The sequence below is a fragment of the Lactuca virosa genome, chromosome 3 (genome assembly GCF_052849685.1).
Source record: "Lactuca virosa cultivar CGN04683 chromosome 3, Lactuca_virosa_CGN04683_v6, whole genome shotgun sequence".
NCBI lineage: Eukaryota > Viridiplantae > Streptophyta > Magnoliopsida > Asterales > Asteraceae > Lactuca > Lactuca virosa.
The window spans coordinates 334,388,413-334,460,501 of NC_136428.1; the positions used below are offsets into that span (position 1 = coordinate 334,388,413).

At 37.4% G+C, this 72,089-nt stretch overlaps 1 protein-coding gene and 2 long non-coding RNA genes across 5 annotated transcripts; 2 read left to right on the plus strand and 1 right to left on the minus strand.

The window, feature by feature from the left end:
• Positions 1 to 15,490: 15,490 nt before the first annotated feature.
• LOC145163245 (uncharacterized) lies at positions 15,491 to 17,848 on the minus strand. Its single transcript, XR_013739672.1, has 3 exons — positions 17,798 to 17,848; positions 15,732 to 15,847; positions 15,491 to 15,594 (listed from the first exon to the last, which is right to left on the minus strand). It is a non-coding gene; the product is annotated as an uncharacterized LOC145163245 (long non-coding RNA).
• Positions 17,849 to 20,726: 2,878 nt separating this feature from the next.
• On the plus strand, positions 20,727 to 27,155 carry LOC145163091 (uncharacterized). 3 transcript variants are annotated; one of them, XR_013739554.1, is made up of 6 exons: positions 20,727 to 20,802; positions 20,897 to 21,034; positions 21,650 to 21,729; positions 22,155 to 22,300; positions 22,945 to 23,038; positions 26,914 to 27,155. It is a non-coding gene; the product is annotated as an uncharacterized LOC145163091 (long non-coding RNA). The 3 variants fall into 3 exon arrangements; XR_013739553.1 differs by having other exon boundaries at positions 26,935 to 27,155; XR_013739555.1 differs by having other exon boundaries at positions 22,207 to 22,300; positions 26,935 to 27,155.
• Positions 27,156 to 29,616: 2,461 nt separating this feature from the next.
• Positions 29,617 to 31,488, plus strand: LOC145163092 (uncharacterized). Its single transcript, XM_079081987.1, has 3 exons — positions 29,617 to 29,743; positions 29,830 to 30,993; positions 31,087 to 31,488. Exon 2 carries the CDS (start codon positions 29,836 to 29,838, stop codon positions 30,859 to 30,861), a length of 1,026 nt encoding a protein of 341 aa, XP_078938113.1. The 5' UTR covers positions 29,617 to 29,743; positions 29,830 to 29,835; the 3' UTR covers positions 30,862 to 30,993; positions 31,087 to 31,488.
• Positions 31,489 to 72,089: the final 40,601 nt, after the last annotated feature.

Genomic DNA, 72,089 nt, shown 5'->3' on the forward strand with positions numbered 1-72,089 from the left:
ATAGTAGATCCGCCGCAAATGAGGCTATAAGTGCCTTTAAAAAGGCCACAGGCCCGAAGGTTTAGAGTTTTCTTCAGCAGCGCTGACTCGGCGAGTCGACTCACAGACTCGTCGAGTCAGCTCATTAATCCACGTCACCAATTGCGACTCTACTCAACGAGTTGAGGCACCAACTCGTCGAGTCACCCAGGCAACTTGTTATTACATATAGAAACGTTATACCTCGGAACCAGGATGTTACAATATAGGATTAGTATTATTCTTGTGTTTCAATTTGCATGTTTTGACTTCCCAAATAACTAGGTTATTTAAACCATCCACAGTTGATCATACTTTGGAAGTAGGTATTGAGGCAAGACTGTCATGAATGGGTCTTTAGTTTGTCTAGGACAAGGTGGTTGCAGTGTTCATGAGTACTCCTGGAATAAGATTCGAATATTGGATTCAACCCAAGCTCATCTGAATCACTTCATGGATTTTATCACGAGTGATCATGAGACGATAATATCTTAAATTCTTGAAACGGAGACATGTGATTTGTAGTTGCGAGTTGGTTGCACATTGACATATGTAAACACACCAGTAACATGGATGTTATAAAACATATTGTTGTGTGTAATTTGATGAGTAAGTACAAGTGAGCATTTGGGTCGAAGTTTATCCGTTCCTTTTACCCCCATGTGGATAAAAGCGATATATGTGGGCCCCTCGATGATTTAGTGATGACACCAGGCCTGGACTGATTTGATTTGTTCAATTAGTCGGTCGTCATAAATCGGAAATCGGGAAACAACAGATGGACAGAGAGAATAATTATAATCCATGTCTCAGTTCATATGATATCTAGAATGGAGGAATATATGATCCCTTATCTAATGGACACGTCATTGACTAGGTTAGAGTTCGACAACGGCTTTTAAGAGCTACGATTGCTAGTCGGGTTGGAGTCATGCTTACAATGATAGTTATTAGACTTATCCAAGTGGGAGACTGTTCTATTAGTGTCTAAGTCCATAACTATAATTGGTATGTACTTGACCCAAGAGTAGCATGGTCCATTTGGGTTGCATGGCACTGGAACAATCTGAAGGATGGATAATTGAGAAGAGGTTATTTATGGTTTATTAATATATTATAAGTTCTAATATATTAATATGAAATCATATTATTTAATTAGTATTGATCAAGAATTAATTTGGAATTAATTTTGTGATCAAAAGAGACTAATTAAATATATGAGGATTGATTGTGTAAATCATTCATTCTTATAAAGTGGGCTTATGATCCATAGTTCTTTATGTTGGGCTAAACCCATGAGGTGACCCATGGATACTCCATGGAGGTTAAAACCCATGGAGCCTAAGGAATGTGGAAAGTCATGCACATTAGGGTTTACATGGTGTAACCCTAGTTGTGTCACACTATATAAGAAGCCTCATAGCTACCAAAATCGACACCTAAGTAAGCTTACAAGAGGGCAAGCCGATTTTATGAAGTGTAAGTAACCTCCTCTCAAGTTCCTCCATTGTTGGTGGTGTTGTGTGATTCCATTTGAGGTGCAACACTTGGGGCACTAAGTTCTTAAAGGTCCAAGGTTTCCAACTACAACAAAAGGTATGTCGTCTAATTAGATTTTGTAGTAAAGATACTCCATTGTATGTTAGTTAGGATGATGCTTTGGAAAAATAAAATTTTGCATGTATATTAGAGAAAACATAGATCCAAAGCATCTAGGGTTGCATGTACACCATAGGAGTGTTAGAATGCTCAAAAACCCTTCAAATCTTCCTCTCCCTTTCCCTCACAATCATGTCATCCAAAGTCCGGCATGCCGAGTAGCTGATATGTTTTTGGATGTCAGCCCTCAACATGTCGTAGTACCGGGTCTTCCTCATCTCCTCATCCCTAGCATACTGAGGCACCAGTAAGGCCCTCTCGCTGAACTTGGCGATAATCTCCGCCACCGACTCAGTCGTCTGCCTCATATCCAGAAACTCCCTGGCCAGCTGCTGAAGCTCCACAGCCGGTGCAAACTCAGCCCTAAACCTGGTCACAAAGTCTAACCAGGTCATAGCCTCAATGGATGGGGCTCTCAACTGACCGCCTCCCACCAATCTCGAGCTTGGTCTCTCAAACAACCCGCAGCATACCAGACCTTCGACCCCTCAGGGCAGAAGCTCGTCAACCGTGCAGACTCGATGTCTGCAATCCACCTCCTAGCCACAATGGGGTCCTTCACCCCTTGGAAATATGGCGCACCACATCCCCTGAAATCCTTCAAGGAGAGTGTGTGTGTCCCTGACTGGCCAGATGCCATGTCACTCCTGAACGCCCTAAGACGCTCCTCCATCAATTCGATGATCCCTGCCTTGATCGACCCGAAAATCACCAGGGTCGCCTCAAGGATGCCTCTCGTAATCTTGAACGCGATGAACTCGCGTAGTCCGTCATCAACCGGCTCGGAACCTGCACCCGAACCTGAACCTGATCCTGACGCAGACCCTGAACCTCTTGCTCCGTGACGTGTCACCAACATTCTGAAACAAAACACATAATTGTCAAGTTCATACATAACTCCGAGAGGTATCACACACTCTACAAGTTCCCTGGTTCTATCTCAGTCCTCCTTGACTCGAGTACGGATCCTCTGCTTTCAGTAGTACGGGCCCATACTACCTTCCGCATCTATCCGTACTTTCCTCAAGGATTTCCATGACTTCACCAAGTCCCTTTCATTACTACTGCTCACTGTACTAATCTCATCCTAGGCTTACCCTAGGGTAACTCTCCACCATCAGCTGCATAAGAAATCCCTGCTGCCTTTACCTAACTAACTAGCGAATACCATTACATATCACTAAGACCAGATAATTTTTCGAATGAGAGGTCCTACCCTACAACGGTTGGACTCAGACAAGAGCTGCGAAATAGGGATAGACCTAACCTTCTGAAATAATTTAGTCCTCGCAATATGTAACTTAACGTATTCGTTTACTAATTAGTTAAAGATAACTATAACTCCTAAAAGCACAAAGGAAGCAGCATTCAGGCATTGAGTAACCAAACCAAGCATATCCTATTCAAGCCATCATATCACCGACTAATCAGTTCTAGCATGTAATTCAATAAGCACATATAGCAGGCACATAAGGCATCTTCCTAGATCCTTAGCCCTAATCTAGCATGCAATTATCGTACACATACAATAGGCATATACGACATCCTTCCTAGATCCTCAGCCCTAATCTAACATGCAGTTCTCATAATCATATCATATATCAAAACAAACATGTATGGGTATCTTGGGGAAAACTTACTTGAGCTCGGCCGATTGCACGCATCACACACCTTATTCTTTCTCAAAACTCTTTATTTTAAATTTTAGAAAAACTATTTTCTTGTAAAAATCTTTCAAACCCTCGATTTGAGTCCAGACACCCCCGAAGGTGTGTCCGAATCCCTCAAATCAAGGCTCTGATCCCAACTTGTAACATCGCAAAATTCAAGACCAAAAATTTCATTTTTGATTTAACGATTCATAAAACAATTTATAGAAAACAACATCAAGTTATCTTATTTCATAAAAACCATAGATCATATGTCTCAAAAGCACGTCATCGGATAGTAATAATGTTAGAGTACAAATCCCAACTCACATGCAGAAAATCGTGTGTGTGATGCGCTGCTACCGTGTCGGCTCCTTTCCCTTCGAAGAAGAAGGACCTGAAACAAAAACTGAAAACCATAAGCACAAAGCTTAGTGAGTTCCCCCATCATACCACATACCATATAATCACATAACGCCTAGCATATATGGGTGTTGGCCTCCCATTCGGTCTCTTTCAACCGGTAACTGCCTAGCATATATGGGTGCTGGCTTCCCTTTCGGTCTCTTTCAACCGGTAACTGCCTAGCATATCTGGGTGCATGCCTCCCCTTCGGTCTCCTTCAACCGGTAACTGCCTAGCATATCTGGGTGCATGCCTCCCCTTTGGTCTCTTTCAACCGGCAACCGGGGACTATTTCACCCCCTACCACTACCACATAATACCCTAGTATAAACATATAAATTAGATACAGCCTAGCATATCTAGGTGTTGGCTTCCCCTTCGGTCTGTTTCAACCGGTAACTGGAGACTATTTCACCCCTACCACTACCACATAATAACATAGCATACTAGCACATAAACCATAACATATAGTGGCATACCAGACAATTATCACAAATACAATCATCTCAACTATAATCAACTACTAGTGGGCCGGCATTGGTGCCTTCGACCCACGCCTACTGGAAGGTAACTCACCTCGAATGTCGCGTAGTAGCTGAATTGTCCTCGACTTTGGGATCAAATCCTCTCAAACTCCTACACATAACAATCTCCTTTAATTACCCTTTTATACTCATAACCCCTTTAAGGATCAACTATGGTCAATGGTCAATGTCAAAGTCAACATCTTGGTCAAAGTCAACATCCTAGCTGACACAACTTACCGAGTTGGTCCATCAACTCCTCGAGTTTCATGATCCATAAAACCCTGAAATCTCAATCCTACTCGTCGAGTTCTTTCATATACTCATCGAGTTCCATGATTCAGGCAACCCTGGAATCTCGATCCTACTCGTCGAGTTCTTTCATGAACTCATCGAGTTCTCCTTCATACAGAGTCGGGACATTTCGCTCACAACTCGCTGAGTTCCTCCTTGAACTCGTCGAGACATGTCTAACTCGCTGAGTCATCTCCTAGACTCGACGAGTTTGGCCAGTAACAGGAAAAGGTTGGGGAACCACGACCCAACTCGCCGAGTTGTATGAACAAGTCGTCGAGTCCCCTATAGTCTAAATCCATACAGTCGTTTCTATTCGGGTTCAATGCTTCCAAACCATAGATTTGGTCCCCTAGGATCGATATATCACGTAAAGTTACTAACTTTACGCCCATGCATGGGTTATTTAGCTCAAAAGGCCCTAAAAAGTGGTTCACAAGTTGCATGGGACTCCCATGGCCATAAACTTGGCACCTTTATGCCATGGAGTCCCTCAAAGGCTCTAGATCTGAAGTCATGACTCCAAAACATGCTTGCATCCATGAATGGTTCCAAAATAGGCTCCTTAAGGCCCTAAACTACTCCATGAAGAGATCTAGTAAATGAATAGTCAAGGTATAGACTTTATACCTCAATAAGGCTGCTTTGACAAATAACTCTCTGGATCCAAAGCTTCTTCCTTCAACCAAGCACTTCTAACTTCCACTCCTTTAGGGAAATACCAAGGAATCACCCTCTTTTCACTCACACACAATCAAAAGGCTCAAGATCACGAATTAGGTTTTTTCTGGACTGAGGGAGGCGATGAGGGAGGCCACAATAAAGTGTTAAGGTCCTTAAATAGGGTGCAAACCCTGAAAATTAGGGTTTCACTCTGGCAGCCCTACTCATCGAGTAGACTTCAAGTCCCGCATCCAAGATACGTTTCTACTCGACGAGTTTGGGGCCTCCAACTCGTCGAGTCCCTTTGCAGAAATGAATAATTTGGCTTAAAATACATACCAGGATTCGGGAGTTACAAAAATTCCGCAATATTATTCTTTAAAATGAATACTCTGATTTTCAAATAAGCATAAATAAAATTTTTAAAATGACCGCAAATTTGGGGATGTCACATTGCCAGGCCAAGGAAACGCTGAATCTCGGATGGAGATCTCGACACCTCCCACTGCATTACTGCCTTAATTTTGGTTGGATCAACCAAAATACCGTTCTGATTGACGAGATTTCCGAAGAACTGGACCTCTTGTAACCAAAAATCGCACTTGGAGAATTTGGCATAAAGCCTCTCCATCCTCAACACCCCAAGAATCTCCCGAAGATGCTCCTGATGTTGTTCCCTGGTCTTCAAATATACCAGAATGTCATCAATGAAAACGATCATCGATCGATCCAACATGGGCCTACACACCCAGTTAATGAGATCCATGAACGATGTTGGTGCGTTGGTGAGCCCGAAAGGCATCACCACAAACTTGTAATGCCCATAACGAGTCCGAAAGGCCGTCTTCTGAATATCCTCCTCTCGAACCCTCATCTAATGATATCCAGATCTCAAATCAATCTTGAAAAACCAAGATACCCCCTGCAACTAGTCAAAGAGATCATCAATTGTAGGCAACGGATAGTGGTTCTTCACCGTCAACTTGTTCAACTCCCGGTAATCAATGCACATCCGGTGTGAATCATCCTTTTTCTTGACAAAAAGGATCGTGGCTCCGCACGGAGAACTACTCGGTCGAATGAACCCCTTCCCCAACAGCTCTTGAAGCTGGTAGGATAACTTTTGCATCTCGGGTGGCGCATGACGATACGGTGCCTTGACGATAGGTGTCAACCCTAGACTCAGATCGATCCGGAACTCCACCTATCTCTCGGGAGGTACACTCGGTAGCTCCTCAGGGAAAACATCAGAAAAGTTACATACTATCGGAACATCGGAAATAGAAGTCGACTCCTTCTCTACAACCCAAGTATCAACCACATATGCCAGAAAACCCATACACCCATGCTGCAAACTCTGTCTTGCCCTGGCAGCAGAATAGAAAGTTGGTCTTGATCTAGTACCCTCGCCATAAATAGTAAGCACTCCACCACTTGAGTCCCGAACCGTCACCAACTGTGGCTCGCAATCAATCAAAGACCCAAATCGGCTCAACCAATCCATGCCCACTACAAAACAGACATCCCCCATCGCTATCAGCACCAGATCCATCGGAAACTCGACACCAAAAATCTCCAAAACACAGCCACGAAAAACATTGGTAGCAAAATTCGTGTGCTCATCAGCTATGGAAACCCTCAATGGCCGACTCAAAGCCTCGCGTTTGATGCTAAAACAGCGACTAAAGGATAAAGACACAATGGATCGACTCGCACCCGAGTCAAATAGCACCAAAGCAGGCACACAAATTACAAGGAAAGTAGTTAAAATGAAACACAAGATAAGCATAAACAGATCAAATCAACAGCATAAATAAAGAGATACATACCAGCAACAACATCAGGTGCTACGCGGACCTCCTTGGCAGTCAACTGAAATCTCTCCCACGAGTTCTCGGAGCCTTGGCCTTCCCCGACCAACCATCAGTAATACGTAAGGTAGCAAGAGCAGGGGGCTGAGCTGAACCCTCAGTGAGCTGAGGACACTCAGCCTTCATGTGGCCAATCTGGTTGCAATGAAAGCAAACTGAAAATCCATTGGGGAAATCCTTCGCCATATGCCCCTCCTTGCTGCATTTGAAACAAATTCACGACCGACAAGATCCCTCGTGACTCTTACCGTACTTGCCACAAGTGCGACCCTTCTGGCCTCCTGCTCTAGAATGATCGGGCTTGAACCGCTTGGTCGCCGGCTGCGACTGCACTGGCCTCTTGTCTCTCCCCTAAGACTCTCTCTCCTCCCTCTTCTGGGTCTCCAGCTCGATTTCCCTTCTCCTGGAATTGGTCTGCAGCTCAGCCAATGTCTGATATGATGAGTTCGCCACGAATTCTCGAATATCCCTCCTCAAAACGCTCAAGTACTGGCTCACGCGTGCTTGCTCTGTAGACACGTGCTCAGGGCAGAATAATGCCCTCTCGTGGAACATCCTCATGATCTTTTTCACTGTCTCTGTCTTCTGCTTGAGAGACAGAAACTCTTGGGACAATCGTTCCCTCTCCACCTGGGGAACGAACTTGGCTCGAAACAGCTCGGTAAAGCTCTCCCACGTCACTGCAGCATGCTCTGCAGGAGAATAATCAGTCGTCACATACTTCACCAGTCCTTCGCCCCCAAGCGAAGCAGGTTCAACGCAAATCGAACCTTCAGGTTCTCAAGGAATGAACAGGTATAAAAACATCCCTCAACATCGGAGATCCATCTCATCACAACAATTGGGTCATGAGTCCCATCAAACTCTGGCGGCTTCGTGTTGCTGAACTCTCGAAACATCAATGAATCACCCCCCTGAGGCCTTGCAATTGCAAGGGCTGCGGTGGCGGCAACCTTAGTGACGGCAGCATAGCGCTCGTCAAAAGTCTCAATCAATGTGGTCTTAATAGACCCGAACATCTCTGGGATGGCCTCCTTGACAGCTGCAGCCACCTCCTCAGCAATGATCCTGCGGATCTCATCGTCACTGGTACTCGGCCTCTCGGGGTTGCTGGAGCCTGAACCTCAGGTAACCACCATATTCTCTGAAACATACACAAGGAAATCATCAGGGACAGGCTAAAGCGCACGCACAACACTTACGCATCCCTGCAAGCTCCTTAGCATTCTAAGATTCCTTCTTGATTCGCATACGGATCCGGTGCTTTCAGTAGTACGGGCCCAATACTACCTTCCATAATAATCCGTATTTGTCCCAAGTCGTCCTCTTAAGACCCTAAGTCACAAGTACAATATCCCACATGGATATCTAGCTATTCCCCCAGCAGACTTCTCGAACTAAATATCTAGGCACTCATCCTAGACTACTCCTCAACGCTAAACTGCCTCGCAGCGATCTCCGCCATTCTCGCCATCTGCTCCATGCACAACAAGCGTACATGATATAGGGCTCAATAGACAGTCGAATAAATGATTCTTCCTCAAGTCCACAACCAAACAAGGAACGGGAAGAAAGGCTAAATCATGCATTCTAAGGCTATAAAGTCTTAACCATGTATAACTACACAGCATACAGAGAGCAAATAACAAGGATAGGTTCAATCAAAGAAGCAACCTCCTAAGCTAAGGCATCACGAATCAGGAAAATGTAGCTCATACCTCCTGAAGATACCTAGCTTACCATCTAGCATGCAGTTCTACCAGCTCTAGAATAACTCATCTCATAATATAATCAAGTAAGGGTATTTTGGGAAATCATCGTTCGGGCTCTGGCTGATTGTACACACTGCTCCGTCCTGCTTTTCTCTTAAAAATCCTTTATTATTTAGGAAAAATATTTTTAAGAAAATCATTTCTTTTTGAAAATTTTATCAACTCCTCGGTCTGACTCCAGATATACCCGAGGCTGTGCCCGAATCCCTCAAACCAAGGCTCTGATACCAACTTGTAACATCTCAAATTTTCAAAAAAAAATATTTTTAAGTTTCCCAAAAACATAGTTTTAACACCAACCCATGTCAAATATAATTGTCAAATACATAACATCATAAAACAAAGTAAGAGTATCCCAGAATCCACATATATCCTCATTATCAGACGAGTGTGTACAATCATCCCGACGCCTTCCCGTGATCCTGAGATGTACCTGAAATACATTTAAATCAACACTGTAAGCACGAAGCTTAGTGAGTTCCCTAAAATACCACATACACAAATATTTGGCCTCTCATGGCTATATCTCGATAAGGACTCTCCGGTCATGTGTCTCAATGAAGACCCTCCGGTCTCACGTCTCGTATGGACCCTCCGGTCGTAACTCAATATATATACAAAAAATAATATAACAGAATAAGTCACAAAGACAGAATGCATAATAACACATATCTTAGTATAAACAAATAAGACCCTCCAGTCAATACTACGAATAAGACCCTCCGGTCTATGACACGAATAAGACCCTCCGGTCACACATAATTTACCACACAGGTAAGTATAGTGAGAAGACTCGCCTCACGTAGAAAAGCAAATAAATCTCACACCCGAACTGCCGGTCTAGACTCCGCCTAAAATATGCCACAATAACTCTAATTAATAAATAATATTAACAACCTCGTAATGCTAGACCGAGCCTCTCAACTAAATCTCAGAAGGGTAAAAAGACCATTTTGCCCCTCTTTGGTCAAAAGTCCACAAATTGACCCAAAACTCAAAGGTCAACAAATAGTGAGAAGACTCGCCTCACGTAGAAAAGCAAATAAATCTCACACCCGAACTGCCGGTCTAGACTCCGCCTAAAATATGCCACAATAACTCTAATTAATAAATAATATTAACAACCTCGTAATGCTAGACCGAGCCTCTCAACTAAATCTCAGAAGGGTAAAAAGACCATTTTGCCCCTCTTTGGTCAAAAGTCCACAAATTGACCCAAAACTCAAAGGTCAACAAAATTCAACACCCAGCGCGTACGCTGGGCATACAACTCTCTACGCTAGGCGTACTGGTGGCTAAGCATGCAACGGGGGTTTTCAAGTCTACGTTGCGTATAGTTGGGAGTATGCACGATGTACTCCTCGGACTCCCATTTCCCACTTCCCTTGGTCTTAATTCATTAAAACAAGTAGTCCAACTATAGATCTGAGCTAAATAAGGCCTTTTGATTCATCAATTTGCTTACTTTAAGCCTTTGCAAGGCTAGTCAAGACCCAAACCCATAAACTCTAACTTTCTCAATACAAAAGACCATACAACTCATGCATGGAGAGATCTGGATGTCCAAGCACTTATTTTTATGGATCAAGACACTCTAATACATATAAAAAGCAGAAGAATAGCTCTGGAGTTCATCAAGCTCACAAAGCTCCATACTTGGGACATACAATGACGGACGTAGAATGTTCTAGTAGGGGTGGCACTAATTTATTTTTGAATAAAATTATATTAGTAGTGGCACTCGTATTTTAAGCCGGTGCACCTAATAGAAAAAACATAAGAAAAAAACATTAAAAAAAATTTACACTACGTGCCAGAATCGGAGCGGTGGCCCGGGACCCCCCGGGCTCCACTAAGGTCCGCCACTGTGGACATAAAACCCTAAAAGGACCCAAACAAGAACTAGAACAAACAATGAACAATTTTTAAACTTGATACCTCTGGAAGATGCAACAACTGAAGTATAAATCAGATTCCAAGAGCTAGAAGCACCAACTATCTTTCCTTCAAGGCTTCTTCTTCACCAAAAGCTTCACAAGAACACCCAAAAGAGTCATAAACACTTACACAAGCTAGAGAGACGAGATTAGGGTTTAGGGGAGGTTGGAGGCTGATGATGGTGGCTAGAAATGAGGTCGCAGGTTTTTAAAGAAATTCGCTGAAAAAAATTTTGAAAAAAAAAAACTTTTTTTTTAAAAAAAAAAATAAAAAAAATAAAAAAAAATTGATTTTTTATATTTTTTTTGTTTTTCATAGAAACTAAACCTATATATATATATATATATATAATAATAATAATAATAATAATAATAAATGAAACTTTTATTGCCACGTGTCGCTTTTTTAGAACCTAATTTGACACGTGTCATCTTAACGTATTTCTAAGTTTTTATTTTACCGCTTAAATTTCTTAGTCCACGATTGTTACGATTCCTTTGTTTTGGATTAGGATATCCCATAAAATCAGTAGTAAATCTTTAACAAATTATAACATTAATAGCAAGAAATTCGGCACCTAATCTTTTCCAATTTTGAATCGAATACCCTACGCCCCTTCCTCCATAATTGTGTCTTCCTTCTATATTTTCAAATATTTGCTTCATCTTCTACACTCTCCATCGGTTGTTCTTAATTAAAAGGTTGTCACCATGTCTCCGTGAACGAAGTTATGTAAGGTTTCTTCACTCAAACTCTTATCGTTTCCTTCTGATTTCGACTTTCTTCTTTTCTTCGTCTCTAATTTGACGAGACCTCGTGCTTCTTTTGCTTGAATTCCTATCTGATTTCCATGGGTTTAAGTATCATATGGTTAGAAATAACAATCATGAGTAGGTCAACCTGCCTAATCTCCTTTGGGTTTAGGTATCGGATGGTCAAACTGCCCTTGAAGAACAACCCTTTAAAACTATAATTTAAAGTTCAAAATCCCCAATTCAGTTACTATATTTTATCACTTACAGATTTTGTAATGTTTCTCATAGGATTCAAACAAAAATGATTTATTTTGAAGAAATATGGATGAAATTGTTGCTAAAGCTAATTTTGGTCTTGATACACAAATGGAAACTTCATACGTCATATCTCAAAAAGTAAGTATTACATTTATGGCTATTATATACAATGCAGTTTTCTTTCTTGATGTCAGAGAGTATTCTTTTTAATCCCATCGTTGATTTGTGGTGGAGTACGAAATAGATTGATATGTTGAAGTGGTCATGTGAAATGTTTTTGTATTAACAACCTTCTACACATTTTAGTACATTTTATTTTATTTAAGATATTCATATATCTTTACTTCTAGGTTTCCATGTGAACTATTCTAAATCAACTTTGAATGTAAGCTTAGGCAAGCAAATTGATTTTGATTATGATTAATTAATGTATTTTTATGTATTATTCCATGAATTGGAGAGAATTAATGGGATGCTCCATGTTGGCGGTCAAATAAAACCATACCAAGGGTTGCATCTGTCATTTTGAGGTAAAAATATTCCTCAAATCAAAGCGCTTTCAGTTAGAGATTATTCTTTTTTTGTAGAAGAAATCCATTCTATTGATCAATTTACATTGTTTAAGAGTATCCTACCACGAAGACACCCTAGAAAAACTCATTATAGAAGGTTGGTATTTAGAAGATATTAAATATATAACCATCTTTGGATTTTGGTATCTACAAAGGGTCTAATTGTCATTTTGACATTTGCATATAGAAATTATTTCTAAGTTGACTGTGATATCTAATTCTATTGTTGATTGGACGTTGAAGTTTGCTTCACGTGATTCAAGTGTTGGTGTTTATTTCAAATTTAAATTGATGGGTAAAAACATAAACAAATGAATTAAAAAAGAAAAGATGGATGACTAAACAAAATGTATGTGAAAAAGGTCAAAATGGTCAAAGTAAATAAAAAATAGAAAAAATAAAAACTTAAAAGAATAAAAACAGAAAAAAAACACTGTAGTTGAATTGCAAGGTTAAGGATTTGGTAAGAGCAATGATAGGACTAAATTGCCCTTTTTCCCTTTAATCATTTTTTTGCAGCAGATCATCCACCCTTATAGTAAAAAATGTTAAAAAAAAAACTAAACTTTCTGTTATAAGAGTTTTACATAAGAGAAGTATGATGTTATATTATGATTATTAATCTTTAACAAAATAAGAATATTTGAGTAAAATCGATCCATGTTCAAAAGAAATGTAATATAAAACAGGATCCATACTTTCAATGATGTGTAATTTAAAAATCAATCAAAAATAGATTACTAAATAGCATGGTACTTCTGAAAATTTATTTTAAAGAAAGAATTTATGAAAAACTTAATCCAGATGAATAAAAACATAAACAAATGAATAAAAACAGAAAAGATGGATGAATAAACACAATATATGTGAAAAGGTCAAAATGGTCAAATTGAATAAAAAATAGAAAAAATAAAAACTCAAACAAACGAATAAAAACAGGGAAAAAAAAGCATTGTAGTTGGATTTTATGGTGGTGGATTTCGTAAGAGGCATGAAAGGACAAAATTACCCTTTTTCCCTTTAATCATTTTTTTGCAGCAGAAGATCCACCCTTATAGAAAAGAAGGTTAAAAAACTAACATTTCTGTTATAAGAGTTTTACATAAGAAAAGTATGATGCTATATTATGTTAATTAGACTTCAACAAAATAAGAAAATTTGAGTAAAATAGATCCCTGTAAATATAGAGCAATTGCACTAGATAGATTAATGGTGAGGCATACCTTATGATTTAGAAAGTAAGTATAGCTGTATCTAATAAATCTAAAAAACTACATTTGGTAAATAATCATATTATTCATCGTATTTTTTAAAGGTATTTTTTAAATAAATTATAAGTACTCTTAAGATTAACTATGTTTTATTAAACAGGGCCGCAAGGAAGAAGATACTATTGATGCTCGATAATTAAATGGCATTTGGACACAAGTAGGTGAACTAATTTATACAACTTTAAAAAAATTTGAGGTTACTAAGTGGAACTAAACTGAAAGTTGGTTAGTAAATTTATTATAAATAAGTTTCCAAATACATTGTCATGTATTACCTTATTATAATAAGGTCAATAGTCAAGTGGTAAACATGCCACTTTTACTTTTCCATGTCTCTTCTCTTCTTGAGTAGACCATCGAAACCTTTTCCTTTTTATAAAATTCAAAATATTATCATTTTGCCAACCAATTATGTGCCTTCTAAGCTCTTCAATATTTTTTTTCAATATCATTCAAATTTTATATACTTTTACTTTTTTTTTCATCCTGTAAGTTTTTTTTTCATCTATTAAATACTATGGCATGGTCTTTCAAGTTGTGTATAATGGTTTGTTTATAAGGAAATATTGATTTTAATAATTTGAAAAACATGCATGTGTTAAGGTCAAAATCTTGAAACATGGTTCTTAATTTTTGACACCATGTGAGAAGACTCTTCCACAATGATCTTCATGTGTATGGTGACACAATATAAATGACAAATCAATATTACAGTAATCCAGTTTGTGCCTTAGTTAATGTGCAAGTAATAAACAAATGTAAACTAAAAGACTATGTTATTGTATTGTTGGTGTCAATGATTAATTAAGATGATGCTACAAAGGACATTTGAAGATTTTATTTAATTTCTCTTTTAAATCATATGGCCACAGAGGTGGTATTGGTATCTCATAGAAAAAGTCAAAGCTAATCAATCATAATGCAATGGTTAAATGAAAGTTTGGTATATTATTTTAGTTCCCTCCTCTAGATGATTAGTTTCCCCCTCTATTATTATAAATTTTATCTTAAAAATAATAAAAGACGAGATTTGATTTCCGTATTTGTGTTTTATTTGAAAAGCAATATTATTATTATTTATTTTTTATTGTTAACTATAAATAAATAGTTATATATTTATATGTAATGTAGCAAGCTTCGATACAAATATATATTTCAAAAATATAAAGGGTTCATATTAACATATAAATCAATTCTATCCATATTAATAAATATTGTGTTTTCAACAATTTAATTTTTCCGCATATCTCCAAATGTCTTCAATTTAAGAAAACTAAAACATTATTTTATTTTTAAATATATTTTTCAAACTTATTTTTAATAGTTATATAAATTTCAAAAAAATCCATATGATGTTTTTAGATATCCAGATTTATCATCTAAATTTGAGAGATGAGTTTATTTGAATTTATCTTCTAAGTTTAATATATACGTTTATTTTATTAAAAATTATATAAATTGGTGTTTGTAAATTTATGATTAATGAATGTTTTTGTTATTATACATGTTATTTTAATTTATCAACCGTATAACACACGAGTTTTAAGGATGACAATTTGATCAATAAAACTTCTAATATTGTATAAAAATAAGTGTGTCAACATGTATGTTAAAATATTATGTTTATTTTACTTATTACATTAATTTAGGTTTACTTACAATTCAAAATATGTTGTATTTTTTGTTGACATTTAATATTTTTTTTTTCTATATAATAATTTTAAACATATCAACCGTGGTTTCCACGGGTTATAACCTAGTATATATATATATATATATATATATATATATATATATATATATATATATATTCTTAATAAAAGAGTGCTTTGCACGCCACGTGTCCCTCTTTTGCACCTCCTACTTGCCACGTGTCCTTCACAGAAAAAAGTCTTGTACTGATTTTCTCGCCCATGCGATTCTTCAATTGTCAATAACTCATCTCCTAAGATTAAGGAAATTAGTTTTCAATTAGTTTTACACTGCATTCAAATTACGTATTATACATGTAAAGAACATTTTCAAACTTTAATAGGGATATGCAATCCCTTAAAATCAGCTATTCATAATCCCCCAACTTACAAATATTGATTTCGTGATTGATATCTTCTTCGCTTCTTCATTGAAGTCTTGGAACCTGTATTCAAGAATTCTTCTGTCTCTACAGCCTACCGAAGGTATATCTCCATCTGTTTAGTCTACAAAAAAAAATGTTAGTTATTTGTGTTTTTGTGATCTATAAAAACTTATTTACTCTATTTCCTTTTCTTCTCCTTCGGTTACGATTCTTCTTCTCAATCTCTTACTTATTTTGAGGAATTGAGTTTCATATATCATCCTACTTTCATTCTGTAGGAGATACCATACGACATATATATCACCCTCCTCTTTCTTTATAACTTTCAGCTTTTTAATAAAATAACATCATCAATAGTGTATTTTTCAGCATAAAAGAATTAATTATACCAAAAATGCCCTTTTATAATCTTTACACTCTAATTCCTGCCAACAAGCTTTAGTTCTCGAAAAAAACTCAATCAAAATACACACCTGATCATTGATTGCTTTATGTTTATGTGATTTGCAATATATTATTTACTTTATTTCTTTTTTCTTCTCCCTCTGTTACGATATTTCTTCTCCTTCAATTACTTTTTTTTGAGGAATGGACCATGGAAAACCGGAATAGTAATCCAAGGTTCCATTCCATGTTAAGTTTGTTTCATTATAACCACTTTTGTTATTAACATTGTAATTTATCACTCTAAATGTTATATGCAAAAAAAAAAAAATTATAAGTAAAAAAAACTTTAAATGTAAGCAAAAAATAGCATTGTACTTTGATTAAAAAAAAAATTCTGCAAGGTTATCTTTCTTTTTCTTCAAATCTAATTATAAGAATGATGTTATAAAAAATACAAATGAGACCACGAATTTCACTGTTTTGCCCCTACTAAAAAAAAACTACTTTAAAATAACAAATATTTATGCCATGTCATTTTTTCTGCATTTTATATAGAAAAATTAAATTAAACAATGAAACTTTAGAAAATATGCATCATATAGCATTGTACTTTCTAAAAAAAATTAACAAATTTCCATAATATAGTATGATTTTTACTGTGTGACTGATTTGCCCTTGAAATTCTACATCTTTTACAGGAAAAAAAATAAATAAATAAAATAAAGAAAAACTTCAAAAGTATGCCCCTGAAATTCATACTTTTCTGATCGTCAAGCCAAAAAATACTCTGTATAATATATGTTTCTATTCTTTAACATTTGTTTTTGTTTTTTTCATAAATTGTTCATGTTAAGATAACTTCACACAACTACCATATTATAGCATCATATTATTCGTATGTAAAACTCTTATAACATAAAGTTTTTTTTGTCCAATAATTAGCATCATAAGTTACTGGTATAAGAGTTTTATAACAGAAAGTTTTAGTTTTTCATTTGTTAACTCAAAGCAACATTTTAGGGCAATCTACTTTTGTTATTTCCTTATTAGCATATTATAGTGTCTTACTTTTATATTGTAACAATTTTGTAAAAGCCATTTTACATAATGTTTAATTTTTTCATTTTTTTACTCAAAGGGCAAATGGCCAATTTACTTTTTGCTATGTCTATTTACCAAATGAATGGAAGTATGAATCTAAAATCGTCTACTATACTAATATAGATATATTGCTGATAGTTCTGTACATAACAGAAAAGGGACATGTTTTTTTTTTCTATTGAGAAATAAAAGATTAATAGAAAAGGGCATGATTGTCCTTTTTGCCCTTAAAGGGCAAAAAGGGCAATGTAAAATAGTTATCGTCTTATTAGCATATTATAACATAATACTTTTGTGTTGTAACATTTTCATAACAAAACGTTTCGTTTATTTTACTCTAATAGTAAATGACTTGGTGCAATTGAAAGAATAAAGGACACAAAGGGCAATCTGGTTTTTTCATGGTTGTTACCAACACTACAACATAGAGACAAAGATGTCAAATTTTAATTATTACTTAAAATATATATATATATATATATATATATATATATATATATATATATATATATATATATATATATATATATATATATATATATATATAAACACAATTTAAACGGAAGATTTTTTTTGTACTCACCACTCTATTCCTGCCATGGTTTTGATATTGAATTGCAGTTTTGACATTATGTAACATTTGCACAAAACATACATTATTTCATTTTTTGAATTCCACTTCACTTTAAAATAAGAAAATAATTAACAGTCCACCTACATGCACTCTACCCTTCATGCAAGAGTTTGAAAATAGAAAAAAAAAATTATATAAAACACAAACATTATTCATTAAACATTGCATTAACCAATAAGAACATAATAATGGTAGGCACTCTCTTGCTTAAAAGGCTAAGATGGTTAGTCTATGTTTTTTCATACATTTACCATTTTTATGTAAAATATACATTAAAAAATATATATTACCCTTTTGAAAACAAAAGGGTATGCGAGTAAATTGGATTTCATAGATTTTAGGACAGAATGTTGAAATCCACATGTCAAAGGATTTGTGAATTTCAATTAGATTCAATCTAGTACTCATTTGCAACCAATGCCATAATGGAATGGAATTGGATTCCAATTCCGTTCAAACTTCACGTCTATTACAACTAAACGATTAGAGAGTCAGAAAAAAAATACAATTTAATACACAGTAGCAACATCAGTTTTTTTGAAACAACTTGATCTTAAATTGATAGTCATGTTATCCACGACACGTTTGACCACAACTGGTTTATAAGCTCCTACAGATCCTAGCAAATAACAAATGCATCCAGATTAATGCCATTAACTAAAATTATCATTATTTAGAAAAGTGAACAGCAAATCAAACGAATTTACGAAAAATATGCCAAGATTTGAAACGCAAATCCTAAAAAAATCCCACAATAAGAATTGATTATAATCCGTTTATATTTCAGTAAAAATATGTATACCTGCATCCGAAATTCCTCTTCTTCTCTTTGTTACCAGTTGTGTCATTGTGTTATCCTGCTGAACAAGTAGCTTCCGAATAGGTCACCATTTATTGGAAACCATCGTTGTCTTCTAAATACTCTTCTCCATCATCTTCATTTTGTTAATCTTTTTATCTTGCTCAGATATCATTGACATTTCTAGGAGATTGTACCGACGAAAACATTACCCCCAAATCTGAAGGTTTAGATCCTGAAAGAAGTACTCCACAATTAGCTATGTAACACCTTCTATTTTAAAGTATTTACATTTCTAACCCCCCCTAATTTTCTTCGATTTTGTTAATAAAGCAATATATATACATAAATTTCATTATATTATTTTTCTTAATTTATGTTGTGAATTGTTTTATCATTACAAAAAATAACATAATAATACTTATATAAATACAACATTACTTAGTTTGCTATATAAAAACAAAAGCAAAATATAATAAATATATTTTAATATTTTATAATTACTTATTTTGTTAATAACTGAATACAAAATACTCATCATTTACTTGTGTTATTTTGCCAAGTAACTCATATGTCAAACAAATAAATCCAACTATATTATTTTTGTTAATTTTATTAATATTTTATATAATTAATAAATAAATATAACCTACTGTATGTGTCGTAATCGTACTAGGTGCTACTGTTTATTTCATTCTAATTTAAAATTCCATTTAAATTTTAAAATAGATTTTTTATATATGATGGTCAACAATTTTATATGTCAATTCAATTTATATAACATATACAATATGAACATTTTTAAATAATTTATTCCTAAACAACGTCCTAAATATCGTCAAAACATATTAAATATTTTGCAGAATCATACGTTATGACATTAAAGACACATAATATAAATATGTGAATTAATAATTGTTTCAAAATAATAGATTACTCACCATGATTTACACGCTATTTCTTTATTATTCAATTTGTGAATTAAATTTTATTCAATTTACCGGACTTATCAATCTTCTTTCCATACTTTAAGATTATTACTTTTATTTTTAACTTTAATTCATTATTTTTCATTATTAATCAAACAAGAACATGGATGTCAAAAATAGAAAGATATATTTGGATAATAGATAATTCAAGAAAAACTATAACGCATCATCGTCTTAACATTTACCTACTGCACATGCTATTAATTTTAGCCAATACGACAATTTTCCGACTTTTTTCTTACATATGTAATATGTTGTATTTATTTATTTTAAATCTATTATTCATTATTATTTTAAAAATTAAAGAATTTTTATAAAATATAAAATCTTTAACTTTATAACAAAATATTATTAAATTGTTTATTACTATTTTACAGGTTCAAACTATCTATATTCTTAAATTTATTCTCTTTTTAAGAATTCATATTATTTTTATTATTACTAACTATTTTTTTTCTTATTATATAACAGATGTCTACAATCGCCATCGTCATTTAATATCTACATATTATTAAATTTTTTATTATCGTTGCTAAATAATTAAGTGATAATTTAATTAAAATCATTTTAAATTTTTTGTCCGTGGTATCCACGGGTTATAACCTACTATATATATATATATATATATATATATATATATATATATATATATATATATATACATACTAGGTTATAACTCGTGGACATCACAGGTGAAAAAGGTAAAAATAATTTTAATTAAATTATAAGGTAATTATTGATAATGATAAAAAAATAATAAATATAAATGTTTTGTCGGTAAGTTCATAATGATTCAATGGTTGGTTGAAACTATATTCCTTGTTTAAAATTAACAATTTTAATCCGATTTTACTTTGAACTATAGATAAAGCAACATATAAGTACGTAGGTAAATACATGATCCTTGAGAAACAAACATATTATATATGCAAGGCCGGTCAATGGGCGGGCGAGCTGGGCCAAGGCGAGGGCAACAATCGGATGAGATTTTCTATGTCTCTTATGGTTCACATTTTATTTGGGCCAAACTTAGTTACCGAGTAGGCAAAATAAGGGCGCCAACGTGAAAATCAGAACTCACTTGAGCGGTAAAAGAGACACGCACGCGACACACTTCAATGTATGGGTAAACGCAACGTCGCGACACGCCTAGATGGAGGAGTCTCGTTTAGTCCTTTGCTGATCGCTTTTTCATTTAAATCTAAGTCATCCTCTGATTTCTTTATTCAAGCTCTAAAATCTCCTGATTTTTTATTTCAGATATCTTCTTCTCGGTGTGTCCTTTGGTCCCTCATAACCTGATTTTGGATTTAAACTCTAAGTTCGCATTCTCCCATATATTAGTTTTTTGATTTCTGGAATTCGGTTTGTAAAGCATTTAGCTATCAAAGTGCTGAGGTAAATATTCTGATTTTTTATATTAATTTTCTTACTTTCTATAATTATTAATGTTTTTTGATTTCTAAATTATGATTGTAAAGCAGTGAACCAGTGAAGTTATTAATTTGTGTTAGGAGAACTGAAGGCACTGAGCACTGGAGTAAATTTTATGAATTATGATATTAGTTTCTAAAAATGTATAAATGTCCTGATGTTTGAAATTATGATTGTGATGTTTTTCACATAAACAAAATGTTCATTATGCTTTATGTTTACAGAAACAATATTTTGCTTTTATTAGTTATATTGTTGTTCACTTATTTATAGTAGAGATTCTTAAAAGTGTTTAGGATTTGTATGACATTTTTCTTTAAAAGTTTTATGAATTATTTGGCTTTGTTTTTTGATATTTTTAATACTACTTTCTACATATTTAGATCATTGGGGCTATATGGAAGAAGTGCTAAGTACAATTGCTTTAGATTAGCAAAACAGAAATGAAAGCTTATTTTATATTTTTTCTCATAATACTTGTATTGATGTTTCCATCTATTGTTCATTTTTTTTTCATTATTGTAAGAAAATATGAATATTTACATATAATCACTTACATGTTCAATATGCAATATGCAGGAATATTCTGTTTGAAAATGATAGCCAAAAGGCGTTCTCCGAAAAACGGAAATGAAGACCGGTGTATTTGAAATGATCAGGTACTTTGAAAATTTTCATCGAAAATAACTCTTCAATTTTGAAAATCGAAAATGCTAAAAATTAGGAGATTATTGTTGATCATATATATTCAAAATTAAAAATAAATTTATTTTAATGATTTATCTTCCATATTTTGTGAATACAAGCTCAATCTACAAAGAAATTTAGCTTAAATTCAACTTAAACTATAAACGAATATGACAAAATTGGAGATTAAATTAAAATACAAAAAGAGAAAAAGGATTGAACATGTATGGTATTGAAAAACATGTGTAGGGTAAAATCATTTCTGTAGTTTTTTAGTTGATTTGGTTAATAGATGAGTATTGTGTTTTTGACGGGTTTAATCCAAAGAATTAATGGTTTTATTAGGAGGGATGTGATTTTGATTAACAATATGTTGTTTTTGCATGTTGAAGAGCAGATGCTACTGTTATCATCATAATATTACTTCTAACATATCTTTAAATTGGAAGCGTATGATACCTATTATGTTGGGGAAAGGAGAGCTTAAGGGAACGATGTTGATTAAGGTTTCTGGGGATAGTTTATCTATTTTATGGTTTTTAGGTAAGTTGTATGGTGTTACCCCTTATTACATTCTTCTGTTCAATAATTGGTTGTTGGGGTATATGTGATGGTGAGAGAAGGATCATTAGGTTTATTTATTGCTATTATAGGGAGATTATATACAAGTTTTGTATCTATTGGGGCTTTATGATGAGTATGGACGATATTGACCCTGGTATTCATGTGGTTATGTTTTGTCAAGAAAATGTGTATCGGTATTACTACAAGGATAAGTATAATGCCAAGAGTAGTGTTAATTACTGTTATAAGGGGTATAGTTACAATCTTAATGGCAGTTTGTCGAATTTTGTTGGATATGGACGATTTTGCCATTGACTATCCTTTGTTTTTTGCCTGGCCCAACTTTGTTTATCTTGTTGTCTTTTTTTTTTTTATTATTATTATTATTATGATAAATTTGATGCTTTTTTCTTATTGGGCATTAGTACTTGACTCCAATATTTGGAATTTAATTTTAAAAAGAGCATATATTATAACCTCTGTTGGATCATATGATTATGCTTCTAATTTAAAACATCTTCTCCATATTAATTTTTATTCATACGAATTTCATTAAAATGAAATATATATGTTGTGTTTACTTTTCCATTTAAATATTTGTTCTTTTTGTCAAATTTTTGTAGGCTTTGTTTGGTCTGTTCACACATGAGATTGTAAATGATCATTCTTGTTGTTGATAAAGTATAGAAAGTCAACTGCCAAGTTACACTAATACATGTAAGTATCTTTTTTCCCGGTTGTAGTAAGTTGTAGTAATACTGTTGTAGTATACAACAACTTACATACATCTATTTATGTATTATAGCATCATTGCTTCGTATTTATATATAACAAAGATGTATTTTAGCTTTTTCTTTCATTTTAAGGCATTGTTACACATAATAAATTATTTTATAAAGTGTAGGGTTATAAAGGGAAGTGATTTTATTAAGAATATGGCTCTAATAGGAAAAACCGAAAGTGGAATAGTAAAAATTATTAAAAAATTATATATGACGTCACTAAGAAATAAGTAGAAATACCAAAACATGAAAAGTATAAGTAAATTAACAGTAGGGGTAATATGGTCTTTATGTAATTTAAAAATACTAAAATCATATTCAATGTAATCACAATTACGCCAATCTTATTTTATATATTAGTAAATATAAAAAAAATAAACACTTAGTATATTGAAAATTTTAAATAACCAAACAATTACAAATAAGAGTAATGTCATAAATATATGCCAAAGTAGGTTTGTCCTATTAGGAATGCCAATATTTGGTATAATGTAACAAAAAATGGCATAAGTGTCCAGATCTGTTAATAAAAAATATGCATATTTTTTATTAGTATATAACACATAAACAGAAAAAAAAAAGAATAAAAACCATATAAATAAGAGTAATGTCATAAACATATGCGAAAGTAGGTTGCCCTATTAGGATCAATGTCATTGAATAACATATAATTATAAATTGAAAAATGCAATAATTTCAGTTTTTTTTTTATAAAAGGGCATAATTGTCCATTTCTGTTACAACAAAGTACTGGAAAACTAATTTTTATTAAAATATAACACTTAAACAGAAAATTTGAAATAAACAAACAATTACAAAATAAGATTAATGTCATAAACATATGCAAAAATAGGTTGCCTTATTAGGAATGCCAATATTTGGTATAATGTAACAAAAAAGAGCATAAGTGTCCAGATCTGTTAATAAAAAGAAAAAAAAGAATAAAAACAATATAAATAAGAGTAATTTCATAAACATATGCGAAAGTAGGTTGCCCTATTAGGATTAATGCCATTGAATAACACAATTATAAATTGAAGAATGCAATAATTTCAGTTTTTTGTTGTAAAAGGGCATAACTGTCCATTTATGTTACAACAAAATACAGGCAAACTAACTTTTATTAAAATATAACACATAAACAAAAAATTTTAAATAAACAATTACAAATTAAGATTAGTGTCATAACCAAATGCAAAAGTAGGTTGCCCTAATAGGAATGTCATTAATGTCACAAAAATTATATAATGGCATTTTTTTTTTGTCATGGAATAACACAGAAACACGAATTAAACAATGCAATAATTTATGTTATTTGTTTAAAAAAAAAGAATGGCAGCTTTATTCTAATATAAAATAAAAGGGCATAATCGTCCTTTTCTGCAAAAAATGATGTGGACTAAATAGTAGAAAATATTTATTTGGTTGTGATACAGGATACTGGTCTAAGCATCATTAATAGTAGGACGTCATTATAATCAATATCATTTAGCATATTGTATAATAGCATAGTTTATAGAGAAGAAATGTATAGAAATGAGAAGAATATATAAATAATCAAAATAAGAATACACGATTTGTTAGAATTACACATACAGAAACAGGGATGCTTTACCAGAATTGCAGAGTCTTTTAGGGTTTAGATACGAGAGTTTTGAGTGTGTATTTTTGGGACCTAAACCAACAAAAGCTATCATATATTCGTGAGAACAATAGATTAAGAGGGCAGATTAAAAAGGAAATTATGAGGATTGAAATCTTTTTAGACTGAGCGTGAGAACTTGAGATCAACAGTTATGTTAGTATTTGTTTGAATCGAGTACTCTAGAGCGACATTGATCCGAACGCCTTGTCTTCTTCAACATCAATTATTAGGCGTTCAATGTTAATTAGGAGAATGAATAGTTGTGCCTTCCAATATAACCCTTCCCTATATATATATATATATATATATATATATATATATATATATATATATATATATATATATATATATATATATATATATATATATATATATATATAGTCCGGATCCGGTAGGAACCAAAAAATTGGTAGGAACCGTAATGACTATTCTCTACCAATCATTTCGTTAAGGGCACCAACGTCAAACCCATTTACTTGGCCATGACGCGTTCGCACGCGTCGCATGTGTATGGAACATAATACGAACTCGAAGGAATAATCATATGCGACGAACGTCCATGGAACGTCATTTAAATGACTTTTCATTTTCTTTAACATTTATTTTGATTTTTTTATTGTTCGTTAAAAAAAAATTCAATTTTTTTTTCTTAAATAGATATATGCTCGGTTTTAATGTTTTTATATTTTTTTCATTTTTTCTATATTTTTTCGCTTTTTTTATTTTTTCGTTTTTTTTTAAATTATTATTATCTTTTTCGTTTTATTTTGTTTTTTTTAATATATTTACTACATACTTGAAGATAGTAGGATTTTTTTTTTTATTTTTGTTTTTATTTTATGATTTTTTTGATTTTTTAAATTATACATCGGTTTGAGTTTTCTAATGTTTAACAATTATAAAATTTTAAATAAGAAGAATATTAAGGATCATAATATTTTTCATTCATACTTTTTTTTGAATTATATTATTTTTGGTTCATAAAATTTTGAATCATAACGATATTATGCATCATACAATTTTGGATCATATTAATTTGAATCATTTTAATTTGTGTCATATTATATTGAATTAAATAAAGTTTTTGTTCAATACAACATTTAGATCATTATAATTTTTGAATCATAAAAAATATAATAATTAAGGATCATTAAATATTTGAATCAAAATATTTTTAGATCATAACAAGTTAAGGATCATAAACATATTGAATCATAATATTTTTGAATCATCTCTATTTGGATCATATTATGTTCAACATTTTTTTAAAACATCCAATCTTGTAAAATCAAGTTTAGTATCTAAAACACCTTATTTTTTAGCAGTTCTTTTTACAAAGTCATTACAATAATGAGTAGAAGTATTTTTATAATTTTTGGAGATTTTTTTTTGGGTTTTTTTATAAATATAAAAAATATTTTTTTTTTCAAAATTTTCAGGTACCCAATATTTATAAACATTGTTTCGATGAATGGATTAATTTTCTGAAGGAAAAAAAATACAATTTCCATAAAGCATTTGCTACGTTTCCCAAACTCGGCTATTACCGGTAACATCAAATTCACGTGCTCCTTCATCGCCTGCTTCCATAATCGGCTGCTTATCATACGAATTTGAGTCACCAAAAAAAATATTTCAGAGTAATCGAACTCCAAGAAAAAAGATAACGATATAAAAAAATCACAATTCAAAGAAAAAACGATTTCTGAGATATTACGCTACTTGATTTCACACCTATGGTTTGTCCGTCGATTAATCGATCTCTTTGTAGATTGCTTGTCCACCCAGGTTCGTGAATTGCACTCTTAATTCGAAATAAAGCAATCTCAAATTCTTTTTTCTTCTTTCCCATGTACAATGTGTATAGAGTGAGTTAGGTCTGATGGGTAATGTGGAATTAACATCACTACAGGCAATGATCCTGTCATCTATAGTTGAGAATCAAGTATACGGTGTAATAATCATTGAAATGATGCTCTACACATATAGACATGGTGGTGGCGCTACTCCCGATTTAAACAGCCAGCTTATGCTAAATTCGGCTACTTCACAGTTGATTCACAAAATATTTTCAAATCCATTGGATATAAATTGGGTTTTTGCCTTTTTTTTTTTTTTTATTTATCATTAGATTTACTTGTTTATTGACATGTTTCACTAATTAGATGCCTGGTGCAATTTCATAGTTGCTCAATCCCCAATTCATGAGAAATATGACGCAACAGCGGAAGCAACACCTTGCCTTCAAGCTTCAGTTGACTTCACCAAACATAGTTCAGGTACATTACCTAAAGCTCTGTGTATATATGTTAAACAATAATACACATATTTAAGTTCAACTACGGAAATCATTATGAATTGTTGTATACTTGTATAATCTTCAATGAATCAATATATTACTGAGGTATATCAGATATGTATGAGAAAGACACAACAAACTTCATTCACATCTCTATTAAGATAAAAAGTGATGAAATTTTGCACAAGCTTCATATGTATCACAGAATTTTGAACAAGCTAATCAAGTCTTGGATAAATTTGGATTTGTTGTGGTAGTACCCATTTGTACTTGAAGCATAACTTATAGAAAAATCATGAAATTTATATGGCTTTTCTATATTTATCTCCTTTAAATTGCCAAATATCAACCTCATGTTGGGGATTTTTACATTTTTTTGATTTAAAAAATGTGAATAATTTTGGGGATTTTTTACTCTGCCGGTGGCAGTACATGTCTCCTTCACGGACCGGTTTTGTGAAGAACAAGATAGAAAACTGGGGAGGAAGTGGGTTGTGACGAAGAAAAGAACTCGGGTGTATGTTTATTTTGTTTGATAGAGGGTATTTTTGTCATTTTAATGATGACATTGCAGCCATCACTTGTTGAAGATGATGATAAGCAACATGTAAATTAGGTGAAATTAGTTCACAAATCACCCAAAAATGAAGACAAAAACCGCAAATACCAACCACCAATATAATAAGCATCCATAGTAGGAACGAAAAGGAGCCAAGGGCAAAATTGTCCATATAGACAAAAAATCATCATCCAATGCAAAGACAACTCAAAAATCATCTTACGGAGGTGGTGACAATTAATGATGTTGTTTCTCCTATCAAAATCTCTAAAATCCAACGAAAATGATGGAATTTTCAATTTTTTTTGGTCATCACTGATTTTGTTTTGAGAAATTTGATTGATCGTGTCTATCTAGGTTTTTTTATCCTTTTCAACTTTCATCATGAACTAAAAATGCTTAAATAAAACTCGTCAATTTCTACGATTGATAAATTAAAATAATTGGTTGTGGATTGAATCCACGTCCATCTAAAGCAGATTATAGTTGTTTTCATTTAGTCATAAACTTTGATGGTTTATTTATTTATTTATTTTTTGTGATTGATGCATTGAAGACAAAGAATTGGAGATCGATTTCAATAGATTTTTTATTTGGCATTGATGGAGACCAATTTTCTATCTTTTTCCTAAACATATTCACCCAAAGAAGAGATCTTTTTTAACATTCAACAAACCCATCTGTAAAGTTTCACATTTCACATAATCTTCGTCTTCTTCCTTGTGAATCTAAAATAGAACCATTTTTTCTATCAAGAAAACATTGTGTATATAACTACTGATATGGTGAATTTGAAAAATAATAAAAATGGTTAGAAATCAGTAGGAAAAATAACACGTTGTGGTGGCTGCAACTACCGTTGTTATTGCTACTTTTGTGATGTGTTTTTTCGATCACCACTATTTGTAGTAAAATCGGTGTTGTAAAAATCGGTCCCTAGGCGGCCTCAATCCATCTACGATTAGCATTAGGCGGTCTTCTTATGCGGTCTTGGTCAATATCGGTCCTAGGTGAAGCTAGGCGGCCAAAAATTTCAGAACTTCAAATTTTCAAATATTACACAAAAATTTTAAGATGTTCATAATTTTACATTTCTAATTTTCAAATATTATACCAAAATTTTAAAATTTTAAAATTTTCAAAATCTCAAATTTTCCTAGTACTTATTTTCTTAAGATATTTTAATTTTTAAATAATTTCTTTAATAACTTATGCTCCTTGGTTAATTCTCACCTAGACGATTAATCATTTAATCTCAGTCGTCCTACTAGTTAACGTCAAACATTTTTTACTACCTTGAGTAAAACTAATTAGAAACTTAAGCTTGAGCTTGATACTTGATTTGGGACGTTAATGGTTAATCAATTTAAAATTGTAATCGATGGATGTTTTATATGATGGATGGGACGTTTGGGGTAATTTGCATGTTTGGTCTCTAACTTATTTTTTAACTCGGAAGGTCCGTACTGTTTATTTTGGTTGCGTGCTTGGTCCCTGTCTTACCTAAAAAGACTATTTTGTCCTTGATTTTTCAATTTATTTAAATAAACACACCCAACCCCACTTCCACATCATCTTATCTTATCTTACCTACCCCACCTTATTTAAATAAATTAAAAAATCAATGACAAATTAGTCTTTTTAGGTAAGACAAAGATCAAACGCGCAACAAAAACAAACTGTAGGGACCTTCCGAGTTAAAAAATAAGTTAGGGACCAAACGTGCAAACTACCCCAAACCATAGGGACCATTCGTGTAATTTAATCTTTATTTTATTTTATAAAAAATTCAAAGGGAAATTGTCATAAAAGCCCTTAAGTTTTCCAAAAAATGTCGGTTTTACCCTTGGATGAGTTTTTGGGGTATTAAAGTCAGATACTTTCACTAAATATATCAAATATCTCATTTAACAGGTTGAACCCTTAGTAGCAGGTTACCCATGTGTTGATTTGGTAATTAATTGAGGAGTTAGCACGGACGTTACGTCCGTTACGTCCATTTACCCATCACCTTATCTCAACCTGGTTTGCACGTAAACATATACTTTCTCAGAATCCTTCAGAAAATCGACATCATTCATCACAAAATTAGGGCTTTTTGAAGAAGATTAGGTTATTGGAGAGTCGATTTCACAGGGTATGTGTAATTTCTTTGAAGATTGTGTTATTACAGTTCTTTGTTCTTCAGAGGTTAACGAATAACGATAATGTGTGTTTTTTCAGGTTGTTATGATGGATTGGGATTCAAAAGACGAAGGCAACACATACCCATTTTTTGGTTTACACGAGCCTTTCTCTGGTCTTAATGAGATGGATTTTGATCTTCATGGCATCTACATGGATCATGAACCAGACGAAGAGTTCATTACTCCACTGGACAAGTGTAAGGATGCATTTATTAATGTGTTACTAACTGATGAAAATATTAGAAACTCTAGTTTGACTAATGATGTAAGAGCACAAGTGTATCATGGTGGTGACTTACAAAAAGATGAAGATGAAGAAGAGCAAGAACAGGTGATAAACAAGTACAGAATACATGATCCAAAAACAAGATGGGACAAAATGGAACCAAAACTTGGTGATATTTTTGAGAATGTTACACAGCTGAAGTTTTGTATCCAAAACTACGCAGTCCACAATGGGTATCAGGTCTACTTTGAGAAGTGTGACAGTACAAGAATACTTGTAAGATGTGGGAAAAGAAATGAGGATAATGGTTGCCCTTTCATACTGTATGCCTCATGGATGTTCAATGAAAGATCTATTCAAATCAAGACTTTAGAAGCTACTCATGTTTGTGGTAGGAAGTTCAAACTTGGCTCTATGGTTACTCCTGAATGGATAGGTAGACACTACATAACTGAAATTGCAAATAAACCTAAGGTGAAGCTTAAAGAGATGATTACTGACATCAGACAAAGGTTTAGGTGTGATGTGTCTATAGGCCAATGTCGTAGGGCCAAGAAGTGGGCCAATGAGCTAATTGAAGGTAAATTGACTGAACATTATGCTAGAATATGGGATTATGCACAAGATTTGTTAAGATCCAATCCAAGCTCTACATGTAAGGTGTATGTAACTGTCAATCAAGATGGGATAAACTATTTTCATAGGTTTTATATTGGCTTCAAAGCTATATGTGAAGGCTGGAAAAAAGGGTGTAGAAGAGTTATTGGTTTGGATGGGTGCTTTCTGAAGGGAGCAGTAAAGGGTGAGTTGTTGACAACCATAGGTAGAGATGCCAATAATTAGGTCTACTCAATTGTTTGGGCTGTTGTGGATGTTGAGAATAAGGCTAACTGGACATGGTTCCTTGAGCTTCTAAGGGATGATTTAGATCTTGATAGTGGAAGAGGTTTGGTAGTGATATCATATCAACACAAGGTAAAATTTTACATACTTGTCCTCTACTTAATTGCATAATTATCTTATTACATATTTCTCCTCTATTAAACTAATTAAATGATTGTCTTGTAGGGTCTGCTTGAATCTGTGAAAGATATACTGCCTCATGTTGAACACAGGAATTGTGCTAGGCACATTTATGCCAACTTTAGAAAGGCTTTCACAGGTTTGGAATATAAGAAGTTGTTTTGGGCTGCCTGTATGACTTGCACACAAGGTGAATTCAAGAGGCATATGGAAAGCATCAAGAAATTGAACCCTTCTGCATATGAATACTTGATGTCAAAGCATCGAGAAAAATGGTGTAGAGCCTATTTTGGATCAGGTTATGCATATGAAGCAATTGAGAATGGGATCTCAGAGTGCTTCAACTCAATAATATTGGATGCTAGGAAAAAATCTTTGATCACCATGCTTGAAGAGATACGAATTTATATTATGGACATGTTTGCTTACATGAATGAGGAAAGTGAAAAGTGGAATTCAAATTGTTAGAACAAAGTTCTAGTAGGATCGATAGATTCTAAGCAGAAAAACAATAAATGACGTAATGAAGAACACAAGAATGGTTTAACTGATGTCGAATGATTAAGCTTCAACACCTCAAAAGAGCTCGATTAAGAACTTCGACTGTAGAGTGTTTAGGGTTACAAATCAATAATAATAATAATCACGACCGTATCTAATTCATACATGTATGCACTATTTATAGCTTACCCCTACTTAACAATCACGGATGGACAGGCCCAATCCGGATATACAAAACTAAGCCCATGACGCAACATAAAATACCCAACAATCTCCCCCTTTGCGTCAATGGAGCCGAAAGCTCAGTTCGGTTGAGCTATAGAAGACTTCTTGATAGTCTTGAACACCTTCGGTATAATGGCCAGTAGAGTATGACGAAAAGTGATATACCACCGAAGCATGTCCGTGAAGTTCTTCTTGTCTGCCTCAGTGTTCTGCTTGCATCGATGAATGATATTAATAATATGCTCCAAGCAGTCAGTTGAGAACAGATGCTTATCAACAAGAGCGAAAAGAAATCTGTTGGCTTCGCCTCTTGTGAACATCACTGTGAGATGTTTAGAATCAATTTGACCCATCTTCATTTTGTTCACATCTCCAGGTTTTGCAGTTGGCTTTACAGTGGGTTTCTTCTTCAAAACTTTAGCAATCTCTTGATCCATGGCAGCAACTTCATGGATATAAGAAGCCAACATCCTCTTCAGATGATCTAGGATCGGCTCATATTCTTTCGCATTGGTGAGCAATATGTTAAACAGCAAGATCCAATCATGAGGATTCAAATTTGGAAGATCTGGCAGGGATATAACAGAAACCGGGTTGTCTGAACCTCGGGTGATTGTGAAATTGACATTAATAAACTTCCCTGCAGGCAAAGGTTTCAGCACCTTGACAGTTATAATCTTCTGAGCACTCCAAGTCAGGTACTGAGGCTGACCGAACTTGAGATAAAAATCAATAAGTTCACGATCAACCTGAGGGTGAGGTGAGGGAACTTGAACAGTCGAATCAAAGCAGTGAAAAGTAAATGTCTTTCGTGTTATAGGCATATCAAACTGAGAGCCCCTCGAATTCTCACAATCAAACGAAGCTACAGGTTCCAGCCAGTACACGCTTGGAAACTCTATTGCTTCTTTGATGAGCGTTTCCCTAGTCCAAAGAGGAAACAAGGCCTTTTTGCAATTTAAGGCATCTTGCTCTTTCTTGTTCTTTCGCTCCCTCTCTTCTACTTCCTTCGCAACCCGAAGGGTTTCATCCAATTCTTTATCCCCTTTCTTTCGTTTTAGGGCTTCGGCAATTGTTTCTTCTTCATCACTATCATCAGCAAGTCCCTTCTTCTTATCTTGATTTCCAGAACCCGAAGCTTCATTACCCTTCGGTTCTGTTTTGACAGTGACTTTCGGTTGAGTTGCCTGAACACATTCTCCCCCTTGTTTTGGAGGTACGAATCTCTCCGAAACACCCTTCATCTCATGTAAAAGTGCAAGGGCAGGAAGAAGCTTGGAAGTCAGATGATTCCGGATGGTGAGGGTAAGAATCGGATCATGAGCACTAAGAATATTGTTTAGCATATTCTGAACATCACCAGCACAACTTCGAAAACAACCCGCTCAGTCTTTAACAATGAAATCTCCCTTTCAGCTTGAGCCAATTGAACTTTCTGAACTTCAATGGTAGAGGTTTGACGTGCAAGATCCTCCCTTAAAGTACTCTCCTTAGCTAAATCAACATTGAGTGTTTCAAGGCGAGAATTCACTGAGCTTAGAAGAGAAGTGTTCTCAACTTGAATTGAAGAACGAACATTTTCGAATTTTGCTTGCTCCTCTTGAAGTGACTTTGATAAAGAGTCATCTGAAGCGTTCACTTTAGCTGAATTCTTATCAGCATGACTCTTGAGGGATTCAAGAAAAATCTTGGAACTATGAATAAGTTCTGCAACTTCAGTTGTAGCCTTCTGGCAAGAAGAGGTTGAATCTTCAACGGCCTTCGTCGATTTGTCAAGGGCCCCTGTATATTGCTCAAAAGCGGTGTCCAAAAAAGCCTTGAGCACCACATCGTTATACGTCTTAGTAGAGGCAAGCAATTGATCAAGCTTTTCATCAAGACGCTGTACTTGTTGTCTGGTGATGGGAGCATCTTCATCTTCATCAGTGGGAATCCGATAAGGACTGTAATAATTTGAGTCAAACTCAAGATTGGCACCACCGAGAGTATCACCAGAATCTGTTGAGGGTGAGGGTGAAAGAGGTTTAGATGTAATAGGAGGTTCGGTTTCAGTAGTAGCCCCCGTATCAGATACATTGACGTTTACTGGAGGTTCGGTTGTAGTGGTGGTAGTTGCTTGTGAAAAGATAGGAGGTGGTAAAGGAGTGGTAGAGATTGGTATCGTACTAACTGGTGGTGGTGGTGGCACAGAAGTGGTGGTTTGAGATGTAGGAGGTGGTGGTATGGGAGCAACCGAAACTGGAACAGTAGTTTTCGGTGGAGATGGAGGAGGAGTTGGAATCTTGTCATCAAGTTGTTTAGTAGGAGTTGGAGAACGAGGAGGTGTATTACCTCTTGGTGAACCATGAGGCTGAACTTCTTCTTCCTCATCTGCCGATCGCTCCCCATCATGATCTGAGCTCGAAGGAGAGGGACTTTTGGATTTCCTTGCCATCTTCTTAACTTTCTTTGGAGCCGAAAAAGCAGCCTTTTCAGCCTTTCGCTTTTTGACAGGCTTAGACGAAGGACCTTCGATTGCCACTTTCTTGGTAGTTACCCTTTTTCCTCGGTTGGCGGGCTTCTCCACAACATCTAAAGCAACTTGCTGTTCAGGTGTCAGTTCTCTTGGTCCTTTTGGAGTAAGCTTTCGGTAGTCAGCCATCACTTTACTTTCGCTTGATACACACCTGTACATCGTTTCAGGTATTGAACCAATGTGAAAGAACTTCGTGACATCTAAGAAGATGATCTTTTTCGTGTGAAAAGTAGCCACAGAGGAGACCAATGCATCCTTTATGACCGGAATCTGTAAAGTGTCAATGGCCCTTCGAGTGACGATGGTCCAGAAACGACCACAAGAAATCTCTGAATGTCTCGTCGATGTGTTGAGACTTTGCACCAGTTGCGACCAAATAATCGACCCATAATCGAGGTTGATGCCATTGTAGAGACCATAGAGATTGGTCAGAAAAGCCTTACTGGTACCATCTGACCCAACAACCCTCTCCGCTAAACCCTTGTTGAGAAGAGTAACTAACCCATTCCATTGCGGCGGCAAACATGATTTCTTAAACTTCGTCACGGTGGTAAGAACATCAGTGTACCCCATCTCATAAAGCATTGTAAACAGCTGGGTTGTGGTGACGAAATCAGGAGAGATAACAGAAGCATCGACGACAAGCTTTAACATGGAACAGAATCGCCCTATTGAAATCGATGCCTTGTGAGAGAAGATTTGAAAATAGATCCTCTCCTTGTTCTTGTCATAGGTTGCAGTAGAATAGACTTGGGATAGTAGAGACATTGGAACAGATTCCATCTGCGTGAGTGCGATAACCAGAGGAGAGTACTTGAGACATTCAACAACGTGGAGCATGTACGAATCATACAAGAAGGGGTTCAGTTGAATGATCAAGTTCTGATTAGGTTTGATCACAAGCAATGGGGATGAAGCAGTTTGATCTTGAGCAGATGATGATTCCGCCATTGTTGATATAAGGAAGAAGATGAACCGTTGCAGATCGCCTTGTGTATTTGAGAGAGTTTGAAGAAGGTAAGAAGGTACAATTGGTGCGAGAAACCCTTTATATACCGTTGCCAGGAGAGAGAAAGTATCTTCATGATGATGATACGATCACTGAAACGTCGCCTGAAAAAGCGCGATGTGACAGGTTGGTTACCCCAGATAGACGTTATCAAGCGTGGGTTTAGGAACTGTTCAAATTCACGCACCCAAAATCTTATCCACATATCGTCTTTTCAAATTCACTTTCGCTCCAGATGTTATAAGAACCATTTTCGCGCCTAAAAGAAACTTTAAACGAGCCATAAAGAACATCAACCAGAATTTTGGAAAATCACAAAGTATTTTCGTGTAAGAGTGTGCCAAAAATAAAAAAATAAAGCAAAATGTGTATAGGATGTGATTGATGTCTTTAAGAAGACATAAAGCAGATGATTCTGGGCAAGAATCTCTTCCTTCAAAGTCAAGAGAGACTTGCAGTGCTTGCGTGGTTCCCCGAGAAAATACGATCGAGTGTTTGTAAAGAAACACCGAAAGGCTTCTTTTAAATAATAGTCTAAAGGGTGGCTTATCTTCAACCGAACATCGATTCTTAACATAAGACCGAACGTTGGATGAAGTACTTGTGAGACCGATGTGGTCTGTTGAACAAGTAGGTTGGATATAATTTGTTGTGACTAAAGATGTTATAAAAATCTCAAAAACAAAAATATACTGGATCTTTTTGGGAAGAAATGCCTTGGTGTTAGACAATTTAATAAAAGACCATTCAAAAAATAAAATGAGATTTCTTTAGGTAACAAGTGAGATCTTGAATATAAATATTCACCGTCAATTCATTGTTGGTGTTGGATTTTGGGTCTCACTTAGCACGTGGTGTACGCATCTAAGATCATAAACACAGATTTGGTGCAACCATAAACTTCAGTGGTAATATCTTAGAGTCTCAAGGGTTACCGTGTTGAACCGAAAGTAGATGGAGAATGTAAAGGAGGTGGTTTAAGAACCGAAAGTACCTCTGCTATATAAACGTGACAAAGTAGTAAACTCTTAACTCATTTGAGAAGAGTAAGGTAGTTCATGACTTGAGTGGATTTATCAGCCTGATTGGGAAGAAACGATAGGTATAGATCGAATTATTAAAGCCTTGCTCCTAGTCTTAGAGGCTTCGGTCTACATGCAGCAGCATGCTTCTAGGGACACTTAACTAGTTCATATCAAAATAATCATACCTGCCCTATGTCCAATTTATGTAGCAATGATGTATTTGGTACCTAGAAAAGAGAATTACCAAACAAACAAACCACACAAACAAAACAAACAAAACAAACAAAACAACAAAAAAAAAACAATTAAGAAAAACAAAAGATAAAATCTTTTGGAAAAATATTTTTGGATTTTTGAAGTTTCTGATAAATAAAAAAATATTTTTGGATTTTTGAAGTTTCTGAAAAATAATAAAAATAGAAAAATAAACAATATGAAATTAATACTAAACACTCTTGGAATAAAAATGAAAAAAAACAAAGAGAAAATAGAGTAAGAGAAAGATTTAAAAATGAGTTTACAAACTATACAGCCGAAACCAAACCTTAAAAGAATGAAGCGAAATAAGCCGAGCGTTCGGTTCATTTCAGTTCTGTAAAATTCCGGAGCCGAAATAGACCGAGCGTTCGGTTCATTTCGGTTCCTGAAAATTATGAAGCCGAAATAGACCGAGCGTTCGGTTCATTTCGGTTCCCTAAAAATCCGGAATCGAAATAGACCGAGCGTTTGCTCTATTTCGCTTGTCTAATTTTTTAGAGAGAGGTTTGAGGGTTCGGTACCGACTCTGCTTCCATCATTCCCAAACCTTGTAAAATTTTATTGAAGCTTGCTTCTGGTAAGGCTTTAGTGAAGATGTCAGCTAGTTGATCAGAGGACCGAACGAAATGTACTTCCACGTTCCCATCTTCTACATGGTCCTTGATGAAATGGTATCTCAGTGCAATATGCTTTGTCTTTCAGTGTTGCACTGGATTGTGACATATTCTTATCGCGCTTTCAGAGTCACAATAGAGAGGTATTTTCTTCATACTTAGTCCGTAGTCTCTTAGTTGGCTTTGTATCCATATCACTTGTGAGGTACAGGATGCTGCAGCTATGTACTCAGCTTCGGCTGTTGAAAGAGACACACATGATTGCTTCTTGGACTGCCAGCTAACAAGTTTACCGTCAAGGAATTGGCATCCACCTGTTGTGCTCTTTCGGTCCAGACCACATCCTCCAAGATCGGCGTCAGAAAAGGCTTGAACAAAGAATCCGGATCTAGCAGGGTACCAAAGACCGAGAGAAGAGGTTCGCTTCAAATAACGGAAAATATTTTTCACTGCCACCATGTGAGGTTCTCTTGGATTTGCTTGAAACCTGGCACAATAAGAAACAGAAAACATAATGTCTGGTCTACTAGCTGTTAGATACATAAGAGACCCTATCATTTGACGATAGAGTGTTACGTCAACAACATGTTTTTCCAGAGACGATGTTAACTTTGTGCCAAACGCCATAGGAACCTTCACTTTCGAATCTCCCGTCATACCGAACTTTGCCAGCAAGTTCTTCGTGTAGGCCTCCTGGTTGATAAAAATGCCTTCTGTATCCTGTCTTATATTCAAACCAAGGAAAAAATTAATCGGACCCATTGCACTGATTTCAAATTTAGTCTCCATCAACTTCCTGAATTCAGCCGTTAAGCTAGGATTCATGGAGCCGAAGATGATGTCATCGACATAAATCTGAACTATCATTAGATGTTCACCTTCTTTCTTTCGGAAGAAGGTTAGGTCAACCGAACCTTGCTTGAATTTTGACATTTTAAGAAAGCGAGTTAAAGTTTCATACCAGGCCCTTGGTGCTTGCTTCAGACCATATACAGCTTTATCCAACACATAGCAGTGATCAGGGTATTTCTCGTTCACGAACCCAGGTGGTTGCTCAACATACACCGTTTCTTCTAGTTCTCCATTTAAGAAAGCACATTTCACGTCCATTTGGAAAACTTCGAAGTTTTTATGAGCAGCTTATGCCAGAAAGATTCTAACTGTTTCCAACCTTGCTACAGGAGCGAAGGTTTCCTCATAGTCTATCCCCTCTTCTTGGCAATATCCCTTCACCACCAACCGAGCCTTATTGCGTATGACGTTACCCTCTTTATCCAACTTATTCCTGAAGACCCATTTTAAGCCGACCACTGAAGCATCCTTTGGAGTGGGAATCAGCCTCCAAACTCGATTACGTTCAAACTCATGGAGTTCATCTTCCATTGCTTGTACCCAATCAGCGTGATCAAGTGCAGCATTAACCGTCTTCGGTTCGATTTTGGAGACAAACGAATTAAACATACAAAATTCAACATTAGAGAATAATGCAGTTTGTTTCGCTTTCAATTGAGAACGTGTGAGAACTCGCTCGGATGATTCACCAATAATTTGTTCTTTGGGATGATCCTTAGTCCATTTCGTTAGTGGAGGATAATTAGGGTCATAGGCAGGATCCAACTCTGCATTTACCTCTTCTTCAAGTTCTGATTGATCACCTTCGTCATTTGTATTCTCATTCTCCCTCCTCAAATGGCGAAGCGTATCCCTTGTCAGGTTCAGAGTTTTCCTCCTCTGTTGGAGTTGATTGTCCCCCTCGATTGGACTATCATTGGTTGGGATTTGAGTTGGATTCTCCCCCTCGACTGGACTATTGGTTGTTTTTGGTACAAATGAACCCTCCCCCTTGAACGTTGAGCTGTTGTTTGGAGGGTCAGTTGAGGGTTGACCACTAGTCGGTTTAGGAGGATCATTTTCCATTTCTTTTGCAGCTTCATCAATGATCTGCTTCAGATTATCGATTTTGTTGTCTGCTGCTTTCGCCTCTGAGTGTACAGCCTTCTCTGGTTCATCAAATAGCCTTATGTATTCTTCAAACAAGTTGGAAATGGGAATCGAGACTTGCCCTGATTCAGGAAATATTTCCCCCAAGGCACTTTCGCTTCTTTGAACTTTCTTCATGTAGTTGTCATCAAAGGTTACATAGTATGTTTCTTCAATACATTTGGAGCTTTTGTTCAAAACTCTGTATGCCTTTGAAGTGAGTGAATAACCAAGAAAAATTCCCTCATCGGCTTTGACGTCAAACTTGTTTCGGTTCTCTTTGGAATTGAAAATGAAGCACCTTGAACTGAACACGTGGAAAAACTTAACGTTGGGCTTTCGATTGTTCAGAATCTCATACGGAGTGATGGAGAATCGTTTGTTAAGTAAGGATCGGTTCTGAGTATAGCACGCGGTTGCAACTGCATCGGCCCAGAAGTATAGCGCAAGAGAAGCGAAGCTTAGCATGGTTCGGGCTGCCTCACACAAGGAACGGTTTCGTCTTTCAACAATTCCATTCTGTTGTGGTGTATAAAGAGCCGAGAAGTTGTGTGTTATCCCCTTTTCAGCCAGAAAATCCTCAAAATCTTTATTCTTCATTGTCGCTTCTAATATTCCTCACCAGCTTTCGCAGCTGCACTTCAACTTGCTTGATAAACGTCTTCAACTTGGGAGTTGCGTCTGATTTCTGTTTAAGAAAGAAAACCCAGGTGAAGCGTGAAAAATCATCTACTATGACAAGAATGAACTTACTACCACCGAAGCTTTCGATAGCCGAAGGTCCACATAAGTCAATATGCAGAAGTTCAAGAGCTTCAACAATCTTTGTATTGATACGTGTAGGATGGCTCTTTCTGCTTTGTTTGCCCATCTCGCATGCTGCACACAGGTGTTCCTTATCAAACTTGAGAAGAGGAAGGCCTCGAACATGATCACCAAGCACCAACTTATTAATGTCTTTGAAGTTCAGGTGCGATAGGCGTCGATGCCATAACCAGCTTTCATCAGTGTTCGCCTTTGACAGCAGGCATATTTCTGGTTTTCCTCGAATTGGGTTGAGATTTAAAGGATACATCTCTCCCTTGCGTTCAGATTTCAACATAACTCTTTTGGATTGCTTCTCATATATTTCTGATCCCTCATCATCGAATTAAACCTTCAAACTAGTTCCCACAACCAATTGAGATACACTGATGAGGTTGTGCTGCAACCCTTCCACATAAGCCACTTTTCGAATCGAGAAGTCTCCGTTGGTTATCATTCCATATCCTTTGATTGTGCCAAAAGAGTTATTTCCATACTTCACACATCCACCATCCTTAAGGGACCGAAACTCCCTCAGCTCTTCCCTCCTTCCTGTCATGTGACGTGAGCAGCCACTGTCTATGTACCATTCATCATCGAATTGCTCGTCACTTATAACCTGCAAATTCAAGCAGATTTAGGAACCCAAAGTCTCTTGGGCCCTGGTGAGTCTTTTACAGAAAAAGGAATTGCAGTAGAAATATCAACCAAATAAGTTCTTTTTATTAGAGTGGTTTTGTCTTTTCTTTTGATGGTATACACCTTGATTTTGTTTTTATCTTGTTTAAATTGTGGTGTATCGGATGGTGCGTTGTTAGATGGTTTTGGAATATTCTTTTGAATCCTAGGGTTAGCTGACTTTTTCTTATTGTTGATATCAGTATTCGAATCAAGCTTTCCCTTTCCTTTGATGTCCTTCATTGAGTTTGGCTCTTGTTGGTGGCATGAAGGACCGAAACTTGACTTTCGGTTGTTAGCCTTGACGTTGTGACCGAAACTTGACGTTCGGTTCTGAGCTCTGGTGTTGGAACCGAAACTAGATGTTCGGTTCTGAGCTTTGGAGTTGGAACCGAAACTAGATGTTCGGTTCTGAGCTCTGGTGTTGGAACCGAAACTGGATGTTCGGTTCTGAGCTTTGGAGTTGGAACCGAAACTAGATGTTCGGTTCCGAGCTTTGGAATAATAGGAGCTTGGACTAAAATTTTCCTTTTCATTTGGCTTGACCTTTTCTTTGACGTTTAACTCTTTCTTGGAAGGAACGTAGTTAGGGTTTTGAGACTGCCAATGCCGTTTTCTCTCATTCAGATTCTTCATGTATCTCTGATTTCTTTGGCGTTTCTGTTCAGCCAACTGCTTTTGAGATTTATGAATATTGAAGCTTGATTTTGGCTTCTCCTTTTGAGTTTCGGTTGTCATGGAAGGAACATTTGATGCTTTCTTTGGTTCTTCTGGTATCTCTTTTGTTCCACTTGTGCTTGGTTTATCAAAACTCGAGGGTTTGTTGATGGGTTCAGCAACGTATCTACCTATTACCCTCCATGAGGTTCGCTCCGAAAAGCCGATGGTTTCGTCTGCATTATCAATAGGGGCTGACCAAAAATAATCGTCGCACCCTTCAGCATTGTCTGTGTCGACCAAGATTTTCAATTCTGCTGTTTGTTTTTCAGTGACCCCTGTAACAGCATATACCTGATTTGGCACAGTTTGAACTTTCTGATATACCATCGCTTTCTCTTTGAGTTTCTGTGGCTTGTCCTTTGACAGGCGAGCATATTCAACCGAGTTTTCAGATATGAGGGGTTTCTCATTCTCAGTTTCGCTCTTCATAAATTCAGAGCAATCAACCACATCTTCTACCGAGATTTCGCTTATCCCACTTTCCTCATCAAATTCAGACGTGTTTTATATGTTCATTTTATGTTCTGAAATTAATTTGGCGTTAGACGAGTCAAATGATTGAATGGTCTCAGACTTAATTTTCAACCTATCATTTTCATCTAAAAGATTTTTGAGCATACACATATGTTCCTTAGAGTCAATGAAGGTCTCTATCTTGTCTAGTCCGATTTTATAAGTGATGGATGTCTCTTCTGTGACAACCCGAAATTTTCATTTGTACGAACTCTACAGTCAAACACTTCAATTTAAAAGTCAAATTCATTTATGCTAATTTTTAGCTCGGTTTAAAGTCCGTTTGGGTGTTTTTAATATTAATTCTTTGAGAGAACAAACGAAAGGAAGTATTTTCTAGGATTATTGGGGAACAAATAAAACAAATAACACCTTAATGAGGTGTTTACGGCCAAACATGAGGGGTTTGGGCCGTAAACCCCCCTTTGACCGAGAACTCATGCTTTAGGCATGAGTTTACTCCTTCCTCCCTCATTTCTTACTTCCAAACTCAAGAACACCCACATTCTCTCTCAAGTATCATAAGAGCTTCTTCCAAATCTTCCAAAAATGTAAGTGTTTCTTCTCTTGATTTGTTGATACAACACTTCATCTAGTAGCTATACATGATTTCATCCATGAAATCTTCTCTTTTTTTAGATCTTCAAGTGTTCTTCATTTCACCAAGAACACCAAGAACACACACTAGTGTTTTGGGCCGAAAACACCCTTCTTTGCTTCCATATTGTAAGTATCTATCTCCTATACTTGTTATCTAGTAAGGATACTTGATTTAGGGCCTTGAAAACATCCATTTCTCAAGAACAATAGGTGTTTTCGGTCAAGTGCATCTCCCTTGACCGAAAACCCTAAAGAAAGGTGCCTTTAAGACCTTAAACTCACATAAGGCTTTGGATGAAACTTAGAACCCCTATACATACTTGAAAGCCCTTGAAAATCACCTTATGCACCAAATATCATGAGTTTTCGGTCTTAACCTCATGGACCGAAAACCCTAAAAACCGAGAACCATTTGGACCGAGAACCATTTGGACCGAAAATACCATTAGGACCGAAAGCTCATAGGAACATACGACTTAGACCAAAAGCCCCATTTGGTAACCATACACTCATTTTATGTAATCATTTTTTATAGTAACACTTCTATAAGAGTGTTTTCTAGTTTATGAGAGTGTTACCCTTCTTAATTAGTTGTATAAGCACTAATTGCATGCATATATGTGTCTTTATATGCTAAATAGGATCCGTGTGTGCTCAAGTCTTCACTTGACACTTAGCATCCTTTTTCCGATCTTACATTCGCATCCCTCATTTCAGGTGAGTTCATACCCTTTAATCAACCTTTGAAATGATTTTAAATGCTTTTAGGGGGGGAATACAAGTTGAAACATTCTAGCCATTATTTTAATCACATATGATTAATGACTAGAACAAACAGAAAGATTTACTATCACTTTCAAGTTGTTATCAAACTTATGGATTTCAAGCATTTCAAAACCTTTTATTAAACTCTTTTAAATGCTAAAACTATTTTCAAATTCTTTTAAACTCACATTCTTGTCAAACTCATATCTATACAGTTATATTTATATAAGTAAGGTTTGAAGGACTTAGGACTGATAGCTCACCTTATTTCCTGTTCCTTGTTTGGTTGTGGACTTAGGGTATCCTGTTATTTGTCCGAATGTAGTTGAAATCTTAGTTATATATCGTATATACATGTGGATATAAAAGCTTTTACTACAGTTCAATACCTTTGCGTAACAAAGGCATACAAACAACATTTCTATTTAACTATAATAGGTATAATTAAGGGATTACTACTCACTACTACTATTACAACGACACTTACAAGAGTTAGTACAGCTATGAGTCAAAACATACTATACACTATACAAGAGAACATACTATACACTATACAAGGGAATATACTATATACTAGTACAGAGAAAGCATCACTACACTATGGTTTACTACACAAACATTTGAACACTATAAATAGAATGTGACATACTAATTCTCGATACGACACTTCATTGTGGTATCACTTTGTAACCAGAGTCTCCTGGAGGGAGAGCGGGCATTGTGTGTATAGATCTATACGAGACAGACGCTCCCACACCCTGACTGCTAGCTACAGTCCCAGCCGATAAGGCCAAGGGGTGACAGAATGTTACCTCACTACATATGACACCGGAGGGTCATCAGTTATTCAGCCGTCGATCAGCATGGTTACATACGAGTTCACATTCAAACCTTTAATTAACCAATTAAGAACTAAAGGCAAAACAGACTCTCTGAGGCGTATTGTTCATTTAATACCACCTGGAGTCTGCATTTCATTTCTTTAGACTCTCCGAGGCGTATTGTTCATTCAATACCACCTGGAGTCTACATTTTTATTACTTTAGACCCCCCGAGGTGTACTGTACATTTAGTACTACCTGGAGTCTATATTTCATCACTTTATGACCAGCAATGTCACTGCTGAGGTAAAACATTATTTTCCTATGACATTTACCTTGTGATCTTGTCACATACACATTTAAGTAAACTATATTTTCATAATGATAGTTTCACTGGGGAAAACTCTTACTCTGCAAAAGAACAAACATACAAACAGTCGGGTCTTGGTAGAAGGCTACATTTTAGTAGAAAATATAGGATTTTCTAGAGAGTTCAACTATTTACAAACATTTACAAAACATTTACAAACAGCTACGAACATATATACTACGTTGTTACAAACATTTTCATACAAGCAATGACACTAAATACTTATGAACTCACCAGCGTTATGCTGATAAACTCTTTCAAAATAACTTGTATTCTCAGGTCATCAGTAGACATGTACCGATGAAGCTTTTGAGAAGATGGAGCACATACAAGACTCATCTTTTATTTTGATTATTCATTTTGGTGTCTTACATACTATACAGAACACGCTTGTATTAAAAATTATTCTATTAATGCAATGGATGTTGTTGCTTGTTTACTATTATGCTTTGTTGTGATACTGTACATGACGTCCTCCACCCCAGAACGTTTCCGCCGTTCCGGTTTTGGGGTGTGACAGATTGGTATCAGAGCATGGTTTATAGTGAATTGAGTATATAAACCCATAAAAGATATACAAACTATAAACACAACTGGATAAAAAAACACTCTGACCAAGAATATATACTTTTAAATAATAAAATATTTAACTAAGTATATATATATCTATTCATACCAGTGTCAGTATCATACTAGAACAGAACATAAATCTAAAATACTATAGGAGTATCATACTAGGGGGATATAGCCTGATCAACTATATTTTCCGAGGAGTGACTAGCATGTGCCTAAGAATGATTGTGGTGTTGCAACAAGTCTAAAAACTTACCAACACTACTACAACGTGAGCGTTAGAACAGAACATAAATCTAAAATACTATAGGAGTATTTTGTGCTACTATAATTACTTATGTGCAAACTAAAAAGGACCTTCATTAGTACGTCTATTAACTATTCTTTTCCCCATTCTCGCGTAGATAACATGGCTGGCTTCCATCTCCCTGGCGACCCGTATTATCCCAACCAAGGCATTGGTGGATGGCTTGATGATGAGCCAGAAGATGATCACCCAATCCCTTTGGATGATCACCTCACAGAAGGCTTTTCGGATGGCTCCGACTCCGAACCAGAGGTCAACAACCTACCCCAAGAAGGTCAAGTCCCAAACCTCAACCCCCGTCCGACATTTCAAGGTCCCACTCCCTTGTGGGCAACAACCTTGAATCGTTGAAGTGATGAGCAGGGTCAGCCCTTACCTTACAATGGGGGCCGAAGCTTTTACAATCTAAGCGAGGGAGGATCAGCTGATCGAGTCCTGCCCACCATGGTCCGAAGGATTGCCCGGAATGACGAGCAAGGTCATGCAGCCATCGACCGAGTGATGGAAGTGGACGCCAACTCTGGCGTTAATACAGTCCGCATTCGCCAACTTGAAGAGGCTATGGAGAGAACTAGGAGGACCAACGAGGCTCTGCAGCAACAACTAGCTGCATCCCGAGCCGAAGTCATGGAACTCCGAGTGCGTCAGAGAGCGCATGAGCGACACCTTCAAGAGGTTGTACGTCAACTGGCAGATCTGAGGGTTTGCCCGCGGGATACCCGTCGCCGGTAGAAGATGTCGACTCATCTCTTTTCTTTTAGGATAAGGAATAACCTTTCTTTTCCGTGCTCTATGGGGCACTTGTCTGTAAAATATTCCTAACTTTTAAAGTACTCTAACTAGACTCCTAATACTGCCAAAATTTTCCCTTATGGTTTGATGTAAGACCTACTGTTAGGTCATTTTTCCCAAACTCATTTTACATCATTAATACCAGTAATATTGGCAGTTATCTAATCTATGGAAAGTCTTCACCTTTGTGTTTCCCTACTCTATTGTTATACCTCTATCTAATAGTTGGACTATGGCGATTTAGTCCATGAAACACTCTCATCATACTTACAATTGATTCTTACTATTATCATCATCTCTATAAACTTTCAGTAAAAGATGCCACCTCGTCCGCGTCCGACCAGGGGCAGGCCTGCAAATCAAATTCCACCACCACCACCCCCTCCGCAGTTCGATGCGGTGATGTTTCAAGCAGCGGTGACCGCAGCTGTGACCGCAGCCATGGCCCAAGTAAACTCTGGGGGTGCAAGTGGAGCTGGAACTGGCACAAACTCCAGCCATGGTGAAATCCAACCTCGTGCACGGGAGTGTAGCTGTAAAGATTTCATCAGCTGCAAACCGACATACTTCAACGGAACCGGAGGGATCATTGCGCTGTCCCAATGGATCGAAAGAACAGAAGTAATCTTTGAAATGTGCTCATGCCCTGAGGGAAGCAAGATAAAGTTCGCTGCTTGCACCTTCACCGAAAGGGCCCTGACGTGGTGGAATGGCCATGTCAAATCACTCTCACTGGTAGCAGCTAACGCCATGGGCTGGGATACACTGAAGGACCTAATGACAAGGGAGTACTGCCCGAGGGGCGAAATTCAGAAGCTCAAGGAGGAACTGTGGAACCTCAAAATGAAGGGTTCCGACATAGTGGCTTATACAGCCAGGTTCTGCGACCTGGTGACTCTATGTCCCAACATGGTCCCCACCGAAAGCAAGAAAATCGAAAGATACATCTGGGGTCTGGTACTCCCATATCGAGGGAGCGTTCTAGCATCACACCCTGCGACCTTTGATAGTGCCAAGGAATTGGCCCAAAGGCTCATCGATCACGAGGTTCCTTCTACTCCAACAACAACTACAATGACCGCCCCCGCACCAACCAACGCGACCGACAACAAGAAAAGGCGTTGGGACCGAAAAAAGGGAAAATCAACTCAACCCTCTTCCAAGAAACAACAGACGGTGGTTGTCCATGCTGCCACAACCCCTGTCGCCCCTGTACCAGCCAAACCATATGCATGGAGCCTACCCAAGTGCACCAAGTGCTCCTTCCATCATAATGGCCCCTGCCGGGAAATGTACTGCACTAATTGCAACCGGAAGGGCCATACCGCCCGGTTTTGTAGAACACCACCCAAACCCATCACCCAGGTTCCTGGTGCAGGAGTGAGCCAGGCCTGCTACGGGTGCGGCGAGACAGGGCACTTCAAAAGAAACTGTCCGAAAGCTGGGAATGCAGGAGGAGCAGGAAGACTACTTGCTATTGGCCACAATGAAGCCGTGGCGGACCCCACAGTAGTCACGGGTACGTTCCTTCTCGATAACTCTTATGCTTGTGTCCTATTTGATAGTGGGGCAGAGAGGAGCTTCGTAAACCAAAAATTTAAACACTTACTTAAACAATCACCGCAAGCACTAAAAGAAAACTTCGTCGTAGAAATGGCTAACGGAAAGACAGAGAGTTCTAACGAGATTTACATAGGTTGTACCCTCACACTAGACAATCATTCATTTCCAATCGACCTCATACCAGTAGCAATCAAGAGTTTCGATGTCATTGTGGGCATGGACTGGTTGAGTCTCCATCGTACCGACATTATGTGCTTCGAGAAGGCAGTCCGCCTAAACCTACCAAATAACGAAACCTTGTTGATCTACAGAGACAAACCCAGTACGAGCCTTCGTATCATCTCAAGTATTCAAGCCCATAAGTACTTGCGCAAGGAATATCGTACATTCTTGGCGCACGTTGTCGATACGAGACAGAAAACAAAAGACCTGAAAGACCTCCCTGTTGTACGCGACTTCCCCGACGTCTTTCCGGAAGAGCTACCAGGTTTACCTCCCCAACGTCAAGTCGAATTCAGGATCGACTTAGTTCCAGGGGCTACCCCCGTAGCCAAATCGCCCTATCGTCTAGCACCTGCTGAGATGCAAGAACTGTCCGGTCAACTTAACGAACTGCTCAACAAGGGCTTTATAAGACCAAGCTTCTCACCCTGGGGAGCACCAGTCTTGTTCGTGAAGAAGAAAGACGGATCGTTCCGTATGTGCATCGATTACAGGGAACTCAACAAACTTACGATCAAAAATCGTTACCCTCTTCCTCGCATAGACGATTTATTCGACCAGCTGCAAGGGGCGAGTTACTTTTCCAAGATTGATCTGAGGTCCGGGTATCACCAGTTACGAGTGCTGGAAGAGGATGTTCCGAAGACAGCCTTCCGAACTCGTTACGGACACTACGAGTTTGTAGTGATGCCGTTCGGATTGACTAATGCGCCCGCAGTATTCATGGACTTGATGAATAGGGTATGCCGTCCTTACTTGGATCAGTTCGTCAACGTTTTCATCGATGACATACTTATCTACTCTGGAAGTAAGGAGGAACATAGCGATCATTTACGACGAGTCCTAGGAACCTTACGATCAGAGAAGCTCTATGCGAAGTTCTCTAAATGCGAATTTTGGATTCGAAGAGTCGAATTATTAGGACACGTGGTTAGCGAAGAAGGAATCCACGTGGATCCATCCAAAATTAAAGCTATTGAGAACTGGTCAGCACCAAAGACGATACGAAAATTCGTCAATTTCTAGGCCTCGCTGGCTACTACCGCAGATTCATACATAACTTCTCTCGAATTGCGAAACCCCTTACGACATTGACCCAGAAAGGCGTGGCCTTCGACTGGGAAGAGAAACAAGAGAAGGCGTTCCAAACGCTGAAGCGAGCCTTATGCACCGCACCGATATTATCCCTCCCCGAAGGGATAGACGAATTCGTGGTATACTGCGATTCATCCAACCAGGGGCTCGGCTATGTTCTGATGCAACGAGGTAAGGTCATCGCCTACGCCTCAAGACAACTGAAGACACACGAGGTCAACTACACCACACACGATCTCGAATTAGGAGCGGTTGTGTTCGCCCTGAAGATCTGGAGACACTACATGTATGGTACGAAGAGCACTATCTTCACAGACCACAAAAGCCTACAACACATATTCAACCAGAAGGAGCTCAATATGAGACAACGACGGCGGGTCGAGCTACTCAATGACTACGAATACGAAATTCGTTATCATCCGGGTAAAGCCAACGTGGTAGCAGACGCCCTAAGTCGAAAAGAATATTCTGGACGAAGAGTCAAGTCATTAACTATGACTATCCATTCGCATCTATCCGCACAAATTAAGGAGGCTTAGTTCGAAGCCTTAAAACCTGAAAATGTGGCGGGAGAATCCCTGCGAGGAATGGATAAGAACTTGGAAGTCAAGGGTGACGGAGCCTTATATCTCATGGACCGGATCTGGACACCGAGACATGGTGGCTTCAGAGACTTGGTCATGAAGGAAGCGCACAACACTCGATATTCCGTCCACCTAGGTTTAGATAAGATGTATTTGGATCTTAAAAAGCTATACTGGTGGCCTAACATGAAAGCATAAATCGCTACCTTCGTAAGTAAATGCCTTACTTGCGCCAAGGTCAAGGTTGAATACCAGAAACCATCAGGTCTACTACAACAACCGGAGATACCTGAATGGAAGTGGGAGCGGATCACTATGGACTTCATAACCAAGTTGCCCAAGACAACGGGTGGACTTGATACCATTTGGGTCATCGTCGACAGATTGACCAAGTCCGCACATTTCCTGCCCATCAAGGAAACTGACAAGATGGAGAAGCTCACAAGAACATACATTCGGGAGATCGTACGACTGCATGGTGTTCCTATATCTATTATCTCCGATAGAGATAGTAGATTCACTTCGAGGTTCTGGCAGTCACTACAGAACTCCTTAGGAACGAGGCTGGACATGGGTACAGCCTACCACCCACAAACCGACGGACAAAGTGAGAGAACTATCCAAACCTTAGAAGATATGTTGCGAGCCTGTGTGATTGACTTTGGAAAGGCGTGGGATACTCATTTACCCCTTGTTGAATTTTCCTACAACAATAGTTATCACACGAGCATAAAGGCTGCTCCATTTGAAGCCCTCTATGGCCGGAAGTGCAGATCCCCTCTGTGCTGGGCTGAGGTGGGTGACACTCAGTTAGCTAAATGACGAGTTCCTGACAGCACTCTCACCGGTTCGGAGATCATTCAGGAAACGACAGAGAAGATCGTTTAGATTCGTGAACGATTGAAAGCCTCTAGAGACCGACAGTAAAAGCTACGCAGACAAACGAAGGAAACCTTTGGAATTCCAGGTGGGAGACCGAGTCCTGTTGAAAGTCTCACCCTGGAAGGGCTTGATACGCTTCGGAAAGCGTGGAAAGCTAAATCCAAGATACATATGGTCTTTCGAGATTCTTGCCAGAATCGGCCCTGTAGCTTACAAACTCAACCTTCCCCGCGAGCTTAGTAACGTACATCCTACCATCCACGTCTCGAACTTGAAAAAGTGCCTATCCGACAAGACTCTTGTAATCCCACTCGACGAGATCGAGATCAACGAGAGCCTCAACTTCGTGGAAGAACCAGTAGAGATCATGGACCGAGAGGTCAAACGAACCAAGCAAAACCGTATCTCGATAGTGAAGGTTCGTTGGGATGCCAAACGAGGACCGGAATTCACTTGGGAGCGTGAGGATCAAATGAAACATAAATATCCTCATATTTTTACTTAGTTATCTGTAATAACTTAGTTGCTTAAACTCAAATTTCGGGACGAAATTCCCTCTAACGGGGGGATGATGTGACAACCCGAAATTTTCATTTGTACGAACTCTACAGTCAAACACTTCAATTTAAAAGTCAAATTCATTTCTGCTAATTTTTAGCTCGGTTTAAAGTCTGTTTGGGTGTTTTTAATAATATTTCTTCGAGAGAACAAACGAAAGGAAGTATTTTCTAGGATTATTGGGGAACAAATAAAACAAATAACACCTTAATGAGGTGTTTATGACCAAACATGAGAGGTTTGGGCCGTAAACCCCCCTTTGACCGAGAACTCATGCTTAAGGCATGAGTTTACTCCTTCCTCCCTCATTTCTTACTTCCAAACTCAAGAACATCCACATTCTCTCTCAAGTATCATAAGAGCTTTTTCCAAATCTTCCAAAAATGTAAGTGTTTCTTCTCTTGATTTGTTGATACAACACTTCATCTAGTAGCTATACATGATTTCATCCATGAAATCTTCTCTTTTTCTTAGATCTTCAAGTGTTCTTCATTTCACCAAGAACACCAAGAACACACACTAGTGTTTTGGGCCGAAAACACCCTTCTTTGCTTCCATATTGTAAGTATCTATCTCCTATACTTGTTATCTAGTAAGGATACTTGATTTAGGGCCTTGAAAACATCCATTTCTCAAGAACAATAGGTGTTTTCGGTCAAGTGCATCTCCCTTGACCGAAAACCCTAAAGAAAGGTGCCTTTAAGACCTTAAACTCACATAAGGCTTTGGATGAAACTTAGAACCCCTATACATACTTGAAAGCCCTTGAAAATCACCTTATGCACCAAATATCATGAGTTTTCGGTCTTAACCTCATGGACCGAAAACCCTAAAAACCGAGAACCATTTGGACGAGAACCATTTGGACCGAAAATACCATTAGGACCGAAAGCTCCTAGGAACATACGACTTAGACCAAAAGCCCCATTTGGTAACCATACACTCATTTTATGTAATCATTTTTGATAGTAACACTTCTATAAGAGTGTTTTCTAGTCTATGAGAGTGTTACCCTTCTTAATTAGTTGTATAAGCACTAATTGCATGCATATATGTGTCTTTATATGCTAAATAGGATCCGTGTGTGCTCAAGTCTTCACTTGACACTTAGCATCCTTTTTCCGAAGTATAGCGCAAGAGAAGCGAAGCTTAGCATGGTTCGGGCTGCCTCACACAAGGAACGGTTTCGTCTTTCAACAATTCCATTCTGTTGTGGTGTATAAAGAGCCGAGAAGTTGTGTGTTATCCCCTTTTCAGCCAGAAAATCCTCAAAATCTTTATTCTTGATTTCAATCCCATTGTCGCTTCTAATATTCCTCACCAGCTTTCGCAGCTGCACTTCAACTTGCTTGATAAACGTCTTCAACTTGGGAGTTGCGTCTGATTTCTGTTTAAGAAAGAAAACCCAGGTGAAGCGTGAAAAATCATCTACTATGACAAGAATGAACTTACTACCACCGAAGCTTTCGATAGCCGAAGGTCCACATAAGTCAATATGCAGAAGTTCAAGAGCTTCAACAATCTTTGTATTGATACGTGTAGGATGGCTCTTTCTGCTTTGTTTGCCCATCTCGCATGCTGCACACAGGTGTTCCTTATCAAACTTGAGAAGAGGAAGGCCTCGAACATGATCACCAAGCACCAACTTATTAATGTCTTTGAAGTTCAGGTGCGATAGGCGTCGATGCCATAACCAGCTTTCATCAGTGTTCGCCTTTGACAGCAGGCATATTTCTGGTTTTCCTCGAATTGGGTTGAGATTTAAAGGATACATCTCTCCCTTGCGTTCAGATTTCAACATAACTCTTTTGGATTGCTTCTCAATTATTTCTGATCCCTCATCATCGAATTAAACCTTCAAACCAGTTCCCACAACCAATTGAGATACACTGATGAGGTTGTGCTGCAACCCTTCCACATAAGCCACTTTTCGAATCGAGAAGTCTCCGTTGGTTATCATTCCATATCCTTTGATTGTGCCAAAAGAGTTATTTCCATACTTCACACATCCACCATCCTTAAGGGACCGAAACTCCCTCAGCTCTTCCCTCCTTCCTGTCATGTGACGTGAGCAGCCACTGTCTATGTACCATTCATCATCGAATTGCTCGTCACTTATAACCTGCAAATTCAAGCAGATTTAGGAACCCAAAGTCTCTTGGGCCCTGGTGAGTCTTTTACAGAAAAAGGAATTGCAGTAGAAATATCAACCAAATAAGTTCTTTTTATTAGAGTGGTTTTGTCTTTTCTTTTGATGGTATACACCTTGATTTTGTTTTTATCTTGTTTAAATTGTGGTGTATCGGATGGTGCGTTGTTAGATGGTTTTGGAATATTCTTTTGAATCCTAGGGTTAGCTGACTTTTTCTTATTGTTGATATCAGTATTCGAATCAAGCTTTCCCTTTCCTTTGATGTCCTTCATTGAGTTTGGCTCTTGTTGGTGGCATGAAGGACCGAAACTTGACTTTCGGTTGTTAGCCTTGACGTTGTGACCGAAACTTGACGTTCGGTTCTGAGCTCTGGTGTTGGAACCGAAACTAGATGTTCGGTTCTGAGCTTTGGAGTTGGAACCGAAACTAGATGTTCGGTTCTGAGCTCTGGTGTTGGAACCGAAACTGGATGTTCGGTTCTGAGCTTTGGAGTTGGAACCGAAACTAGATGTTCGGTTCCGAGCTTTGGAATAATAGGAGCTTGGACTAAAATTTTCCTTTTCATTTGGCTTGACCTTTTCTTTGACGTTTAACTCTTTCTTGGAAGGAACGTAGTTAGGGTTTTGAGACTGCCAATGCCGTTTTCTCTCATTCAGATTCTTCATGTATCTCTGATTTCTTTGGCGTTTCTGTTCAGCCAACTGCTTTTGAGATTTATGAATATTGAAGCTTGATTTTGGCTTCTCCTTTTGAGTTTCGGTTGTCATGGAAGGAACATTTGATGCTTTCTTTGGTTCTTCTGGTATCTCTTTTGTTCCACTTGTGCTTGGTTTATCAAAACTCGAGGGTTTGTTGATGGGTTCAGCAACGTATCTACCTATTACCCTCCATGAGGTTCGCTCCGAAAAGCCGATGGTTTCGTCTGCATTATCAATAGGGGCTGACCAAAAATAATCGTCGCACCCTTCAGCATTGTCTGTGTCGACCAAGATTTTCAATTCTGCTGTTTGTTTTTCAGTGACCCCTGTAACAGCATATACCTGATTTGGCACAGTTTGAACTTTCTGATATACCATCGCTTTCTCTTTGAGTTTCTGTGGCTTGTCCTTTGACAGGCGAGCATATTCAACCGAGTTTTCAGATATGAGGGGTTTCTCATTCTCAGTTTCGCTCTTCATAAATTCAGAGCAATCAACCACATCTTCTACCGAGATTTCGCTTATCCCACTTTCCTCATCAAATTCAGACGTGTTTTATATGTTCATTTTATGTTCTGAAATTAATTTGGCGTTAGACGAGTCAAATGATTGAATGGTCTCAGACTTAATTTTCAACCTATCATTTTCATCTAAAAGATTTTTGAGCATACACATATGTTCCTTAGAGTCAATGAAGGTCTCTATCTTGTCTAGTCCGATTTTATAAGTGATGGATGTCTCTTCTGTGACAACCCGAAATTTTCATTTGTACGAACTCTACAGTCAAACACTTCAATTTAAAAGTCAAATTCATTTATGCTAATTTTTAGCTCGGTTTAAAGTCCGTTTGGGTGTTTTTAATATTAATTCTTCGAGAGAACAAACGAAAGGAAGTATTTTCTAGGATTATTGGGGAACAAATAAAACAAATAACACCTTAATGAGGTGTTTACGGCCAAACATGAGGGGTTTGGGCCGTAAACCCCCCTTTGACCGAGAACTCATGCTTTAGGCATGAGTTTACTCCTTCCTCCCTCATTTCTTACTTCCAAACTCAAGAACACCCACATTCTCTCTCAAGTATCATAAGAGCTTCTTCCAAATCTTCCAAAAATGTAAGTGTTTCTTCTCTTGATTTGTTGATACAACACTTCATCTAGTAGCTATACATGATTTCATCCATGAAATCTTCTCTTTTTTTTAGATCTTCAAGTGTTCTTCATTTCACCAAGAACACCAAGAACACACACTAGTGTTTTGGGCCGAAAACACCCTTCTTTGCTTCCATATTGTAAGTATCTATCTCCTATACTTGTTATCTAGTAAGGATACTTGATTTAGGGCCTTGAAAACATCCATTTCTCAAGAACAATAGGTGTTTTCGGTCAAGTGCATCTCCCTTGACCGAAAACCCTAAAGAAAGGTGCCTTTAAGACCTTAAACTCACATAAGGCTTTGGATGAAACTTAGAACCCCTATACATACTTGAAAGCCCTTGAAAATCACCTTATGCACCAAATATCATGAGTTTTCGGTCTTAACCTCATGGACCGAAAACCCTAAAAACCGAGAACCATTTGGACCGAGAACCATTTGGACCGAAAATACCATTAGGACCGAAAGCTCATAGGAACATACGACTTAGACCAAAAGCCCCATTTGGTAACCATACACTCATTTTATGTAATCATTTTTTATAGTAACACTTCTATAAGAGTGTTTTCTAGTCTATGAGAGTGTTACCCTTCTTAATTAGTTGTATAAGCACTAATTGCATGCATATATGTGTCTTTATATGCTAAATAGGATCCGTGTGTGCTCAAGTCTTCACTTGACACTTAGCATCCTTTTTCTGATCTTACATTCGCATCCCTCATTTCAGGTGAGTTCATACCCTTTAATCAACCTTTGAAATGATGTTAAATGCTTTTAGGGGGGGAATACAAGTTGAAACATTCTAGCCATTATTTTAATCACATATGATTAATGACTAGAACAAACAGAAAGATTTACTATCACTTTCAAGTTGTTATCAAACTTATGGATTTCAAGCATTTCAAAACCTTTTATTAAACTCTTTTAAATGCTAAAACTGTTTTCAAATTCTTTTAAACTTACATTCTTGTCAAACTCATATCTATACAAATATATTTATATAAGTAAGGTTTGAAGGACTTAGGACTGATAGCTCACCTTATTTCCTGCTCCTTGTTTGGTTGTGGACTTAGCGTATCCTTTTATTTGTCCGAATGTCGTTGAAATCTTAGTTATATATCGTATATACATGTGTGGATATAAAAGCTTTTACTACAGTTCAGTACCTTTGCGTAACAAAGGCATACAAACAACATTTCTATTTAACTATAATAGGTATAGTTAAGGGATTACTACTCACTACTACTATTACAACGACACGTACAAGAGTTAGTACAACTATGAGTCAAAACATACTATACACAATACAAGAGAACATACTATACACTATACAAGGGAATATACTATATACTAGTACAGAGAAAGCATCACTACACTATGGTTTACTACACAAACATTTGAACACTATAAATAGAATGTGACATACTACTTCTCGATACGACACTTCATTGTGGTATCACTTTGTAACCAGAGTCTCCTGGAGGGAGAGCGGGCATTGTGTGTATAGATCTATACGGGACAGACACTCCCACACCCTGACTGTTAGCTACAGTCCCAGCCGATAAGGCCAAGGGGTGACAGAATGTTACCTCCCTACATATGACACCGGAGGGTCATCAGTTATTCAGCCGTCGATCAGCATGGTTACATACGAGTTCACATTCAAACCTTTAATTAACCAATTAAGAACTAAAGGCAAAACAGACTCTCCGAGGCGTATTGTTCATTTAATACCACCTGGAGTCTGCATTTCATTTCTTTAGACTCTCCGAGGCGTATTGTTCATTTAATACCACCTGGAGTCTACATTTTTATTACTTTAGACTCCCCGAGGTGTACTGTACATTTAGTACTACCTGGAGTCTATATTTCATCACTTTATGACCAGCAGTGTCACTACTGAGGTAAAACATTATTTTCCTATGACATTTACCTTGTGATCTTGTCACATACACATTTAAGTAAACTATATTTTCATAATGATAGTTTCACTGGGGAAAACTCTTACTCTGCAAAAGAACAAACATACAAACAGTCGGGTCTTGGTAGAAGGCTACATTTTAGTAGAAAATATAGGATTTTCTAGAGAGTTCAACTATTTACAAACATTTACAAAACATTTACAAACAGCTACGAACATATATACTACGTTGTTACAAACATTTTCATACAAGCAATGACACTAAATACTTATGAACTCACCAGCGTTATGCTGATAAACTCTTTCAAAATAACTTGTATTCTCAGGTCATCAGTAGACAGGTACCGATGAAGCTTTTGAGAAGATGGAGCACATACAAGACTCATCTTTTATTTTGATTATTCATTTTGGTGTCTTACATACTATACATAACACGCTTGTATTAAAAATTATTCTATTAATGCAATGGATGTTGTTGCTTGTTTACTATTATGCTTTGTTGTGATACTGTACATGACGTCCTCCACCCCAGAACGTTTCCGCCGTTCCGGTTTTGGGGTGTGACATCTTCTGAGGACATTATTGATTCACATTCAGCGATGACCTCATCCTCCTTAAATTCAAGGAAGGGTAAGATCATCTTATGAATCTTTTTCCCTATTTCACAATTTAAGTCCAACTGAGCAATATTTGTATATAAGCGTTTAGCAATTAAGCAAAAAACATTTCGTTGTTTCAAAAACTTTAAATTGTCTCGTTGCAAATAAATAATCTCATCCCCAACCCTATTTAACTTCGTCTCCTTTAGCTCAATCCACATCCTTCTCTCCTCACTCTTCGAAGACACCCTGCTGAGTTGGTCAGTTAGGTTAGAGTTCGCTAAGCGAGTTTGCATGAGACTACCACTTAAGTTAGAGAATTTAAATTTCAATTCATTTAATTCTTCTTCATAATTAGTTGCTGGAACTTTAAGTGATTCAAGGATGGATTGTACCTTTTTGATCAGCCGATCACAGTCGTTGATCTTCTCACTCACGGGCTTGGCTGCAAAGCACTTGTCCTCATTCAGGTTCGGCTCCTTAAGCTCACTTTCGGTTGGTTTTCCAGCTGTAACCATCAAACATTTTCCAGCCGAACTAGTATCTCTCGCCACATAAGCTCTTCCATGTGTGGGTTTTCTCACCTCTTCATCCTCAGAATCGGTTGATCAGACTTCAACGCCACCGAACTCATCTTCATCCATATTTTCCTGCACAATCAAGGCATTCATTGAACTGTTAGTCGCCTTCTTTTTCTTGATTTCTTCCAACTTTCGCATGTAATAGGCCTCATCATCTTCACCATCCCTTTTCTCAGCCATCTTCCTCAGCATGCAATCTTTGGCAAAGTGGTTCTTGCCATGACAATAATTGCAGTCGAATCCAGAGTCTCCTGCAAGCTTGCTTTCCTTCTTGTCGTCATCCTTATGAGAAGTATTCTTCGTTTCTTCTTTCACCTTCTCAGAACTGTAACTTCCTTGCCAGTTTCTGTTTTTATTGACAGGGAACTTCTTTCGAGCAAACTTCTTTGGGTTGGTGACCATCATTGCATATTCTTTGCCTGTAAGGTCACACTCAGTCATATCCGAATCCTCCTCTTCTTCTGCAACACTTTTGCCTTTTGAGACAAGGGCCATCGATCCCACACCCAAAACTATCTTCGCCTCCTTGGTTACCACACTCTCATGGGATTTAAGTATACCCACCAGTTTCGCTAGCAAGTATGATTTAAATTGTTCGTGAGCTTTCACTGTTGAAACCACTGCCATCCATTTTGGTCTTAAACCATTCATGAAGGTTACCTTCTGCTCGATCAATTTTCTTTCAATACCATGCTTGATCATCTTGCTAAGAAGATGATTGAAGCGATCGAAGGTTTGTATCAGTTTCTCTTCAGGTTTCTGTTCGAAAACTCCAAATTCTGAGAGCAACAAGGTTTGAATTGAGTGTTCTAGATCCTCATCGGTTGAGTAGAGTTCTTTCAACCTATCCCAGATTTCTTTAGCCGTCGTGCATGAACCAACTAACCGAAAAGTGTCAGATTGCAGTGCGAATCTGATCATTCTCATGGATTTCACATTACATAGCACCTTGTCCTTTTCATCCTGTGGCATCTTATCTACATCCGCCACGAGTTGATTATATTCTTTTTGAGTCTTCACTGTCATGTTCATTCCAGAGTGAACAAACGGCCCAAGCGTGATAGCTTCCCAGATGAGATAACCATTATCTTCTGATCCAACTACGTAATCTTCAAAGTGATGCGCCCACACTTCATAGTCTTGAGTGTAAAGAATGGGAACCCTTGTAGTGGACCCAATGCTGTTGGAGATGTTGATGGGATTAGTTTGAGAATCTTCGTGAGACATGGTGAGCCTTTCCTTAGAACTGCTAGAATCAGACTTGTAAACTTGAGATTAGGGTTTTATCAAACACAAGAGTTACCGTCGACAGGAAGAAGACGGCTTCTTTATATTCGATAAAAGCGAAAACCCTAAAGAATTCTTCACACAGAAGGAATGTGTATTGATCACACAGTCTCCTGCTCTGATACCAATTGTTAGAACAAAGTTCTAGTAGGATCGATAGATTCTAAGCAGAAAAACAATAAATGACGTAATGAAGAACACAAGAATGGTTTAACTGATGTCGAATGATTAAGCTTCAACACCTCAGAAGAGCTCGATTAAGAACTTCGACTGTAGAGGTGTTTAGGGTTACAAAGCAATAATAATAATAATAATCACGACCGTATCTAATGCATACATGCATGCACTATTTATAGCTTAACCCTACTTAACAATCACGGATGGACAGGCCCAATCCGGATATACAAAACTAAGCCCATGACGCAACATAAAATACCTAACATAAATGTTTGTCCAAAAATTTTGAAAAAAAATGAATAGATTTGGGAAAAATATGAGGTATTATTTTATGCTTTTTAAAAATTGTCTTAATCATTAATTATTGTTACTAACTAGATACTTGATTGTAGGTTATGAGGAATAATTCATAGCCAAGGGCATGTGTTTGAGGCCAGAAGAGGGTGTGACAGTTTGTCACACCCCCGAACCAGACGGCGGAAACTTCCGGGGCTCGTGTGACTAACAATTGAATTATCATTACAGTGAATATAAATGAAACATAACATCATCATCACCATGCATAATTTAATACAACTGCCATTGTTTACATCAAGTATAATCTTTTAAGTTACATGACCAAAACATTCACTGGATGATGTTTAACAGTACACAAAACAAAATCCCATATTCTTGATGATTCTTCTGCCTAACGAGTCCCTGAGAATACAAGTTATTTTGAAAACGTCAACATATATTATGTTGGTGAGTTCATAAGCATGTTTGATTGAAAAGTTTTGTATAGTTCGTAAAGCACCAGAAAATCCGATATTTTCTGTAAAGTGGTTTGAAAATGATAGGTCAAAATCAAGTATTAATGTATGTGTGTTTTCTGCTTTTGAAATGTATAAATAAACAAAAATGTAATCCAGATTTAACCTTGTATTTTTCTGTTGTAAGTGGAAGGTGATGTATAAATGTATTTATCCTAGAAAATTCGATATTTTCTGCATATAAAAGTATCGTAATCGTAAAATTTCCAAGACCGTGTATCGATGTATGTATGTTTTTAGTATCGTCTAGATTTGTATAAATATACCAAAATCCTTGATGAAGTTAGTCTCTAAGTGAGCCGTTACAACCATGCTTGATAATGACTAATTCGCCCGTCTTGACGTTTTCAGGCGCCGGTTTTGATATAGGTAAGGTTTGTCATCCTAGACTGGCCTAGTCTAACTGTAGCGAACAACTCAGGCGTGGGGGGTCACCCCGTATAGATCTATACACAAACTCCCGCTCTCCCTCCAGGAAACTCTGCTTATAACTACAGGCTACGATTGTACACTCAAAGGTGCCAACCGACAAGTCTTACTAGAATCTCAACCTCTAATACCATGTTTAATGTTTACGTGTATGTTGTATGTTATCAAATCCAAATGTACATATATAAGTATACGAAGTTCAATAATTATGTAAAGATATAGCTACGATCTACTAAGCATGTGAATTTTTGTCCAAGCCCAATTAGCATGTAAATGGATCACAAGGCCCAATGACATGTAAGTGGGTAATTTGGGCCCAATAGGCATGTAAATGGACCACAAGGGCCCAACAAACACGTGACCCATAACTCAAGCCCAAATTAACATGTAAATGGATCGCAGGGCCCAATAAACATGTCATGGAAAATATTGGGCTCAACATACACTTGAATGGGCCCTTAGGGCCCATCGGCCACGTAATGTGAAAGTTAGGCCCAATAAATTTGTTATCGTTGTATTACGTCCATTTGTTATTATTTCGCTATTTGTTTTAGTTCGAGATTTACTGAATTAAATATAAAAAGTCCTCTTTTGAGAAAACGACGTTCTTGATCGATAAGTTTCAAAATTTTCAATTAAGGCCCAAAGTTTTGTAAAATGACACTTTAGTCCATAATTTATAAAAATTTGTAATTTTGTCCCAAATGTCTAGAAATTCATAGTTTTAGTCCAAAAAGATATATTTTGACATTTAAGGTCCAGTTTTGCAGAAAAGTGCATTTTCAGCCCATTGTTTGTAAAAATTTACACCTTCGGCTCAATTTTAATAAAAGTTACATTTTTGGTCCAATTTAGAAATCAATGTTATTTTTCACCCCTAAATTTGGTTTATTTACATTTATGACCCAAACTTTGGTCAAATAACATTTTTAATCCCCAAACTTCCATTTTTTCGCAAATTTGGGCCCAAAACCGTGAGGCCCAAATATTTGGCCCATTAAGCTAAAATTTACATTTTGGCCCTTTGGAAAGCATGTTTATCATAAAAATCCATTTTTATCCAAATAGGACCTGTTTCATCCTTATAAAAACATAAATGTCGCTTTTTACCCTTTTCTTTTGTTTTCTTGACAATTTTGACCCTTAACAAGGTTTTTGTTTTAACTTTTATTTCTTAAACATGTAATCACTTTTGGCTTGATAGTATGATGTATATAGTGTCTTAGTTCATAGATATTTGTTCAATATTACTTAAAATTTCGAGATTTGTTTAGATCTAACACATTTTTACAAAATAAACTAAGATTTCACATAAGACATGCATATACCACATAGATCTACACATTTTTCCTTTTATTCTCCCCAAAAAAATCATATGAAAACCAAAAACAAGGGGGTATAAACTCACCTTTGCTTTGATGTTTCGGTTTTTGAAGAAGAGATGAAGAGATTTTTGGTCCTAGCAAGCTTTCTTGAGTGGATCTTGAACTTAAGAGGGTTTCTAGGAGTAAGATCACCAAGAACTTGCTTAGAAGGAGTGATCTAACATGAGAATGAAGTTATATAACTTGGATGTGTAAAGACTTACCAAGAAATGATGATTTTCTTGTGAAAACCCTGTTGAAACACAAGAAAATTTCCAGATTCTTGATGGAAGGAGGAGAATGATTCTTGAGAGTGTTTGAGAGAGTTTGATGTTGTGTGTGTATGTGTGGTTACCTTCGGCCGAGAGTAATAAAGAGAGAGAAGAGAGGATGTTTCCTAGATATTTGTTGGGTATTAGTCTCCTAGGAAGATGGTGGGTTTGTGCATGGATATCCCCCATCCACTAATGAGGTGGCAAGTGCACAATTCATCTTGTTTTCTCTTTTTTTTTGTTAAAATAATGTTGGGCCGAGATATTGGGCCAAGAAATAGGAATGGGATAGTTTGAGCCCATTAAACTTTAGTTAGGATTTTTGGGAACCTAATCATGAATTTTCCGGCCCATTGGCCTCATTAGATGGTTCACGGCCCATTTTGAAAGAAAAAGGGAGTTTATGGCCCATTAGGACAAATTAATTCATTAATGGCCCAATAAGGCCCATTAAGGGTAAACTAATTTATTTTGGACCCAAAATAGCCCAAAATGCTAAGTTTTATGGAAGTGGGTCCAATTAGAGCTCATTTAAGGGTCCTAAGACCAAAATAGTCGAATTGGAAGCTTATTGGTCCATTAGGCCCAATAAGGAGATCCTAGTCCAATATGGACAAACTGGGATTTTTAGGGTTTTCAGACTCCTTGTTGAACATGAGAGGTGCATTTGAATGAGCATAGAGTAGGATATTCGCTTAGAGTACAAGTTATTATACTAGGTGAATGATTACATGAGAGTAGAATTTCTTAGCAAAAATGCCAGTTGTGACATCATCCCCCCGTTAGTGGGAATTTCGTCCCGAAATTCTTTCGAAAGATAGGTTCATGAATGAGAGAATAGGTGAGGGTACTTCTGCTTCATTTGGTCTTTGCGTTCCCATTTCCTTCTGAAGCGATTTCCAAAATCGAGAAGTAAATCTACTATCCCGATCCGAGATAATAGATACTGGTATTTCATGGAGTCTCACGATTTTTTTGATATAGGTCTGTGTTAATCTTTCCGTCTTGTTTGATTCCTTTATTGGCAGGAAATTGGCAGATTTGGTTAACCTATCGACGATCACCCAGATAGCGCCCAATTCAATTCTTATGACAATAAGCTTCGTCCTTTGACTTCGAGAGTTTTATCCCATCCACGCAGTGTTTCCTTCGCGATATTCTCCGACTTTGATGCCTTCAAGGCCGGTCGTAAGTGTTGACAGTGTTTTGTTCTTATTTCGTGAGCAGCCGAATATGTTACCGATGAAATTTATTACAAGGCTGACTAGGAAGGGTTGGGAAAACTCGGTTCGTAGGGTTCATGAATACTGTGGGTGTATTCGTTAGACCGAAGGGTATCACAACGAATTTGAAATGGTCGTGACGAGTTCGGAAAACAGTTTTTGGAATGTCCTCTTCTCGGACTCGGAGTTGATGGTAACCGGATCTTAGATCTATTTTGGAGAAGCAACTAGCTCCTTGAAGCTGGTCAAATAGGTCGTCAATCTGAGGAAGTGGGTATCGGTTTTTGATAGTGAGCTTATTCAACTCCCTAAAATCGCTGCACATTCTGAAGGATCCGTCTTCTTGACGAACAAGACCTGAGCTCCCCAGGGTGAGAAGCTTGGTCTGATGAATCCTTTGCTTAAAAATTTTCTTAATTGACTGGATAACTCCTGTATTTCGGCGGAAGCTAATCTGTAGGGTGAATTGGCAATTGATGTGGTTCCCGGTATGAGGTCGATTCGAAATTCGATCTGTCTCTCTGGGGTATTCCCGGAGGTTCTTCGGGAAATACATCCGGAAAATCGCATGCTACTGGAATACCTTGTATGCTTACTTCTTCCTTGGTCTTGTCCACAACGTGAGCGAGGAAAATGTAGTTCTTCTGGTGCAGGCACTTATGTGCCTTGATGCACGAGATAAGACGAGGATTGGCGCCAGATTTATCACCATATATTTTTAGAGTTTCGTGATTGGGGAGGTGAAGGAAAACAGCCTTCTCGCAACACATAGTATCAGCATGGTGGGGGCTTAATCCAACCATGCCGATTATCACATCAAAACTCCTAATCTTTACTGGCATTAAATCTATTTGAAATGAATGGTTGTTTAGTGTTAAGGTGTACCCTACATAAATATCCTTGGTTGATTCGGTTTTCCCATTAGCCATCTCCACCGTGAAGGCTTCGTTTAGCTTCTGGGGTTGTTGTTTTAGTAAGTGCTCAAATTTGTTACTAACGAAAACTTCACTCAACTCCACTATCGAGTAAGATGCAAGAGAAATAGTTGTTAAGTGGGAACGTACCAGTAACAACCGTCGGGTCTTGAATTGCTTCACCTTGACCTAGGGTTAGGACCCTTCCTGGTCCTCCTGCCCCTTGATTGTTAGCCTTGGGGAAATTGCGTCGGAAGTGGCCGGTTCCTCCACACCCATAACAGGTGTGACTGGCCCCAACATTGATGTTGTTGTTACTGTTGTTGTGATTGTTGTTGTTGTTTGGCTGCCGATTCTGTTGTGGATGAGTTCTACAATATTTGGCGGTGTGACTCTTTTGGTTGCATCTATTACAATACGGCTCCCGACAGGCTCCCTTGTGATGGAAATTGCACTGGTTGCATTTTGGAAGGCTTCCAGCATATGGTCTCGCTGGTGTTGATGTAGTAGGGGTCATGGTCGCATGGACAGCAACAACATGTTGCTTCTTCGAGAACCCTTGAGTTGGCTGTCCCTTTCTCTTACTTCCTGACTTTCGCTTCCTGCTCTTAAGTTTGGGGTTTGGAGTGCTTTGATAAGCTGTCACTTGTTAGTTTCCATGCTCGTTCCTTCGGCTGGAGTTGTCGATGCTATTCCCACCCCTATTGGTGTTGTTTGCGTTGAGTTGTGCCATAGTAGCGGTTACTGCCGCTGTTACAGCAGCTTGGAATATAGCAGAGTCCATCTGCAGGAACGGTATCTTGCGGGTGTGCTTGTTATTTCTGTGAGATTTCATTTTCCTGCTGCATGATGATAAGCCGGATCGTAAGTAACGATGGTCATTTCGGATTGTACTCTATAACTTTGCGTTTTGTCGTATGATTCACGATGTTTCGATCTACATCCCTATGACGCATTAATGGTAGTAGGAAATCATAGATTTGGCACGAATATTACGTCTATCCTTAGAGTATATAGGTTGTTTTGGTTTCGAGATCCTTGAGTATCTAGAGGTTTCGGGGGTTCAGTTGTGCATACCAGTGAATTTATGAAATAACACGAAATAAGAAGAACAAATAGTTGTTTCATTAGTCAGTACCATCTTAGTACACGAAAGAGAGTCATAACGGATAGTAGTGGGGGAAATAATGATCCTAATCATGGCGGAAAGTGTCTGGTGGTGGTACTGATGAAGTGGATGTTCCCCGGAGACGAGCTACTTTTCGTTCGACATCTCGTAGTCGTACCTCCAATTAACTGTCTTGCTTGGGAGTCCCCGATCACTCCCCGTGTTTGTCTCTCAGCTCTTTCCGCAGTAGTCCGCATTTTGTCCATTTGATTGGGGGTGTTCTGAGCTCGGTTGCCAATGTCTCAGGTGTGCCGGGCCATGCCTGGGAGGGCCCGGTCAGTTGGTCCTCTATGGCTAAGATCGAAAAGACCTCAGTTTATACCGTAGGGCGGTCGTATCCTCTGCTGACGACTCCATCCCCTAACATTGTGTGCCCATGGCGGCGTGGGGCCATCGGGGCCCTTACGATAAGCCGGTACTTTGGCCATGTATGGAAGATTGATGACTTTGGACTCTGCACCCGAGTCATCATCGTCATTGCCCTCGAGCTCTTCCTCTTCGGGGTTTAGTACTGGCTCGGTGGGTTCATCCGTAAGTTCGACTTCATGTTCCTCCTCTGGTTCTTCCTTTGAGTTTTCTTCTGGGTCAAGCCACCCTGTATGCCCCTGACTAGGGAGATAGGGGTCTCCTGGCTAATGATGCCCATCCATAGTGTATTGCACGAAGGGGTATAAATACTAGAAACAAATAGCACACCAAATACTCCTATAGTATTTTAATTTTGTTTAGGTTTGGTTCTATAAGCTCTTTGGATAATTAAATGGTAAGTTTTTGATTCGTTGTCCATCACGATTACTCCCGAACTCATGCTGGTCATATTTTGAATGAATGTAGTTGATCAGGTTACATTCACCCCCAATACGACTACATAACTGCCCAGGTTTAACCGCGATGTTCAAATCCTCCAAAGACTTTTACTGTTCTTGTTGTGTTATTACTCTAAAATGCACACATAAGTATGTATTTTAATTATTATGTTCAGAGTAGTTTAGTCCCATTGTATTTATAGTTGCATATCATGTATGATTAGATATGCTAGTTCACTATAAACAATGCTCTGATACCAATCTGTCACACCCCCGAACCAGACGGCGGAAACGTCCGGGGGCTCGTGTGACTAACAATTGAATTATCATTACAGTGAATATAAATGAAACATAACATCATCATCACCATGCATAATTTAATACAACTGCCATTGTTTACATCAAATATAATCTTTTAAGTTACATGACCAAAACATTCACTGGATGATTTTTAACAGTACACAAAACAAAATCCCATATTCTTGATGATTCTTCTGCCTAACGAGTCCCTGAGAATACAAGTTATTTTGAAAACGTCAACATATATTATGTTGATGAGTTCATAAGCATGTCTGATTGAAAAGTTTTGTATAGTTCGTAAAGCACCAGAAAATCTGATATTTTCTGTAAAGTGGTTTGAAAATGATGGGTCAAAATCAAGTATTAATGCATGTGTGTTTTCTGCTTTTGAAATGTATAAATAAACAAAAATGTAATCCAGATTTAACCCTGTATTTTTCTGTTGTAAGTGGAAGGTGATGTATAAATGTATTTATCCTAGAAAATCCGATATTTTCTGCATATAAAAGTATCGTAATCGTAAAATTTCCAAGACCGTGTATCGATGTATGTATGTTTTTAGTATCGTCTAGATTTGTATAAATATACCAAAATCCTTGATGAAGTTAGTCTCTAAGTGAGCCGTTACAACCATGCTTGATAATGACTAATTCGCCCGTCTTGACGTTTTCAGGCGACGATTTTGATATAGGTAAGGTTTGTCATCCTAGACTGGCCTAGTCTAACTGTAGCGAACAGCTCAGGCGTGGGGGTCACCCCGTATAGATCTATACACAAACTCCCGCTCTCCCTCCAGGAAACTCTGCTTATAACTACAGGCTACGATTGTACACTCAAAGGTGTCAACCGACAAGTCTCACTAGAATCTCAACCTCTAATACCATGTTTAATGTTTACGTGTATGTTGTATGTTATCAAATCCAAATGTACATATATAAGTATACGAAGTTCAATAATTATGTAAAGATATAGCTACGATCTACTAAGCATGTGAATTTTTGTCCAAGCCCAATTAGCATGTAAATGGATCACAAGGCCCAATGACATGTAAGTGGGTAATTTGGGCCCAATAGGCATGTAAATGGACCACAAAGGCCCAACAAACATGTGACCCATAACTCAGGCCCAAATTAACATGTAAATGGGTCGTAGGGCCCAATAAACATGTCATGGAAAATATTGGGCTCAACATACACTTGAATGGGCCCTTAGGGCCCATCGGCCACGTAATGTGAAAGTTAGGCCCAATAAATTTGTTATCGTTGTATTACGTCCATTTGTTATTATTTCGCTATTTGTTTTTGTTCGAGATTTACTGAATTGAATATAAAAAGTCCTCTTTTAAGAAAACGACGTTCTTGATCGATAAGTTTCAAAATTTTCAATTAAGGCCCAAAGTTTTGTAAAATTACACTTTAGTCCATAATTTATAAAAATTTGTAATCTTGTCCCAAATGTTTAGAAATTCATGGTTTTAGTCCAAATATATATATTTTAACATTTAAGGTCCAGTTTTGCAGAATAGTGCATTTTCAGCCCATTGTTTTTAAAAACTTACACCTTCGGTCCAATTTTGATAAAAGTTACATTCTGGTCCAATTTAGAAATCAATGTTATTTTCACCCCTAAATTTGGTTTATTTACATTATAACCTAAACTTTGGTCAAATAACATTTTTAATCCCAAAACTTCCGTTTTTCGCAAATTTGGGCTGTAACACCCATAAAATTCAAGCCAATTTAAAACTTTTTAATACATTTAAAAACCATTAAGTGATTACAGTTTGTTTTCAAAATAGTTTAATCATCAGAGTATCCCCAGACTCAAATCATAAAACCATGAAATATGAGGATCTGTACGATCACGCCTTTGCCTTCCTGCGATCATTTGATGTACCTGAAACAATAAACTGAAACTGTAAGACCGAAAGCTTAGTGAGTTCCCCCAAAATACCAACCTCATATAACCATACTCATATCATATCAGCAAATACGGAACAGTGTGCATAATGAGCCTTCAGCCTGACTGGACCGCCTCTCAGGGCCTCCAGCCTATCTGAACCGCTCCCGAGCCTTAGGCATGACTGGACCGCCTCGTAGGGCCTACAGCCTATCCGGACCGCTCGCCGGGTATGTTGGCCTACAACACAAAACAGGACTGCCTCAACCCAACCCAACCACAATGTCGACATACGTACAACACATAATCAAACAATACGCACAAATAATACAGACAGCTAAGCATAACATCGTCTTATCTACCAGGATACCGATCTAACAGGTCATAACAACATAACAACACCCTAACTATCAGGGTACCGATCTAACAGATCATAACACATAACAACACCCTAATTACCAGGGTACCGATCTAACAGATCATAACAGCATAACAGCATAACAACACCCTAACTATCAGGGTACTGATCTAACAGATCATAACACATAACAACACCCTAATTACCAGGGTACCGATCTAGCAGATCATATCAGCATAACAACACTCTAACTATCAGGGTACCGATCTAACAGATCATAACACATAACAACACCCTAATTACCAAGGTACCGATCTAGCAGATCACGAACACATAACAATACTAAATGCAGGATAATAATCCAAAGGGACCGACCTAGTGACTTAGACCCTGTCAGTATAGTGAGGAGAACTCACCTGGCATTGCTGAAGTCCTGCAGATAAAACTCCAGCTGCTGGTTGATAGCTTCCCGAACTGTCAACATCAAACAATACCTAATTAATAATTGGGTTCCAAGCCCACGGTCCAACTCACACTCCAAAAGACCCAAAAGTCAAGTAATGGGTCAAAGCCCAACATATGGCCTAATTTTCCAAATTAGGCCCAGACCTCTACATGGTCTTTCTTTAAGGCCCATTCAATTATTCTAGTCCAAACTCTTGGTATTCCCATGGCCCAATATCACATAATCATCAAAGCCCAGTTATGGCCCATCAATGGCCCAATTTTCCAAATTGGGCCCAAGACTCTCACATGGGCCTTATCTAAAAACCATCAACATATTCTAGTCCATATGATCATTCTTGGATGGCCCATTAATAATCCAATTACCAAAGCCCAATGGAAAGGCCCAACACAAAGCCCAAGTGAAATTAGGATTTCACATAAAATGACAATTAGGGTTAAGTGTTTCTTACTTAACCCCGTTAAGGACTTAATCCATTAAGTCCAATATTGACTTAGGTTCATTTTCCAAATGATTATTAATTAATATTTTAACTTTACTAAATAATTCCTGCGCGTCCCGATAAATTCCCAAAATTAGGGTTTTAAGTCATTTGGGTTTTCCAAACCCAAATTAGGGTTTCCAACCCAATACTAGCCCATTAGTATTTTGGTTGGGCTTTTAGGTCACTTTGGGCCTCATTGGGCCCATTAGGGCTTCATTGGGCCCACTTTAATCAAGCATCCCCCAAACGAGTCAAACACAGCAAGGCAAGCACACCGCCACCCGACACGGCGGCCGGCGGCGGCAGGATGCGGCAGCCACCACCTCACGGTGGTGGTTATGGATTTTTCTATTATACCTTTTGCTAATTACAAGTTACAATGCCTTAACCAAGAATAAACACACACACACTAACTACATAAACACACACATATGGCGGCACATGGTGGCAGCCACCACCTCACGGTGGTGGCGGTGGCTTTTCCGTGAATCCCGGCTAACCAAAACACCCAAACACACATATTACGAATGGAAACACAGCCACACACACCTAAACACAAACTTGAAGAAGAATCACACATCCACACAAGTCACAGCCACCTCCCATGGTGGCTGGTGGTGACGCGATAAGGCAGCGACAGTCATGGCGGCGATTAACGGTAGCAGCGGTGCTTAAAGGCGGCGCTGAAGCTATGAGGGTGGAGAGAAGTCGGGATCCCACGCAAGTAACATAAATCTTCCCCGACTGCATCAACGACGACATGCGGCGGACCACAACGAAATAGAGGAAGAAGAGTGGGCGGCTCTCACCGGAACAACAGCAACGGCAGAAAAGGCGTCGTTTGGTCCCGTTGACGGCATCCGGCAATGAGGTTGGACGCGAGATGGTCGTCTGGCGGCGATGTAACAGTGGAGGAGATAGCGGTGGTGAAGGGAGAGCAGTCAACGAGCAAGCAACCGGCAGAAACACAGGCACTCGTTTCCCGGTGGTCCTCGTCGCCGACAGCAGGAGCTCCAGCGGTGGTTTACAACTTGGCATTGGTAGGTAACGGCGCCGGTGGTCAAAGAGAAAGAGGGTGGCGGCTGGAGCTTCCACTCTTAGGGTTAGGGTTAGAGGGTGACGGGAATAACACGCTTAAATACCCCGAGCCCATAAGAATGTATCCCATAATGACCAAAATGGCCCCTCCTTCCCATACTTCTTTCAATATAGATCCAATATTTACCATTTAGCCCTTGATCCCATAATTTCCTTTCATAATAAGTCCCAAAATTACCAACCAGCCCCTTAAGCCCTCAAATCTTTTCAATTTAAGTCCATTAATTACCAAACGCACCCTAACTTCTGAAATCCTTTTCAAACAAATCCCAAAATTACACTTTAACCCCTGAGACTCTAAATCATGACATTTGGCTTCCCGAACCCAACACCCCGCTAATTATGATTTGATTTTGGGCTATAATAATTTTATACAATAATAAAATTACTTATCGGGGTCCCGAGTTTATTATTTTAATTTTTCTATTTAAAACGGGATGTTACATGGGCCCAAAACCGTGAGGCCCAAATATTTGGCCCATTAAGCTAAAATTTACATTTTTGGCCCTTTGGAAAGCATGTTTATCATAAAAATCCATTTTTATACGAGTAGGACCTGTTTGATCCTTATAAACACATAAATGTCGCTTTTTACCCTTATCTTTTGTTTTCTTGACAATTTTGACCCTTAACAAGGTTTTTGTTTTAACTTTTATTTCTTAAACATGTAATCACTTTTGGCTTGATAGTATGATGTATATAGTGTCTTAGTTCATAGATCTTTGTTCAATATTACTTAAAATTTCGAGATTTGTTTAGATCTAACACATTTTTACAAAATAAACTAAGATTTCACACAAGACATGCATATAACACATAGATCTACACATTTTTACTTGTATTCTCCCCCAAAAATCATATGAAAACCGAAAACAAGGGGGTATGAACTCACCTTTGCTTTGATGTTTCGG

What these genes read in the sequence shown, in the direction of transcription:
- LOC145163092 (XM_079081987.1), top strand. Translation starts at nt 29,836, where the DNA reads ATGATGGATTGGGATTCAAAAGACGAAGGCAACACATACCCATTTTTT.